We start from the raw sequence: 72,089 nt of genomic DNA, 5'->3' as shown, positions 1-72,089 counted from the left end.
GTAATAAGAGGGATTCACTCGATACAGAGGTTACCACACCTAGATTTGTGACCCAATTCCACACAAAGTTTAAAAAAATTGAGAAAATCCTGGTAAAACATTGGCCGATTCTATTGGATGACCCCCATTTAAGGGAGAATTTACCATCTAAACCTAAGGTCGCCTATAGAAGAGCGAAAAATATTAAAAGTATGGTGGCCCCTAGTAAGCAGAAGTACCAACCCACATCACTTTTAGAAAGACCTTGTTTGATTTCACTTATAGGCATGTTTCAATGCCGAAAAAGATTATGCTTGACCCATGGCCAAAAAACTTTTAAAGTAAAAGGAAAAACATATCCCATGACACAATTCCACAATTGTTCCACAGAGTTTGTCATTTATTGTCTTACGTGTCCATGTGGTCTATTTTACGTACGTAGGACAATCCGCACCCTGAGGAAGAGATTTGCCGAGCATCGTAGATTTTTAGAAGCTGGCGATGATGAACACAGTGTTCCACGCCACTTCCTGTTATATCACGACAAATTATCTCTTGGTCTCAGGGCGTGGATTATAGAGTCCATACCTGCCACTTTCACGCCAGCAGAACGTTTTAAAAGACTATGGCAAAGGGAGGCCTATTGGATCTACAGTTTAGATACTCTAGTGCCGGGTGGCTTAAATGAGGAAATTGAGACCAACTCTCTTATTTAATCTTATTTAATATCCTTTGAATTTGGATCTTATTTAATATCCTTTGAATCAGGTTTTATTGATTGCAATACCCAATATTAATCTTTCACAATAGCGATCTATATGGTTGGAAATATTCAACAGGTTTTAAGTGGTTTTATTAGTGGATGTTTTTATAACAATAATTTTTTATAACAATATCCTTATATAAAAATAACATTTTTATATATAGATAACATTTTTTATATATAAATTCCTTTTTATATATAAATATATATTTTTAAACCTTCTGTGACATTTTTACATATAATTCATTATTTGTTATCATTTATTTGTATTTATTTATTATGATTTATTATAATTTTACTATAATTTTGTGTATATTTTTTATTTTATATTTATTTTTATTTTATTTTTTCCTTTTTATTTTTTATATTTATTTCTCTATTTGTATTTTTATTTAAATTTTTATTCTAATAATTTCCATCTGATTTGCGATTATCATCTATTTCTATATATATCTATATACCATTATTCATTTACCATTACTTCAGTTTGTTTTTCATTTCTTAACCACTGCTTGAATTAGTTGCACAATGTACATTGTTAGTAAGATGTTTAGTCAATTGTATTACTTGTATTATATGAGTATGTTGCAGCCGTTTAGAACTTTAGGACCCAGTAGGTCCTGCCTCTCAGCCTATTTAAGCCCTTATCCAAAATGGCGCGTCATTGGCCTGAAGAAGGAGCGCATGCTCCGATAACGCGTCGCCGGCGCCATTACGCATCCCGGAAGTGACGTCGGGACGGTAGTGGTGTGTCCCCGCGATCGGGGAAGTGTCGTTCTTCCATCGGCTACAACCTTACGCCCAGAGACCTCTCGAGCCATCCTGAACTAGGACACCGGGAGCTATTGCCTGCATAACTATGATGCTTTTGATGCTTCTTTTACATACATCCTTGTGAGTACCTTTCTATCAGTTAACTCTTAATAAATCTCAATATACTGCACTTAGAGTGGCGCCTGTGTTCTCCTTTCAGTTCACCACAAGCCCCTTTTACTTGCCATCAGAGCAGCCTATGGAGTGTGGTGGTTTGAGATTTAGTTTTTATGGACTTTTTTATGGACTTTAAGTACAGTTACCATTGTGATTATGTTTTTACTGTATCAGTGTATGTTCCCGTGTTCATAAGTGGAGCTTGTGAGGTTTTTTGACATTTCTTCCCACGCTGTGCGCCAGTTTTTACCATTTTATCCTATTAGTGGAGGAGGATGGAGGAGACGGCCGGGGACATGGAGGAGACTGAGGGGGAAGCCGTCGCCGTGCGGAGGAACAAGGGAAGTGAACTGGCGCCCACGCAGGGGGGGGGGGGTGGTGTGGACTGGACTCTGGAGTGACAGGGGGGTCCATGGGCAGGTCCGTCTGCCGCCCCCCCCCACCGATGGAGCACGATGGGGGGTGGGAGAGCATATGGGGGGTATTTTTATTTGCCTAGGGTGGCAAAAATCCTTGCACCGGCCCTGTTGGTCATGGGTAGAGAAAGAAGAGTTGAAAGCGTCAGACCTTGACCTTCTATCGGGGGACAGAATGCCAGTCTGGGTACACCAACAGGGAAACCCCAACAGGGAAAACCACAAACACCATGAGAAGAAGTCCCTGGAGTTGTCATACAACAGCCTATTCGAGGTGTGCTTGTCTACCTTACTTGGAAAGAAGGAACCAAAAAGCCTAAACCGTAAACTCTACAAACTCAGACACCTACAAAGAATTCCATAATGGGGTTTTCCTTAGAACCTATCTAAGTTCATGTACCACAAAGATCAGTGGCTTGGTGGTGACTGAATCCTGTTCTCCATTATTCCCAAGACCCCCAGGAGAAGTTATGTATTCTGACAATATTACACAGCCCAATTGTGACCCAGCTCAGGCCCATTCTCCTTTGGACTCCTGTGAACCAACATTCAATAAAACAACTATAGACGCTCAAAAAAAAACCAAAAATTAAACCAAAGAAGCTCATCCTTAAAAGATGGAACTTATACTCAACTCCTGAGGTGCTTTCAGTAACCTAAGTTCTGAGGATGCCCTATACAATTTGTGTGTGGTGAATTTTCATGGTCTGCAAACTTGCCAGGGACAGCAAGCTCCAGTGGGGTAGAGTGGAGTGTCTATTTAGTCACTATGCTCAGGTGCAGATCCTTTTAACTCCGTTTCCCATAATTCCCTGGGCTCCTGGACACACCCAGGAAAAATAAGAAAGTGATCTGCAGCCAGGTGAGAGGCCCTCCACTGTTAAAACCAGCGTGTGGCTAGATGAGGTAAAGTCTAATAGCACACAGCTTCTCCAAAAGATCCAGCTACTATGGGGTGCTCCTCCCTGATTGAAACCAGGGTACTGCAATTCCAAGGCGAGATGTCCCTATGTATCTTTAGACCTGAGATCCCTTCAGCTGTTTTTTTTTCTTTGTTACCAGAGCTACCCTGGACTTCACTGTGTGAGGGATGGTGTTTGAGGATAATCGCACAAGCTGTTTATGTTCTCAATTGTTTTACAGAAGTAGTGATTTTCCGCTAGACTCTCTTTTGTTATATAGAGACTATGTTACTCTGCCAAATTACCCTGATTGAACCACAGAGACATTGCTATGAAGAGTCCATGCATGTGCAGCTTCCATACTCTTTTTTTTTTGTGATTCTACAGTGTATGCATGCATTTTGCCTTTCTGACCCTGTTTTGCATTCAAGAGTCTAATCTAAGGATAGGTTCACATATGTGCGGGTCAGGGACACATGCATAATCACGCCTGTTCCCAATTTTCACAGAAATGTGCTGCTTCGTAGTAGACACCATCATGCATTGGCACCTGTGCGTGTTTTCAAACAGCACTTAACCACAAGGTGCCACAGCACCATGTGGTTACATACAGCACATTTTTACAAAGGGGTAAGGGCTTCTTTGCCTGAATTTTTTTGCGGGAACAGCAGCCCATTTAAATAAATGCATATTGCTATACCTACGAAATTTATGCGCAAAAGCACATATACCTAATGCACACGTGTGACCTCATGCTAACACCTGTTCAGTGGCGGAGCTAGACTTTTAAAACAGGGGTGGCAAGGTATTATTTTGGGGGGTCAATATACAAAGTGTTCAATTACACCGCAATGTCGCAGTCCCTCTAATAATCGCTGATCGCTGCCATTACTAGTAAAAACAATTAAAAAAATAAAAAAAGTTCCATAGTTTGTAGATGTAATAACTTTTTTGCAAGCCAATCAAAATACACTTAGGATTTTTTACAAAAAAATATGTGGCAGAATACATATTGGCCTAAATTTATGAAAAATTTAGATTTTTTTTCATTGGGAATGTTTTATAGCAGAAAGTAAAAAGGATTTGTCGCAAATTTTATGTTTATAGCGCAAAATATAAAAACTGCAGAGGGGATCAAATACCACCAAAAGAAATCTGGGAAAAAAATACATCATTTGTATTTGGGTACAGTGTCACACAACCTCGCAATTGTCAGTTAAAGCAATGCAGTGCCATATCGCAGAAAATGGTCTGGTCATTAAGGGGGAGCTGAAGTAGTTAAAGTGTCCGTTTTTTCAGATAATTTTGCCCATTTAAGATTTTCTGAGCGGTCAGGGGATGGTAAAAACAGACAACTCGAAGTCTAGATCACAACTGGAACCCCTCTACATGTGCCACAGCCGCGATGGTTTATGTTAAGCCTATGTGAAATTTGGCTAACCAGGTCAATGGGGCCATGCCACCACCATAAGCCAAGGACTTGGCTTGCTGTTGTGGCTTATTAGCCCCATAAGAAATCTGCCACTCTGCTAAAAATAAAAAAAGCAGGATTTAGGAGAATTATTATAAATAATTTTGCCCCCTTTAATAAATCATTGTAATGCCACCCATATTCCTGTCCTTTTAAACAGGGTGACTGACAGTAAGCTGACACTAATGCTGCACAGGTGTTAGGTTACTTTCACCCTGGTAAAAGGGCAAGAATATGGGTGGCATTACAATGATTTATTAAAGGGGGAAACATTTTTGGTAAGGAGCACAGACTGTACAGGAACAGGCGCTTCTGCTACTTGGGCAAAACTGTCCCTCACCTCAGTCACTGCAGGCCGCCCAGGAACTCCTTTCAGAGCTGATCCATCCCACAAGACCCACATCAAGACAGGAAGACTGCGGGAATCGGGATGAAGATTTAAGGCATGTGATTGACAGACAGAGCTTCCGATGCACCCATTGGCTGTGTAAGTAGCAGGAGGCGGTGCAGTCTGCAAGATTTAGGCTGCACCGACTCCTGCTGCCTCCCCAGCCAATGGGTATTTGAGGTTCTCCTTAGTCCCTCCCTCATGACATCACCCAGAATTGGGAGGACACAAAGTAAGATACAGGACGATTGTCCGGTCTTCCTGTCTTGGTGTGGGATGGATCGGCGCTCCCCTGTGATTACACCGCTCCTCAGGGGCGTTGCTAGGTGGGAAAAAGACCAGGGGCTTCAGCCCGAAGCTAAATTTGATGACCCCTCCCACATTTTAAAGTACCACCCAAGCCCCTCCCACATTTAACAGTACAGCCCAAGCTCCTCCCAATGCCCCCCTCAGTCAAGGGTCAGACATGGGGTGCTATGGAGAGGAAATGAGAAGAGAAAACGGAGGAGAGGAGAGGACAAAGGAGAGGAGAGAATAGAGGAGAGGAGAACGGGGTCTGGAGGAGAAGAGAGAATAGAGGAGAGGAGAACAGGGGGTCTGGAGGAGAGGAGAGAATAGAGGAGAGGAGAACAGGGGGTCTGGAGGAGAGGAGAGAATAGAATAGAGGAGAGGAGAACAGGGGGTCAGGAGGAGAGGAGAACAGGGGGTCAGGAGAAAACAGAGGAGAGGAGAAAACGGAGGAGAGGAGAACAGGGGGTCAGGAGGAGAGGAGAATGGAGAGGAGAGAACAAAACAGAGGAGAAAACAGAGGAGAGGAGAGGAGAGGAGAAAACAGAGGAGAGGAGAACAGGGGGTCAGGAGGAGAGGAGAACAGGGGGTCAGGAGAAAACAGAGGAGAGGAGAAAACGGAGGAGAGGAGAACAGGGGGTCAGGAGGAGAGGAGAATGGAGAGGAGAGGAGAGGAGAAAACAGAGGAGAGGAGAAAACAGAGGAGAGGAGAACAGGGGGTCAGGAGGAGAGGAGAACAGGGGGTCAGGAGAAAACAGAGGAGAGGAGAAAACGGAGGAGAGGAGAACAGGGGGTCAGGAGGAGAGGAGAATGGAGAGGAGAGAACAAAACAGAGGAGAAAACAGAGGAGAGGAGAGGAGAAAACAGAGGAGAGGAGAACAGGGGGATCAGGAGGAGAGGAGAACAGGGGGGCAGGAGAAAACAGAGGAGAGGAGAAAACGGAGGAGAGGAGAACGGGGGGTCAGGAGGAGAGGAGAATGGAGAGGAGAGAACAAAACAGAGGAGAAAACAGAGGAGAGGAGAAAACAGAGGAGAGGAGAAAACAGAGGAGAGGAGAACAGGGGGATCAGGAGGAGAGGAGAACAGGGGGTCAGGAGAAAACAGAGGAGAGGAGAAAACGGAGGAGAGGAGAACAGGGGGTCAGGAGGAGAGGAGAATGGAGAGGAGAGGAGAGGAGAAAACAGAGGAGAGGAGAAAACAGAGGAGAGGAGAACAGGGGGTCAGGAGGAGAGGAGAACAGGGGGTCAGGAGAAAACAGAGGAGAGGAGAAAACGGAGGAGAGGAGAACAGGGGGTCAGGAGGAGAGGAGAATGGAGAGGAGAGAACAAAACAGAGGAGAAAACAGAGGAGAGGAGAAAACAGAGGAGAGGAGAAAACAGAGGAGAGGAGAACAGGGGGATCAGGAGGAGAGGAGAACAGGGGGATCAGGAGGAGAGAAGAGGAGAGGAGAACAGGGGGTCAGGAGGAGAGGAGAACAGGAGGAGAGCAGAACAGGGGGTTAGGAGGAGAGGAGAACAGGAGGAGAGGAGGTCAAGAGGAGAGAACAGAACAGATAAGAGGAGAGGGGGTCAGGAGGAGAGGAGAGAGAAGAGGAGAACAGTGGGTCAGGAGGAGAGGAGAGAAAAGAGAACAGTGGGTCAGGAGGAGAGGAGAGAAAAGAGAACAGTGGGTCAGGAGGAGAGGAGAGAAAAGAGAACAGTGGGTCAGGAGGAGAGGAGAGAACAGAGAGGACAAAGGAGAGGAGAACAGGGGGTCGAGAGGAGAGGAGAACAGGGGGTCGAGAGGAGGAAAGAGAACAGAACAGATAGGAGAGGAGAAGAGAGGAGACGAGAGGGGAGAGGAGGGAACAGAGGAGAGAGGTCAGGAGGAGAGGAAAGCAGATGAGAACAGGGGGTCAGGAGGAGAGGAGAGGAGAACAGGGGGTCAGGAGGAGAGGAGAACGGAGAGGAGAGAACAAAGGAGAGGAGAACAGGGGGTCAGGAGGAGAGGAGAACAGGGGGTCAGGAGGAGGAGAGGAGAACGGAGAGGAGAGAACAAAGGAGAGGAGAACAGGGGGTCAGGAGGAGAGGAGAACAGGGGGTCAGGAGGAGAGGAGAACAGGGGGTCAGGAGGAGAGGAGAACGGAGAGGAGAGAACAGAGGAGAGGAGAACAGGGGGTCAGGAGGAGGGAGAACAGAGGAGAGGCGAGGTCAGATATGGGGTGGTACACCAATGAAGCACAGACCCTCCCAGTTTGACCCATAAAAGCAAAAAGGGGCTTGACAAAAAAAGGTAGTAAAAGAAATAATTGTAAAAAAGGATAACCGCGCTATGGGAAAGATAAGGAAGCAGCAGCTTCAAGTGTGACAACACCAAACAATAAATAAAATAAACAAGCTGCGCTAAACAATATAAAGTGCTATGACCACACGTGTGTATGTGATGGAAAAAAAAATGTTTTCATCACATACACACGTGTGGTCATAGCACTGTTACATCGTTTAGGGCAGCTTGGTTTATTTAAAGTAAAAGAAATAAGTAGAAGAGTGGGACCTCTCTATGGGGGATCTGATTGTTCAGTAGAGAAGGAGGCTTAGTTCCTGAACTCCGTTATGTAAGCGCCTGACAGGAGAAGGGAGAGAGTGTGGTGAGGTCACATGATGCAGGACGAAGAACCACCTCACAGGCTGAGGATGTGAGATTGGTCCCGCCCCCTGCCAGCTTCCTTCCTGACCAGCGGCTGTGACCCCCCATATATACAGCTAGAGACCCCCACCCCTCCATATACAGCCAGAGACACCCCCCCATATACAGACATATCCCCCCATATACAGAGCCACCCCCCCATATACAGAGCCACCCCCCCCATATACAGACATATCGCCCATATACAGAGCCACCCCCCCATATACAGACATATCCCCCCATATACAGACAGAGCCACCCCCCTCCCATCTACAGACATATCCCCCGATATATACAGACAGAGCCACCCTCCCCCCATATACAGAGACACCCCCCCCCATATACAGACATCCCCCCATATACAGACAGACACCCCCCCCCATATACAGACAGACATCCCCCCCATATACAGAGTCCCCCCATATACAGACAGAGACACCCCCCCTCCCATTGACAGACATATCCCCCCATATACAGACAGAGCCACCCCCCCATATACATACATATCCCCCCATATACAGACAGAGCCACCCCCCCATATACAGACATATCCCCCCATATACAGACAGAGCCACCCCCCCATATAAAGACATATCCCCCCATATACAGACAGAGCCACCCCTCCATATACAGACAGATCCACCCCCCCCCCATATACAGACAGAGCCACCCCCCCATATACAGACATATCCCCACCCACCCATATACAGACAGAGCCATCCCCCCCATATACAGACATATCCCCCCATATACAGACAGAGCCGCCACCCCCCATATACAGACAGAGCCACCCCCCACCCATATACAGACATATCCCCACCCACCCATATACAGACAGAGCCATCCCCCCATATACAGACATATCCCCCCATATACAGACAGAGCCACCCCCCCCACCCATATACAGACATATCCCCCCATATACAGACAGAGCCACCCCCCCATATAAAGACATATCCCCCCCCCCATATACAGACAGAGCCACCCCCCATATAAAGACATATCCCCCCATATACAGACAGAGCCACCCCCCACCCATATACAGACATATCCCCCCATATACAGACATATCCCCACCCACCCATATACAGACAGAGCCACCCCCCCCCCACCCATATACAGACATATCCCCCCATATACAGACAGAGCCACCCCCCCCCCCACCCATATACAGACATATCCCCCCATATACAGACAGAGCCACCCCCCCCCCATATAAAGACATATCCCCACCCATATACAGACAGAGCCATCCCTTGAGACAGTCCTACTCCAGAGATTCCAAACCTTTAAGCAGATAAAAGCCCAAGAACACACCTGTCTTGCAGAGCAGCTACATGGGATGTGACTACTTCCTGTACGATGTGCCCAAAGAGTCACATGGTCTGCTGACATCACCAGGGTCCTTCTACTGGGCAGTAAACTAGCTGCTACCTTGGTCTATAAGCTAATTGGAAAAGGGGGCGGAGCCCCGCATATCGGCCCCGCCCACCCCGACATCAGTTTTCCATTTTGACAGCTCCACTCTCTTACTTTGCAGCCGCCCCAACTAATCACTGTCGCTCTCCACCCGCCTCCCTCTGCAGCTCTCCTACAGTGATCCCCTGTGATTCCTCCGCTGCCATGCACCCGCCCAGGATTGGGGTGGCAACAGGGGTGGCAAGGACTTTGTCTGGGGTGGCAATTGCCACCCCAGCTAACCCTCTGGCTCCGCCACTGCACCTGTTTAGTAAACTGCAAACTACAGTTACCCGCTGTCTGATTACTCCACCTGTAGGCAGGTGCAGTCTGTATTCTCTACTGCAGGTGGCACCTAACCGTAGCAACAATACAGTTGGGGGGAGGAAGTTGATGCCAATCTAATCCTCTGGTAAACCAATAGAAGTTGACTCTTGGGAACCTGATAGCAAAATGGAAAGATTGTCCACTTTACTCACATCGTTTTACCTTTGCATATACTGTATACTGGTAGCAACTTCACCATGTGTAAGGAACTGTAGTCTTCCTGCTGTGTACTCAGTGACTATCGTGTAAATGCTCAGAGGGCCTGCCCCTGGTTTTCCTGGAAACTGGATACCACGTTACAATTAAGCTTTGGAGATGGACGTAGTATATGGATTACTGCCTACAAGAAGCATCTGGTCAATGGCTCTTCCACCTATCTATCCTTTTTTTCAGGCTGCAAAGGCAGAGACCCGTACTTTAAAGTGGTTGTAAAGCCTCAAGTTTTTTTTACTTTAATGCATTCTATGAATTAAGGTGAAAAACCTTCTGTGCTGCAGCTCCCCCCGCCCCTCCTTTTTTCTTTCCGGAGCTTGATCTAATCCAGTGATGTGCATGAGACAACGGCTCCAGACGGTGTCTCTCTCCTCATTGAAGAGATTGATAGCAGCAGGAGCCATTGGCTCCTGCTGCTGTCAATCAAATCCTGTGACACAGGAGCAGGGGGCGGTACCGAATTCTGCTGTCTGTGTCAATAGACGCAGCAGCAGGACTCGGGAGAAAACACGCATGAGTGCCCCCATAGTAAGTGACTATCCATTGGTGCATCCGATGAAGGAGAGGAGCCAGGAGCATCAGGGGGGGGGGGGGGACACCCCAGAAGAGGAAGATCGGGGCTGCTCTGTACAAAACCCTTGCACAGAGCAGGTAAGTATAACATGTTTGTTTTTTTTTGTTTTTTTTGTTTTTTTAAATGAAGGTTTACTTATACTGTCATGGAGTTGCATGCCAGACCAACTTCTAGCACTGATTGTAAAAATGTCCAGGGTTGACTAGAGCTGGGGACCCTGGAGAGAAATTTTTTGCTGAGGAAACAAAATAAACTTCCTTCATATCCTTTTGCATGTAGCGTTCATAGATGATCTTGTGGCCTTTACCAAGGTTTAAACCACCTCGGATGTGAAACCTTGCACCTTTAGTCCGGCCTATTCAAGAGCTAGACTATTAAAAGCAGTCTCATTGGATTGGGGTGCTGCCATTGCCAAAGATGGCTGCTTCCTCTTATTAGACTGTGACCATAGTCTGGATGTTTCTCCTGTTACTCGCATGAATGCGCCATCCAGCGTTTTGATAAACAACAACCTCCTATTATGCGGATGAGGAGGAGCAAGAAGAGCATGCTTTAAACCTTTCTGGGATCCTTGGTGTTATCCGTAGATGGGGGGAGGAGAACGAGGACGACATTACCCTGGATGATGAGCTGGAGCCAGGCCACTACACCGCTTCCAGTTTAGTGCAAATGGGGGCCTTCATGCTCCAGTGTTTTAAGGGGGACCCCCGTATAAAAAGCATAAAGGGCAACGACCAGTACTGGGTGGCAACGTACTTAGACCCCCGTTGCAAAAAAGAAATGGTGGAAATGTTACCACCAACCATCACAGAGGGCGGTCAGAATGCAGCATTTCCAGGCCTTGCTGCGAGAAATGCTGCATTCTGCTTTTGCGTGCGCTGGCAGAGGAATTTCCAGTCACAGAGAGACAGTTGCGGGTAGCAATCCAACAGCGCCTGCAAGAAGAGGGCGGTTTGAAGATGTGCTGGTGACTTCAGATATGAGATCCTTCTTTCAGCCGACCCATCGACAGCTGTACTCCGGATCCAGCATCAGGGAACGCCTAGACCGACAGGTGTCCGGCTACATCGGGTTAACGGCCGATGTGGACGCTCTGAGGAGTGATGAACCCCTGGACTACTGGGTGGGCAGGCTTGACCTCTGGCCAGAGCTTGCACAATTTGCAATGGAACTGTTGGCTTGCCCCCGTCCAATGTCCTGTCCGAAAGGACGTTCAGCGCAGCAGGGGGGATCGTGACCGATAAGCGCACTCGCCTAGCTCTTGACAGTGTAAACTACCTCCCATTTATAAAAATGAATGAGGCATGGATCTCTGAGGAATTCAACACATGTGACCAGTAGACCATGTTTCATTTAAATTCCTCATGACAGGCCACAAATATCCGCTAGACCGCCATCCACCCACAACAATTCCTGGTCCTTGTCTTTGCCAAATACAGCGGCATAAAAGGCATTTCATGTCCATTGAATGCCTAATTTTTGGGGCCTTTCATGGCCGACAATAATTTTTTCTGTCAATGCCTAATGTACCTCCAGCCACAGAATACTACGTTCTTAGCTGTCAGGTAAACCCATGTGGCTAATTTTTGGGGCCTATACTGGCCGACACTTCTTTATCCTGTGTGAATGCCTAATGTACCTTCAGCCACAGAATACAACGTTCTTAGCTGTCAGGTAAACCCATGTGGGCTAAGTTTTGGGGCCTATACTGCCCGACACTTCTGTATCCTGTGAATGCCTAATGTACCTTCAGCCACAGAATACTACGTTCTTAGCTGTCAGGTAAACCCATGTGGGCTAATTTTTGGGGCCTATACTGGCCGACACTTCTTTATCCTGTGAATGCCTAATTTTTCAGACTGGAATTAAAAATCAATGGGTCTGTAAAAGTTCCGCCAAATTGTGGAATGGATGCGGACCCATTTTACAGATGTGTGAATGGACCCTATATGTATTTGACATGTATTTACTGGCTGCTGTCAGTTCTGGCTGATTTAGGAAAAAAAATAAAATACTTTTTGCTGTAAAAAAAAAAAAATTTAGGGCAACTTTTTTAATTGTAATACTTCTGTTATGACATTGTCCATGTGGTGGGACTATTTGTGCACAGCTAGTAAGTCTTTTGTGGCTGCAAATATGACCTAAAGGTTTTTAAAGTTCGCCTCCCATTAAAGTCGATGGGGCCCGCTGCAAACTTGCGGTTCGCGGATATTTGAGAAAGTCTGCGGCTAACGTTCGCGAACTGCCCCGGCCGATGTTCGTCCATCACTACTGGTACGTTGCTGGACTTTGAGTGGTTATACCAGGATGATGCCTGCAGATTTAGGCATCATCTTGATATCGTTTTTTACAGCCAGCGGTCAGCTTACATGTAAAAGTGATCCTAGTGGATAATGGGCCGCTAGACTGCTTTTACAAGCAGTGGGAGGGGACAACCAGCCCCCCCCCCCCGCCTTGTGCGTTTTTTTTTTCGGGCTCTACTGTCCCACCAGGTAACTAGAGAGTGCAGCCGGTGGTTCAATTATCTAACCATAGAACTGATTTGAGACGAGAATGGCTCCAATCATCTCTATGGCCTAAGATACCGGAAGCTACGAACATTTCATGACTTCTGTTTCGCCAGAAATAAACAGCGCCATTGGGAAATTGGGAAAGCATCTTATCACACCAATCTTGGTGTGGTCAGATGCTTTAAGGTCAGAGGAGAGATCTAGAGTCTAAAAGGCCCCAATTAGCAATTGCAGCATGCATGTGAGGTATCGCCGCGAACGCCAGGTCACGAGGGCAGTAACGCCAGGTCGAGGGCAGTAACTCATGCAGTAGACCTCCTCTGTAAGTCCAAAGTGGTAACCCGTAAAGACTTTTAAAGGCCTTTAAAAATGTATGCATTTTTTTGCCACTGCACGGGCGTGTGCAATTTTAACCACTTTACCACCGGAGGATTTTGCTGTCTTCCGTCCAGGCCACTTTTTGCGATTCGGCGCTGTGCGAATTTAACTGACAATTGCGCGGTACGCCGTACCCAAACGAAATTTACGTCCTTTTTTTCCCACAAACTGAGCTTTCTTTTGGTGGTATTTGATCACCTGTGCGATTTTTACTTTTTGCGCTATAAACAAAAAAAGAGCGTTTATTTTGAAAAAATAACTATTTTTAACATTTTTTTTATATGAAATTCCCCCCCAAAAAATATGTAAAAATCAAATTTTTTTAAAATTTTTGGCCAATTTGTTTTCTGCTACCTATGTTTGGTAAAAAAAATCGCAATAAGCGTATTTTGATTGGTTTGCGCAAAATTTATTGCGTTTACTAACTAAGGGAAAGATTTCTGTCATTTTTGGTGTTTTTTTTTTTTAACGCGTAATGGCGGCGATCTGCGGTTTTTTTTTTTTTTTTTTTTGCAGGACTGCGACATTGCGGCGGACAGATCGGACCCTTGACTGACATTTTTGACACTTTTGGGGGTACCAGTGACATTACTACAGTAATCAGTGCTATATATATGCACTGTTACTGTAAAAATGACACTGGCAGGGAAGGGGTTAATTTTATTGGAGAGGGAGGGGTTAATGTATGCCTGGTGCTTACTGACGTGTGGGGGGGGGAGGTGACTGTGTGACAGAAGGACAGATTGGATGTCCAGCTATGCTGAACACTCCGATCTGTCACTCCCTGTCATTATGGAGATCCGCCCGCTCTGTTTACACAGGCGGGCGGATCTCCTCACTCGATTCGCCGACGATCGGGGCAGAGCAGCGGCAATCGCCGCTGCTCCTCCCCTGGCCCGTCTCCCGCTGTGACTGAACACAGCGGGAGCGAGTCTACGTCGCTGGACGGGATCGTGCCACATTGCCGCAGTAGCAGCAATGTGAGCAGGGCGGAAGTGGTTAAAGCATGTCATGTTTGGTATCTATGTACTTAGCATAAGATAATCTTTTAAATTTTACCAAACAATTAGGAATTATATAGTGTATTTGTGTGTTTGTTTTTTTTTTTTTTTAAAGTGTTTTTTTCCGCAAAAATTGCATTTGGAAAATCTGTGCGCAAATACCGTGTGACGAAAAAAATTGCAACATCCACCATTTTGTTATGTGGGGCCTCTGCTTTAAAGAAATATATACTGTTTTGGGGTTCAAAGTAATTTTCTAGTAAAAAAAAAAAAATATATATTTTTTCATCTAAACAAAAAGTCACAGAAAAGGCTTGGTCTTCAAGTGGTTAGAAGAGTGGGTGATGTGTGGCTAAGATTGAGCATAAAATGCCAGGACAGTTCAAACATCCCCCAAATGACCCCTTTTTGAAAAGTAAACACCCAAAGTGAGGCATATTGAGTCCATGGAGTATTTTCTATTTTCAGGAAAATGACAAATTGTTTTTTTTTTTTTTACACAAAGTTGTCACTAAATGATATATTGCTCACGTATGCCATGGGTATATGTGAAATGACACCCCAAAATACATTATGCTGCTTCTCCTGAGTACAGGGATACCACATGTGTGACTTTTTGGGAGCCTAGCTGTGTACGGGACCCCGAAAACCAATCACCACCTTCAGGTTTTCTAATGGCGTAATTTGCTTATTTTACTTCCTCACTACCTGTGACAGTTTCAGAGGCCCTGAAATTTCAAGATGGAACAAACCCCCCCCCCCCGAATGACCCCATTTTGCAAAGTAGACACTCCAAACTATTTGCTGAGAGGCATGGTGAGTCCATGGAATATTTTATATTTTGCCACAAGTTTCGGGAAAATGATTATTATTTTTTGTTGTCACTAAATGATATATTGCTCATGCATCCCATTCGTATATGTGAAATGACGCCCAAAATACATTCTGCTGCTTCTCCTGAGTATGGGGATACCCCATGTGTGAGACTTTTTGGCAGTCTAGCCGCATACAGGACCCCGGAAATCAATCTCCGCCTTCAGGCTTTCTAAATTGTTGATTTCACTCCTCACTACCTATCACAATTTTGAAGGCCATGAAATGCCAATACAGCACAAACCCCCCCCCCCCCCTCCAAATGACCCCATTTTGCAAAGTAGACACTCCAAGCTATTTTTGCTGGAAGGCATGGTGAGTCCATGGAATATTTTATTTTTTGCCAAAAAAACAAAACAAAAAGGAACACTTCAGTGGGGGAGGGGCCGTCTTTTACTTAGCTAAGAAAAGGTGGGCCTGTGGGTTCCAGAGGAGGAGTTATTGTGTGCAGACGTGAGGTAGGCCAGGAAATTGCAATTGCGAAACTTGGACTCTGTGTGTTCGCTGCCTACTGCACAACGCTGCACTAGGGTTGCCACCTCATCAGGACATTAAGGTGGTAAATAAACTCACTTAGTGCCTTATGTGCAATGGCGGCTGGTGCGTTGGAGGCGCATGGAGCTCAATGGGGAATTTTTTTTTTTTTTAGTCACCTGATTAGAGCCACAGGCTCTAATAGGCTTCAGCAAAGGGTGGACCCGGGGTCCTCCCGCTTACTGATTGGCCGAAAGGCAAACTCCATTGCACTGGCCAAAGAGGAGGCGGGAGGACTGAGGACTGGAGGAGACGCCGGGGGACTGAGGAAAAGCCGCCGCTGCCAGGCTGAGGTCTCGCGGGGGGGGGGGGGGCCACGCTTACACTGGTCACTCTGCATTGAAAGAAGGCACGCTGGTGATTCTGCATTGAAAGGGGGCACGCTGGCATCTCTGCATTGAAAGGGGGCACGCTGGTGATTCTGCATTGAAAGGGGGCATGCTGGTGATTCTGCATTGAAAGGGGGCACGCTGGTGATTCTGCATTGAAAGGGGTCACGCTGGTGATTCTGCATTGAAAGGGGTCACGCTGGTGATTCTGCATTGAAAGGGGTCACGCTGGTGATTCTGCATTGAAAGGGGGCATGCTGGTATCTCTGCATTGAAAGGGGGCACGCTGGTATCTCTGCATTGAAAGGGGGCATGATCATCTCTGTGCATTGAAAGGGGGCACGCTGGTGATTCTGCATTGAAAGGGGCACGCTGGTGATTCTGCATTGAAAGGGGGCACGCTGGCATCTCTGCATTGAAGGGGGGCACGCTGTCTCTGTGCATTGAAAGGGGGCACGCTGGCATCTCTGCATTGAAAGGGGGCACGCTGGCATCTCTGCATTGAAAGGGGGCACGCTGGTATCTCTGCATTGGAAGGGGGCACGCTGGCATTTCTGCATTGAAAGGGGGCATGATGATCTCTGTGCATTGAAAGGGGGCACTCTGGTCACTGTGCATTGAAAGGGGGTACGCTACACCTTAATTACTGAAGGCCCCTTTCACATTTTTGTGACCTCAAAGTCACGCAATTTTTTACAGTGTTTTTTTTGCCGCAAAGCAATGCCTATTACCAGAGGCGTAACTAGAACCTTCAGGGCCCCGATGCAAGAAACCATGAAGGGCCCCCCAGACCCCTGGCCGGGGCCCTTCCCTTCAAGCCCAGGGCTCTTCCCACTAATCCTGGGGCTCTTTACTCTCGTTGCATGGCCTTTTATTACGGTCCCGCAGCAGTATCCTTTCACAAGTTCTGCAGTGGGCCCCCTTCCTGCAATCTTGGGGCCTCCCCACAGTGGTGCAATGCCAGGGCCCGGTCGCAAGTGGGACCTTTGAGATCCTGGAAGTTCACCCACTGGTTTTCTATCGGGCCCCCTGGAGCATGGGGCCCGGTAGCAATTGCAACCCCTGTAGTTACGCCCCTGCCTATTACATTTTTCTGTTTTCGCCCCCCCCCCCCCCCAAATTTTGAGCACCAGCTGCCACTGCTTATGTGAATTATATTAGCCTCAGAACCTGTGTGATTAACATGTGTCCTGGTTTAAAGGGATGATGTGCCAACCCTATGCAGCACCTAGCTCCCTAATCACCTATTTTCTCTTCCTCTCACTAATTACAGGTCCACTTTATTACACTTCAATGTATCCTTCCTTGACTCTGACAGGTACTTTTTACTACAAAGTACTTTTACTGGTAACAGGTTTGTTTTAGGCCCTCTAATAAGCGACACTGTTATTAGTTAAAAAAGTCAACACTGGCTCTTTCCATGAACGGTTTTCGCCCTTCACAGTACGCATGCTCTTTTTTGCTCGCTCCCGCATCACCTCGCAAACGCCTTCAGCGCGCTCTGGTACCTGTTATAGTGCAAGTACACGCTTCCTCTCGGCGGTATCAGAGGCGTGGCCTGCCGCTCAGCGGGAGGGGTCGCCAATGCGGAGAGGCGTAACGTTAGGAGCAGAGCGCCCTCCCGCTGGCCAATGGACGCAGTGGATTGGCGGTGACGTCAGGAAGAGCGGCCGGAGTATTTATAGATCGTATTTAAAGAGCCCCTGGGAGTCTCCAGAGCGGCCTGAGTGCGGCCTGCAGGGGAGAGGTATGCAGTTGTGACCGGCTGGGCCGTAGAAGTATACGGTGAGTGTCGGACTGGGTCACTTCTCCTGGAAAGATAGTAGGTGTGGGGGTCATTGGTGTGCTCCGATACTGTAGTATGAGGAAGAGGGTCCCCTATGTTGTTACAGGATGTGGCCGCTGTGGGCCCCCTGAAGAGTATAGTGCTGTGTTTGTGGGTGAGGGGCTTACTGATGTATGGGGTACTATAGGTGTGCTCCTTTTGGGGCCTGTGGAGGGAGGGGGACATATAACCGCTGAATTCAAACAGGGTTCCATGCAGTCGATTGAGGGGCCCATTAGATGGGAGTACTGTAGATAAGAGAGGTGGGTCCCCTGGAAGTGCAGTGTGGGGATGGTCGGGGAGGGGGTTCCCCTGGAAGTGCAGTGTGGGGATGGGAGGGGGTTCCCCTGGAAGTGCAGTGTGGGGGATGGTCATGGAGGGGGTTCCACAGAAAGTGCAGTATGGGGATGGGAGGGGGTTCCCCTGGAAGTGCAGTGTGGGGATGGGAGGGGGTTCCCCTGGAAGTGCAGTGTGGGGATGGGAGGGGGTTCCCCTGGAAGTGCAGTGTGGGGATGGTCGGGGAGGGGGTTCCCCTGGAAGTGCAGTGTGGGGATGGTCGGGGAGGGGGTTCCCCTGGAAGTGCAGTGTGGGGATGGTCGGGGAGGGGGTTCCCCTGGAAGTGCAGTGTGGGGGATGGTTGGGGAGGGGGGTTCCCCTGGAAGTGCAGTGTGGGGGATAGTCGGGGAGGGGATTCCCCTGGAAGTGCAGTGTGGGGGATGGTCGGGGAGGGGGTTCCCCTGGAAGTGCAGTGTGGGGATGGTCATGGAGGGGGTTCCACAGGAAGTGCAGTGTGGGGATGGTCAAAGGGGGGGTTCCCCTGGAAGTGCAGTGTGGGGCATGGTCGGGGAGGGGGTTCCACGGGAAGTGCAGTGTGGGGCATGGTCGGGAAGGGGGTTCCACAGGAAGTGCAGTGTGGGGATGGGAGGGGGTTCCCCTGGAAGTGCAGTGTGGGGATGGTCATGGAGGGGGTTCCACAGGAAGTGCAGTGTGGGGATGGTCAAAGGGGGGGGGGTTCCCCTGGAAGTGCAGTGTGGGGATGGTCAAAGGGGGGGGTTCCCCTGGAAGTGCAGTGTGGGGCATGGTCGGGGAGGGGGTTCCACGGGAAGTGCAGTGTGGGGCATGGTCAGGGAGGGGGTTCCACAGGAAGTGCAGTGTGGGGATGGGAGGGGGTTCCCCTGGAAGTGCAGTGTGGGGGATGGTCGGGGAGGGGGTTCCCCTGGAAGTGCAGTGTGGGGGATAGTCGGGGAGGGGATTCCCCTGGAAGTGCAGTGTGGGGGATGGTCGGGGAGGGGATTCCCCTGGAAGTGCAGTGTGGGGGATGGTCGGGGAGGGGGTTCCACAGGAAGTGCAGTGTGGGGATGGTCAAAGGGGGGGGGTTCCCCTGGAAGTGCAGTGTGGGGCATGGTCGGGGAGGGGGTTCCACGGGAAGTGCAGTGTGGGGCATGGTCGGGGAGGGGGTTCCACGGGAAGTGCAGTGTGGGGCATGGTCGGGAAGGGGGTTCCACAGGAAGTGCAGTGTGGGGATGGGAGGGGGTTCCCCTGCAAGTGCAGTGTGGGGATGGTCGGGGAGGGGGTTTCCCTGGAAGTGCAGTGTGAGAGGTGGAAGGGGGTCCAATGAATTTTGAGCTACCTAGAGGTCTCCTGTGGTGTGTTCCGTTCTGTTTGGGGGTCCATGGAGGTTGCCTAAAAAGGTGCTGGGATGAATAGAACACCTTAGGCCCGCAGTGTTGGGGAAAGACAGGCCTCATAGTTTACATGGAAGTTCTATGGTTTCTGCAGAATAAGGAGGCCATAGTAGTTTTCTAGAAGATCCCTCACAGCCTGCTGATATTGGACTGTAAAGGGACCCCCTAGGTGTGGGGGAGGGGGGGGGGGTAAGTCGTGCCCATGTTGACTCCTGGAGGGCTCTTTGGGCTTCTAAGGCCCTGTTCCCATCTGAGCGTATTTCAGCTTGTAAAAAAGCTCACCTCTGAAGTCTCAAAACGCCCAACAAAGCAAAATCCCATTCATTTTAATGGCTCCTGTCACATATGCGCATTTTGTTGCCTGAAGCAAAACGCCTGAGGCTCACAAGTACATGAGCTTCTTATTTCGCAGATTACAAGCGTTTTTTGTTAGATGTCAATGCCTGCCTGCAACCCCCCCCCCCCCCCCCCGGAAAAAAACTCCATAAAACGATATGCTCAGGTGTGAATGGAGCCTAAGGCCCTAGTCACACCTGAGTGTATTTTAGCTTGTAAAACGCTCATCTCTAAAGCCTCAAACGCAAGCAAAACCAGATTCATTTCAATGGCCCCTGTTCACATATGAGCATTTTGTCGCCTGAAGCTCAAAGTACATGAGCTTCTGTTTTGGAAGTTTACAGGTGTTTTTGTTGTCAATGCCTGCCTCCAAACACTTGCAAAAAATGCCTGAAAAAGGCTAAAGTGTGAAAAAAAAAAAATTTGCTCAGGTGTGGATGGAGCCTAAGACTTGTGCTATCAGTTTTCCAGAAGGATAACTGTTGTCATTCTGGTTCTGCACTACATGTACCCACAGTGTGAGGATGGGGGGGCAAGGCAGTGGCAATAGTTGAGCTTTAAGGCCCCTTTCACACTATCCGTCCCTCGGACAGATTCAGTTTTTCTCAGCGGGGGATCGAGCCGCTGATCCCCCGCTGAGCAGCAGGAGGACTGCTGTGTCTCTGCGCTGTGTGCGGAGACACAGCTGTCAGTTCCCCATGCATCTCTATGGGGGAAATCGGATGGGAACGGACCGTCGGTCCGTTCTCATCCGATCCACTGGACGGATGGAAAATAGGGTTTCCATACGTCCAGATTTGACAGGTCGGATGTCGGCAGACATGTCTCCCCTGCCATCCGATGCCCCATAGGAATGCATGGGGGGACCGTTCAGATCCGCCCAAAAAATGGAAAGGCAGATCTGAACGGTCCGCCTGTGTGAAAGGGGCCTAACCACTCAACTTCAGTCACTGAGCAAATCTGGCCCTTTTTACTTGTAGAAATCTGATAATGGGGCGAATGGCTGATCAGGCTGGGTAGAAATTAGGAAATGAACTGTGTATAGCGGGTATTATCAACCGTGTCATAGGTGACTCATGGATAGGAAACAGTTGCCAATAAATGGGCAGGTAATGGTTAGATTGGAAGTTGATCATGTGTAGATTGCAGACATTCCTCCAGTCATCACCAATCATGGTTGGGGAGTAGTTTTGTATGAAATGAATTTTCCAGGGTGATCTAGTTTTCTGCCATAGAAAGGTAGATGGTGTCCTGCTTACCTGATTCTGAAGAATGATTGTACAGCCAGTCTGAGAACGTCGGACGAATGATAGTCCTGTTTTTTTTTCTTTTTTTTTTTTTTTCTTTTGCATGCTAGTCTCATAATACAAACGTTTTGTAAGACTGAATACAACTTCTGGCAATGACCTAATGTATCCTTTCATTTCTGAGCATGCGCAGTCTTGATCACTTTATCTTTATTTTTTGGAAACTACTGATTAAAATTGTTCTGTTATCTTGAGAGAAATGTTTGTTTTGCACAAACTGATCTGCTCTCGAAAGCTGTGTACTCGCATCTCAGATTATTGGACGATCGCGCTGAAAGTGATATTTTTCATCCGGTTTTCTCCTCTGTGTATTATGCTTTATTCATCAAGATCTCCAGACTACCCACGTCTGACCAAACTTCTGATATTGGTGTATTGGCCCAGGTCTGCTGAGCGATCTAGGTGCAGCTCTTGGTGTTTCTTTGACTTTGTATCGTTTGGTATTAAATCTTTTTTATTTACTTGCCTATTTTTTTAATGGTTTAAGGAACTTTTGTGATCTGCATGCCATTGTCTAAAGTGGTTCTCTTACTAAAGCTTTACAGGACTGCTGAGACCTGTTCACACCTATGTGCCATACTGGACACATGTTGCGTAGCCCACTGAAATCAATGGCAATGTAACAATTTAGGGTGCACAAAACATGGTTATATTCCCCAACCTCCAGGCTGTTTGTCCCTGGAGCTTTCTGATTTTATAACTTGGTGCTGCTATCCCTGGCTCTTCCCCCACAGCCATGGCCTCTATTTTGCTCATTCACAATGATCTGTGAAATGGGCTGTTGTCTATTTACTTCAGCCCCATAAGAAAAGGTCCAATACTCTATGGCTCTAGTGCTGGAATGGAAACTGCAGGATTCTGTGCATTGCAACTGCGAAGCACTGATTGGAATTGCACTTTTCTGCAAGTTTCATTGCAAAAATGTAACTTCATCTGGCTATGTACCATTGGATTTGTTGTGTTTTTTTTTTTTTCCTCCTGCAAGCAAAAACATTACGCTGGTTCCTCAATGCTATAGTGTGGATGGATGACTCCTGGCTTTCTAAATGAACAGTGGCAGTGTTTGGATGCAGCCAACATTCAGCTGACCATTTTCTGCCATTCCTTATCAATCGAAACATGTCAGGTGAGAGGGGGCTGATGGGACCACTGATGCATCAGGAGCTAAATCAAATTCATAGTGTGGGCAGCTTTAGGCAGTGTGGCTTGTAGTCTAATGGGGGCCCCCAGATGAGCTCACATCTGCTCAATGAATGTGATGAAAAGCTTCCCTCAAATTTTCCAGTGCTGTATAACCCTGGTTCTCAAACTCCAGTCCTCAATACCCCCAACTGGCCAAGTTTTGGAAACTTCCCTTGGCTAAAAAAAGCTCTTGTCAATACCATGTCATTGATATTAATTTAAAGCCGCTGAGCAAAGTAAAGGAAAACCTGAAAACGTGGCCCCTTGGGGGTATTTGAGCACTGAGCCTGAGACCCACTGCTGTATAACACAAGGACCAGAACACAAGATGTGGCTGTGTGGGCCAGAACACAAGATGTGGCTGTGTGGGCCAGAACACAAGATGTGGCTGTGTGGACATGAGAACTTGTGCAAACCATCTGTTAAGGTGATGTTTTCTCGCCTATGACAGGAGCAGATGTAAGAGTCAACCACTCTTTGGGTGGCAGATGCTCAGACAAATTTTAAATGTCTGATTACTTTTGTACCCCCCCCCCCCCATACTGTCTCCTGCTTCCAGCTAGACCCGCACACCCAACATAGCATATATTCTGCTCTATCCTTCTTCCAGTGGGTCTGACTTGGCCTCCACAACTGACCACCATTGCACATTTATGTCCACCTTCACTCTTCCTGCCAAGACTGGGCCTGGAGTAGATATGCAGTGACCTATCCATACAAACCAGTCTGAGTCTTCTGGCTCAGCCATCACTGAGACTTGGTAGGTATCCGCCTTGTGGTACTGAATCATAAGGCAATCCAGTTGAATGAAGAAAATGTAAGCCCATTTGCAGACTTTAGGGTTTTTCCGGAAACGTAAGGCCCCGTTCACACTGGGGCGATCCGACTTCCCGGGGCCACCTCCGAGGTCGCGGTGCGAGCAGCGCACCGCGACCTCGGAGCAGCCGGCACGGACTTCTTAACATTGAAGTCTATGACGGTCGCCCCAAAGAAGCTCCGGACCCTTTTTCTAAGTCGGAGCGACTTGTGTCGCTCCTATTAGAACGGGTCCGCAGCTTCCCTATAGAAGGCGACCTGTGAGGCGACCGGGTCGCCTCACAGGTCGCCCCAGTGTGAACGGGGACTTAGAGTTTAAAGAAAAATCTGAAATAAATCAAAGCGTGGGTATAATTGGAGGCCATTTAGTCCACCAGGGAGCTACGTTGACAAATTTAGTAAGTGGTGCTTTATTCCAGGGGCCCAAACTCTCATGTCCACATCTAGTGCAATTTATTTGACCCATTTACAAATTCTTTCCGTCCTGGTGTGTAAGGCATTCCCAGGGATAATTGTAAGCTTCATTAATCAAAGTTTTTTTTAAAATTCTAACTTTACTACAATGACCTGAATAAACTGGTGATCTTCAGATATACACTGGGAAAACCATGAACCATTCCGTGTACTAGGTCTGACTTTAGACACTTTTCAGAATGCTTTTGGAATTCTGTGACCAGTGCTGCAGTATTCTGCTTCCAGTTGACTGCTAAAATTTGGGCTGATTAGATTTCCCGGTCAGTCCATTGTGAAAATCGGCTTATCAGGTTGCCAAGGAAAAAGTTGTATTGATGCAAAAAGTGCAGCATTTGGGCTGAAACTAATCAATTATAGTTGTCCACTATTTACATCGATTAGTTGGCCTGCATATGTTTACATATCCAAAAATACAGTGCAGCACACCACCCATATGTCAGTATACAGTGCACTAGCCTGTTCATACATGTCAGTAAATGCCTGAGAACTTGTAAATGTGTGAGGAACAATGCCTCATGGGACATGTAGTCTTGGGCAAAAGAGGGAAGTGAGTGATTTTTAAAGGTAGAAGTTTTTTTTACCTTCCTATAGGGGCACTCTGCTATACTTTGCAGCCTGCTGTAAGGGCATTCTGAAGACAGAAGCACCAGTGGGGGACCCTAGAATAGGAGAATCAGGATTGCTCTTTGCAAAACCATTGCACAGAGCAGGCAAGTATGTCAAGTGTGTGTGTGTGTGTGTGTGTGTGTGTGTATATATATATATATATATATATATATATATATAAACAACAACAACAAACACTTTAGGGTTCTGCGCAGGGAAGATCACCTGAACCCAGAGTAGCTGGATGCTGATAGACTAGAGGTAAAATAAGGCTTTACAATTACATTTAAAGCAGTTGTTTACCCTGAACAAAAGCACATATTCATTTTAAGTACAGGTAAGCCTCATCAAAGCGGTTGTATACCCCACCTTGTTATAAAGTGTATACCAGTATTGCGTATTATATATAAAATTATGATTTCCATGTAAGTCTCAGCCTTTAGTACTCATTTTTATTTTAAAACATATTTATTTTGTTCATTGATGGACACAGCTTCTGATTCTTCCTAACCATTGAGTTACTACTCCCTACAGGACTAGGACACTAGGCAGGAAAAAGCTTGAGTATGCCTATGGGGCAGTCCCAGGGGGTATACTCCCGACTCTCCGCTATAGGCACTGTTTTTTTTTTTTTTTTTTCCTCCCTAGTCAGGTCTAAGGACCTTGCTGGGATCTCTGGTCCTGGCATTTTTTTTTTTTTCCTTTTTTAAATGGAACTTTTCCTTTCTTTATATTCCTGTGAGATCTACAGTAACTGCCGAACTGGATAATCTAGGGCCTATACGACCTGGCCTCGGCCTGAGTCTCCGCATTCTTCCTGGCTGACAGACCCCCCCCCCCATTTCGATTGAGAGGTGGGCCGTCCAAAGCGGTGCCCACCCTGTTCCCGTTGTGGTAAGTATCTGCCCCCTCTTCCCCTGGAGGATTTTGGAGTGGACATGGGCCCTCCCTGACTGCCGAACTCCCAGGTTCCCCTCGGCACCTCTGAATTTAGATAGTCACTGTGGGTCTTGGTTTTGGTAGGTTGTGGCCTACTGGTCGGGCGCTATGTGGGGCGGCCCCATTAAGTGGCTGAAGCCACTGCCCTCTGTTTGGGCATCTGCCCTCTTCTCTGCCACTTTGTGAATGGTTCCACTGGGGCTTTCGGCTGGGCGGTCACAAGTTTAGGCTTGCGGCCTACTAGGCCGAGCCTGGCGCCTGCGCTGGGAATCACCAAGGGGGCACAAGAAGTGTCCCGGTGACTCAGGAAGTAGCAGGCATTCTAAGGTGGGGCAGACCGATTCATTCCAGCCCTCTCTGCTATACACAGTTCAGGGGTGGAAAATTAGCAAGCGGTATTACCTCAGTTGACAGGCGTTGGACCAGGGGGAATGGTCATTTCATTCGGAGGGGTTTCATCAGTTGTCTCCAGTGGGGTACTCCCGAGGGGAACCTGTTGGCCTCTCGTTTCAACAGGAAGGTACAGAGGTTGTGACACTCTCAGAATCCTCTGGCTGATGCCACAGACATTAGTGGCTCCTTGGGAGTCAGTATCTGATTTACGCCTTTCCTTCTCAAACTTCTGCCAAGACTCCTGCGCAGGTTTGAGGCAGAAGGGAATTCCGATCATTCTAGTGGCTCCAGACTGACCTCGCCGATGCTCCTTGGTTACTTCCTCTCAGGTAAGATCTGTTGTCCCAATGACTAGTCTTCCATTCTGCTTTAGTCACTGGCTTTAACAGCTTAGCTGTTGAAAGCCAGGTGCTAAAGGATAGAGGTTTGTCTGAATTGGTGAGTCCTACGCTGTTAGAGGCTAGAAACTCTGCCTCTAGGGAGATCTACCATCGTACTTGGAAGACTTGCGTTGTGTGGGAAGTCTCTTGGGGTTCACCCTCGCTCCTTTTCGGTGGCTCAGATCTATGCTTTCCTCCAACGAGCAGCGCTTGGCCTGGAGTACAATCAAGCGCCAGGTTTTGGCCTTGGCGGTTTTCTTTCAATGTCCATTGGCCACACACTCTTTTTGTGTACTTTATCCAGGGAGCACGACACTTGGCTCCTCCAGTGCAGGCTCCATTGCTGCTGTGGGATCTCAATTTGGTGCGGTCAGTTCTCCAGAAACCTTCCTTCGAAAATATTCAGGAGGCTCCCCTGGTTACAATATCCCAGAAGGTGGCCTTTTTGGTGCTTATTACTTCTGCGCGCAGGTTGTCGGAGCTGGTTGCATTGTCTTGACGTTCACCTTACCTGGTGGTTCTTCATCCTTCTCAGACGTTCCTTCCAAGGTCGTTTTTTTCCATTTGAACGATGAAATTTTGTTGCCTTCCCTATGTCCCAGGCCTACACATCCTAAGCAAATTGCTTTGCATTCCCTGGCTGTGGTTTGGGCAATCAGGGTGTACCTGGCAGCTACGGAGTCTTTTAGGAAGACTGTCACTATTTTTGTTCTCAAGGATGGACCTCGGAAAGGGTTGGCCGCTTCTGCTGCGACCATTTCCATATGGATCAGACAGTGGTTCAGGCCTATTCAATTAAGGGTCAGGTTCCTCCTGTCCCTGGTAATGCGCACTCTACTTGGGCCTCCTGGGCCTTCAGCCATCAGGCATCAGTGATGCAGGTTTGCAAGGCACTTGGTCGTCCGTGCACACTTTCACAAAGTTTTACAAGGTGGATGTGTTGGCATCTGTGGATACTTTTTTTGCCGCAAGGTTTTGCAGGATGCCGTTTTGAGGACCTGGTCCTCTTTGATGGTGCATTGTTAGTGTGCTTCTTTTTTATGTTTTTCCGTTTTTTTTTTTTTCCAGTTTTATGGTTGAGCTGAATGTTACCTGGTTGGCTACGGTTTAGCCTTGGGATTTTTTTTCTGCTTTCTTTCTCACCCCTCATGTGTTGCGCTGCTTTTGTGAAGTCCCAATGGCTAAGAATCAGAAACTGTCCATTGAATGAAAATGTGTTTTTTTTTTTTTTTTTTTTGACTTGCTGTAAAATCCATTTCTCTGATCACTGACATACACAGCACCCACCCCTCTGTAGAGTTGGCCTTTTTTCCGGACACTGCTTGTAACAAGTGTGCCTATACCTGAGTGGGAGTATACCCCCTGGGACTGCCCATAAGCTAGTCAAGCTTTTTCCTGCCTAGTGTATTACTCCCGTAAGGGGCAGTATAACTCAATGGTTAGGTTAAGAATCAGAAGCTGTGTCTGACAATGAACATCAGAGAAATGGATTTTACTGTCAAAAATCCCATTATACCCCCCCCCCCCCCATAAACCTTTCGTATAGCTTCATGTCAGACTCCTTGTTAAAGTGCCCTGTATAGCTCACTTTCGGGTATATTTACGATTGTAAACAGTGCTGTAAGTTTGGCTTCCCAAATTTTTTTTTTTTCTTCATTTTTGAATTTGGCTTGCCTAAATGATTCAGATCATCCAACAAACTTAAATATTCCACAAAGATAACCAGAGTAAATACAAAATGCAAATGCTAGGCCGTCCTGGAAGATGACTTGGGAAAACAAAGTAATTACCTGTTGATTTCCAGGACGGCCTTATGAGTGGCTCCTCCCACCTCGCACAGAAACACAAATCCAAATTGGTATAAAAAGACAGGCGCTATGCATGGTCCCTCAGTAACCTCAGTAACCACAAATAACTGAAAGCATAACATGTACACCCCCTAATAACCATTACAAAATCATAGGGTGGGAACAGTGCTGTCCTGGAAATCAGGTTAACAGGTAATAACTTGGTTTTCCAAAGTCCTCTTCCATGACAGCCTTAAGAGCCACATCTTGGAAATAATACCTGTTAAGGAGGGACTACTGCCTGAAGCACTTTTCTCCCAAAAGCCTGGTCAATTGACAGAAGGTCCAGACGGTAGTGTCTTAAGAAAATCTGGAAACTTGACCAGGTGGCTGCTTTGCAGATCTGGATCGGGATAGCCCCTGCTTTCTCTGCCCAAGAGGTGGCTAAAGGCTCTAGTGCAGGCATCACTAAATGGCGGCCCGCGGTCTGCATCCGGCCTGTGTCACTGTTTCGTTCGCACCGGCCGCGGTCCTGCCATTTAGGAGCCCGCTCAGCCATCACTGCTGTCATCCTGATCAAGCTTCGCATGGATGGCAGGAGGCTATCGGAGGCAGTACAGCTCTGGATGGAGGGCGGAACTTCAAGTTTAACTAGCAGGTGATTGGTTGCTAGCAACCAATCACAAGCTGGTTACCTGGAAAATGTTTGCAGATTCTGCTGTCCTTCCAGAGCTGTCCTGCTTCTGATGTCAGCCTCATGCCTCCCGCAGTCCATGCGGAGCTGTCCTGCCAATCTCCGCTCTAGACTGCTCTGCTGTGAGTAATGTGCAGGAACCTGAGGGTGCTGTGAAGGGGGGGTAAGGACAAGCATCTGAAGATGGGGGGTGGGGAGGGAGAGCTTAAGACAGGAATGTAAAGGGATAGTGGGGACAGGAATGGGAAATGGGAATGTAAAGGGGTAGTGGGGGGTGAGGACAGCAATGTGGTAGGGGGAAGGACCGGAATGTGAAGAAAGAAGGGAGGGGATATAAAGGGCTAAGGACAGGAATGCAAAGGGGGGGCTGAGGACAGAAATGTGAAGGAGGAGTGGTGTGATATAAAGGGGCATAAGGATAGAATACTAAGGGGGGGTGGGTTATGTGCAGGGGTGACTGAGAACACTGTTGTAATGACAGGATTGTGATGGGAAGGATCTGAGTCTAGGTTTTATAACATTGCTACCTGTGTTCTGCATGTAGGCAACCTCTGCTGGAAGAAAACTTTAGTGACTTGACCTCTGGGAATTTTAATTCAAAACCCCCGCTCTAGTTGAATGTGCTCCAAGCTTGGGTGGAGCTGGCAGTCACATCTTTTAAGGGACCTCAGGCCCTGCTCCATTCTTATCTTTGTGGCTCTTACCCTGGGGAGGTACAAACCATAAAGGAGCTGATTCAGAGAGAGCTGCCAGGTGTAAGGAAGGAAAAAGGTCACCCGTGTGTGACTCCCTGACCTCCCTAAAAAATAAACCAATAACTAACACACCCAACTCAGTGCCCCCTCCACCTGCCACAGTGATCACTTTCCTACCTTAGGGCTTGGATTCTCCTGTGGCCCCCGATCCTCTTCCTCTGCAACATCCACCTCCATGATGCACATGCAGAGAACTGGAGATCAGTGCAGGGTTCTATAAATAAGCTGGGAACACCCAGCTCAGCCTATGTCCTCTGTGGAGCCTGGCATGTGTGGATTGGCATGCCCAGGCAGTGTGCATTCCCTCTTCATCCTGCTGGGACATCCAGGACTCCATTCCAGCTTCTGCCCCATCCAATATGGCCGTCAGGTGCCCCCACCGGAAGTACATCACTAGCCTGGACCGGAAGTGCCCCGAGCCTCCAAACCACCAGGAAGCCATGCCTGGCTTCACAGTAACACATAGGGGGAAACTACAGGTAAGTAACTGCACTAAATCCACAGGGGAGAGGGTTAGCCTCCTACAATGGCTGCTCTCAGGATCTACCAAAAACACAGGAGAGAGAGGGTCCCCTGGGCAACACCCCCAGGGGAGTCCAAACTAATCCTTCTACCCAGGAACACTGCCCCGGGGGAAATGGATATTACCCTGGGAGGCTCCTGCCACCTAGCACAAAGACCTTACAGATGATGAGAATCCATGATCCTGTCTGACTGGAGGGGAAACAACTGAGGGACCATGCATATTGCCTGTCTTTTTATATTAATCTGGATTAGTTTCCTGTGATAGGTGGGAGGAGCCATTCTCTCATAAGGCCATCCTGGAAGATGACTTGGGGGGGGGGGGGGGGGAGATTAGATAGCTATATATCTATCTCCATTAGTGTAACGTAAAAAAGACTGAAAGTGACTCCAAAATCCAAAGCGGTGCTGTGCACACTGATCCACACCTCTGTGCCTCTATCCACCTCCAACTATTATGCTCACTCACCAGATCCCCTCCAATATTGGCCATTCTAATTCACTCCTCAGGGATATTGGATCCACTGTATCAACTTGTCCTTCATATCTCATCCAGAGCTAGTGTGTTATATTCCTTTTCCGCTCCTACAATGAAGATGTGATCATTGCGCAACATGTTTGTTCCATAAAATTTTACAATTCAAAAATGTTTTTAAATTGAAGTGCCAACTCACATTTACTAGTGCCCTCCGACCGGCACGGTCTATCCAGCAACCCAAGTCTGAAAAATGCGCTGACGCTCTGATTTTGCTGGGGCTGGCGTGCGTTCCAATTCACAGCTGTGTAGTGCACAAACCAAGGGGATTATGCGTGTATTGCGTCACTATGCCTTGACATGTTTCACATGAAGATGTGCCATTTTGGTATAGGGATTAATGCCCTTAGTCTGAGTATTCTCCTCCTTTGGGATCTCCATAAACCGGAAGTTGAATTGCGTCTTGTATGACGCAAAAGCTGCCCTAGAGATATATGCTGGGGGAACACTTATTACTCAGACCTATCATGACTATATAAAGGCTGAACATCCCACTTGGCTGTGGCTTAGATTGCATTAAGTGCACTCTACATCTGCAGGTAAGCAGAACTTGCAGTCAAGTCTGTTAAAATTCCTTCTATGTAGACCGTTTTGCCTAAAGGCTTTGTAGTATTGGTTATTTTCAGTCTCTGATGTATGTAGTAGGCTGGTGATGTATGCAGCCCTTTTTCACTCTTACCACTCTAGAATGTATGAGTGAGCTGGTGTAACAGGTTACCACACCCCGTGCACCTGTCTGTCACTGCTCTGTATTAAGCTGGAGGTGCATGTATCTTGGCCCATTAATGTGCCAAGCTCTGTTAAATTCCTCTTGTTCCTTCTGCTGCAACAAGGCAACCTTACTTAATGCTCATGAGTAACAGGATTGTATTTTGCATAGCAATGCTTTATGGGCCGGATCAGTCTTGAGGATTAGTACGTACGGAATCCAAAAATGTGGTTGGTCTTTGGCACTCTCCCAAAAGGGGCAAAGTAGTGGTAGCAAAGGGCCTGCAGTGTAAGGTGTAGTAGTTTAAAATGTCCATGGAAGTGTGGGTCAAGTGAATAGTGTAGGCCCCCCCCACACACACACACACACACGCACGCACGCACGCATTAAAATTAGGAAGGTGTAGAAGTCCTAAAATTCTGTGCTCAAATGTATCATGTAACAAATATTGCATTTTCTCTCTGGCCTAGTTGGTTCACCACCACAGAATCTATTTATCAGGATTTATGTAGTGCCACAGCGCTTTACAACATAAGGGCAGACAGTACAATTACAATACAGTTTTAATACAGTAGGAATCCGAGTGCCCTGCTTGTTGGAGCTTACTGTCGTAGTTGCTTGAGATGTTTGTTATTGGCAGGGGCTCTCCAGCCTGGTAAAAATGCATGACCAGTATTCCTGGCTGATTCAAAAAGGTGCTATGCTTCCTCATGTGTCTGGAAGAAACCATGTCATTAACCATGCATGAGCTGCTTCCTGGAAATTTTGTCTTTAAAGTTTTGGTAATGTTTTCCTGTTCAGCTGCTTTACCACCTCCCCACAATGTCGTCCCATAATGCACGTGTTCCATAAACTGTTAAAGCTCAGTGGAAATTGTAAATGTTTGCACTGTGATCTTCGTCGTATTGAGCAATCTCAGCAGACCAGCCTACACTGGTCTCTGTATACATTGTGGTCGTGTGACACACTGTAACTGACTCTCTGCATTCCTCTGAACTGCACACAACCCTATGGGTGGAAAATGTGTTTTGTGCATTGTTTGTTGGGGAATCCTGAAGGTGGATGTTGCGCAGACTGCAAGTATTGTATACTGTCTTGTTTGTTGTGCAGAATTTGTTTGCTAGGAGCTCAGCTTAGTGGCATGCAGTGGTGAAAGTACTACTTGGTTTTTGTTGTAATAACAGAAGTGTATTTTATAAAGCAGTGGTTGTGCCCATCACCATTGAAGCCCTGTAATTTTAAACATGCGTGCATCAGGTAGATTCATCTGTAGTGAATGTTTGTTTTGTTTTTTGCAAATGTCACATTCAGCTTTTATATTATACACCTAAGTATATTATACTTCTGAATTATTTTCTGAATTGCAGTGGGAGTTCTTGCAGCACACCAAAATGTTAATGGTGCCCCAATCATAATATTTATGTTAGCATGTACTTCAGAGTCATTTAGATATGGTAGGATACCATAATGTGTGGCGGTGCACTGGCACACGGGTATGAACCTAGACTAAGGCTGACTATACATTATACAATTCTCTTCAATCAATTCTTCTTTTAGCTTTTTCCAAAACCATATCCAGGCTAACCTTGAATATCAATACAGTCTTAACCTGACTATATATTGGTTGGTTTTCTGTACCCCCCGCTTCTTTTCGGTATCACTTCTGCTGGAGTTTCTACAAAAAGGTGTAGATCAGCGTTTGGCTCTGGGCACCATTAGTGCCAGATTTCAGCTTTTGGCAATTTTCTTCCAAAGGCCGTTGGCAACGAATTCCTTGGTTCACACCTTCGTGCAGGGAGTTTGCCATTTGGCCCCTCTGGTGCGGTCCCTAGTGCCTCCATGGAATCTTAACCTGGTACTGTTGGTTCTCCAAAGACCGCCTTTTGAGATTTGTGAAATTCCTCTATACTTGTCACAGAAAGTGGCTTTCTTGGTGGCTATAACTTCTGCACGCAGGGTTTCGGAGCTGGCTGCGTTGTCCTGTTCGCCTTACCTGGTTGTTCACAGGGACAAATTGGTGCTTCGTCCCGGTCAGTCGTTCAGGGTGCTTCAGGGTTCCACTTGAATGAGGACATTGTGTTGGCTTTATGTCCTAAGCCAAAGCACCCAGGAGATGTGGTCTGGGCCATCAGGGTGTACTTGATGGCGACTGAACCTATTCAGAAATCTGATTCCTGGTTTGTTCTTACAGATGGTCCTCGTAAGGGGCAGGCTGCGTCTGCTGCGACCATTTCCAAATCGATCAGGCAAATAGAGGTGCAGGCCTATTCAATGAAGGGTCAGGCTCCTCCTTTTCCTGTTCCACGAGGGCACTTAGTGCCTCCTGGGCCAGTGGTCCAGGTTTGCAAAAGCAGCCACCTGGGCTTCTGTACACACACTTGTGTATCAAGTTCTACAAGGTGACTTTTTTTTTTTTATCTGCAAATGCTGTCTTTGGCCGCAGTTTTGTGGCAATCTCCGCCTCCTAAAGGCAGGTTGTGTGGGTTTTTTTTTTTTTGGTAGATGAGCTCCACTTGTTCCTGATTTGGCTTTAGCCCTTTTTTGGGAATTTTGTTTTACTGTTTACGATTTACTAAGACATGCAGTGGCTCAACACTCAAGACTGTAGCCTTAGCTATACACAGTACACAGCGCTTTGTCTGGCAGTGGGGTGGAAACTTCCCTTCACAGAACAAAATGGGATGAGTGGTGTCAAGCCTTTTTCATGGGAGCTTTGTAGTCTATGAGCAAATACAAAGCTTCCTCTGGTTAAGTTGGAGATGGTGACCTCCTGACTTGGCCAATCAGAGGAAGCTTTGTAGTTATAGCATACAAAGCTCCCTGTGAAAGCTTGAGTGCTGCTCAGCCCAACTCCTTCCACAACATATTGGTGAAGTTAATGATTTGTTTGGAGATCAGCTTTTAGGATGAAGTGAGATACCAGACACTGAGGTCCAGGTGAGAATGTGACTTGCAACGCCTCACTTGGGGCAGAGGATTCTGTTGCCCTGTGTAACCTCATGCTGGTTCGGGTAGTTTGGATCTATTCAGTTTGTGTAGCGGGGATGCATAGGGCAGACAATTCACACAAATGGACTGCGCTACACACGAGAAATCTACCGAAGCTTCAGAACCTTTTCGGCCATGAAGAGTAATACATTTTCTTTTCACTTTGCGTTCATAACATGTCTGCTTACTGTTGGGAGTGCCATTAACCACTAATGGCACAGCAAGCGCAATGCATGTTTGCAGGTGTTTTTTGCATCAGCTTTGTGTTTTTGTTGCACCTTTAGGAAAATATGTAAATGTGGCCTCAAAGGTTTGAGATAGTAACAGGTTACCGAATAGCCGCTCCAATTCCATACTGGCTGCTTCACCCCGACCTTAGCTGGCAATCAATGCAACACAGGGTTTACATTTGTGTGGTGCACGCAGGTGCAGTTCCACCTACTGCATATGTGCATTTGAAAGCCATTCAAAATCAAGTGATGCTTTAAATACCTGTATGTTGTATAAATGTGACCTGATTGACAGGTTCTGAAGTGTCAAGCCAAAGCTACTGTAAAAGACTCCCAACAAATCTCGTCCTATTGAAACTTTTAAGCTCCAAGGGTGTGTTTGTATATATATATATTTTTTTCAGATGCAGGTTGAATGGCTGCACATCCATATAATTATGCGTTGCTATATATAGCACTGAAACTGGTTGTACAGAGTAAAAAAAGATTATGCCTCTTGTGCCAATATTCTGCCAAGCCCCCCTCCCAATAGGCTTGGGATGTGCCAAGCACACAAGAACTGAGGTTCTGTACCAAAAGGATTAAAAAGGTGCCCATAGCCAAGTCTATATTCAGCATCTGCCTGCGTTCAGCTACACAATTCGAGGTCCCAAGGTGTCTGCTAGGGTAGAAGAGTTTACAGAATGGACATGGGGGGACATATCAGGCAGCTCTCCATGGTCATGGTTACTCCTCCTGCAAAGGTCAAGTAGGTGGCTCCCAGCCAATTGCGGGTTTTTATAGCTATTCGTTCAACTTTCTATCGTACATGTTGCATATTGATTTTAGCCTTGACTAGGTGAGTAGTCAGTGACTTTTGGCAGAACTTTTAGGTGACTGTTCTGTAAAATCATGTTTACTAAAATCATGTTTACTAAAGTGCAAAGAAACAGGCTGCTTGAGGCCTCTGTAGTCTCCCTTGTGACCCATGCACACAAGGTGTTTTATGCAGCTGCTTTTAGAAGAGTAAAGCCCCGTACACACACGCAGATCGTCGTCATACAAATGTTCGTCTTTTCTCCCCGGGATGTCGGTGTCTGTTGAAAAGTGCAAAGACAGCACAAGGACAGCACAAGAATTTTGTCCGCAGACTTCAGCTGACTGCAGAAGTGATGTCATGTAATGGTTAACTTTCCCTGTGTTTTTTATTTTCTGAGCATGCCCAGTCTTGCAAATCTGCGGTCTGTCGGCTGATTTCTGTACTGACAGGCGAACAATCGTCCGTTCTGGTGTCTGCAGACAAAAATTTTCATGTTTGCAAGAAAGACTCTTGTCCGCGGATTGTGTGCAGACATCTGTCGGAGGCACCATACTAACACGCATACAATCGGCAGATCTTTCGTCCGCCGACGTTTGTATGACGACGATCTGCGTGTGTGTACGGGGCTTAAGACTAAGTAAAAAAAAAAGTCCCATGTTCGATGGCCTCATGCGTGCGCGCGCACACAGGCTTTTAGTAGCTCCAAGTGGCATAGGGGTTTTTAAGCTGCCTGTGCGTTATGATGACCAGCGTCAGAGCTGTAAAAATGTCTGACGTTGCTTATACAATTATACGTTATACTTTTGCACAATTAAAAAAAAAAAAAAAAAAAGTTGGGCCCCCCCAAAATCTATGCCAGACCCTTATCCGAGCATGCAGGTCAGGAAAGGGGGAGGGCACGAGTGAGCGGCCCCGCCCCCTCCTGGACCATACCAGGCCACAATCCCTAAACAATGGGGGGGGGGGGGGGCTCTGCACCCCCCCCCCCCCCAAAGCACCCTGTCACCATGTTGAGGACAAGGTCCTCTTCCCACCTACCCTGGGCAGTGGTTGTAGGGGTCTGCAGGCAGGGGGCTTATCTGAATCTGGACGCCCTCTGTAACAAGAGGGCCCCCCAGATCCCGGACCCCCCTCCCTATGTGAATGAGTATTGTGTACATTTACCCCTACCCATTCACCACAAAAAAAGGCAGTGTATGTAAATGACACGAGAGGGTTTTGAGAAGTCCTCTATTAAAAAATCTTCCGCTGGTCTTCTCCCTCCGGCCCTCCAATGTCTCCCGTGATTATGCCGCCTCTGCGCTTTGCAGCTCCTTTTATAGCCATGGTGGCGTGGCCTCCCAGTGACGTCACCCGGAGACTCCGCCCCTTATGTTGCCACACATCTTCAAGCGATGCTCGTACAGCAATCTCCCCCCCCCTTGTACTATTGTGTTCTGAAAGGTGAACTGCTCCCTCCAGGACACACTGATCATCGCTTGCAGCCATTGGTTTGGATGCTAGTTTTCCAGCATGTTCATTTGACAAAATCCAGACAGGCTGCTGTAAACGCTGGCTGAATGTGGGCTAGTTTCTGTTGAACATTTGCCTCCTAATTTGGGTTCACTTTTAACTGGCTGTATGGACTTCCTCCAAGTCAGGTAGTTGTTGATGGCTCTGTGAAATAGCTTTGTGGTTGGAAGTGTGAAGACAACTTGCTGCTTTTAACCACTTGCTGAACACAGTACGTGTGCATATACAGTGCATCCGAAAGTGTTCACAGCACTTTCAACTTTTTTATTTTGCAGCCTTAGGCCTCTTTCACACGGAGTGGACCGTATTTCGATCCGCTCCGGCACTTTTTTTTACGGACATGGATGACACTTGCGTCATCCGTTCCGTATGTCCGCATATCATCCATCCATTTGCGGATGCTATACAGACATAATGTATGTCTATGGGATTGCGGATGACACTGCAGATATCCGATTTTGCGTCCTTTCCGTTTTTTAAACGGAAGAAAAATAGGGTTCTGTTCCGTTCCAAAAAACAAAACCGAACTGAAAGGACGCAAATCGGATGTCAGCGGATGGTCATCCGCTGACATCTGCAATCCCATTGACATGCATTATGTCCGTATATCACCCGCAAACGGATAGGGTGATATACAGACATACGAACACCCGAGTAAAAGAGGCCTTACTCCAAAATTCAATTATTTTCCTCAAATTCTAAAAAAACACCCAATAATGAAAACGCGAACGAAGTTTGTTTTAAAACCTTTCCAAATTTTTATTAAAAATAAACAAAAAATCCCCCCATGTACATAAGTATTCAGTCTTTGCTAAATACTTAAAACACCTTTGGCACAAATTTATAGCCTCAAGCAGGGCTCGACAAACCCCGGGCGCCAGGTCGCATTGGCGACTAGAATTAGCAACCTGGCGCCTGGGGTGCCCTGCAGGAGGTGTCCTGTCCCTTTTGCGCCCCCCCACCTCCTTCCCGAGTGCACGGACTACCGCGCCGTCCGAGAATTGAGGCCCCGGCTTTTCGGCCTTCTGTGAGATGAGAGAGGCTTCCAACAGGGAACTGGTGTCCTCTTGTGGTGGCCGGGAGTTTCACAAGCAGTCACTAATGACTGTTTCCACTGCCTGTTCTCAATGCCTGCTCATCTCCTTCCCAAGAGGAGATGAGATGGACGTTTTTGCAGGCTTCATCTCCCTGTCCACTTAACTTTGCTTAAAGGTAAGTGGACAGGGAGCATTAATAATAATAATAATAATAATAATAATAATAATAATAATAATAATAATAATAATAATTTTAAATTATTTAAAAAAAATAATTTAAATTATTTAAAAAAAATAATAATAATAATTTTAAATTATTTAAAAAAAATAATTTTTTTTTTTTTTTTTCAATTATTGAAAAATATATCGCCATGCCACACAGCCAAAGGCCCCTTTCACACAGGCTGTCTGATCAGGTCCGCCTGTCAGTTTCTCAGGCAGACTTGATCGGACCCTTCATTCTCCTCAATGGAGCGGTAATCTGCCGCCATCTGATCCTGTCCGCCAAAAACAGACAGATGGTGGTTCTATTTTCTAACCATCCCGTGGATCAGATCAGATGGCAACAGACAGTCTGTTTCCATCCGATTGCCCTATGGAGAGCGGGGTTCTAGTGTATTTATGTGTAAAATTAGTGTTGTTCTTGTTTAAAAAAAAAAAAAAAACTGGCTCCTAACTTTTTTTAGCTGGCTCCTAGATTTCAGGCAAATTTGTCAAGCCCTGGCCTCAAGTCTTTTTGAGTGATGCTACAACAACCTTTACCCATCTATTTATTTTTGGGCAGTTTCTCCCATTCTTCTTTGTAGGACCTCTCAAGCTCAATCAGGTTGGATGGGAAGCATCGGTGAACAGCCATTTTCAGATCTCCCCAGAGATGTTCAAGTCTGGGGTCTGGCTGGGACATTCAGAGTTGTCCCATAGCCACTCCTTTGTTGGCTGTGTGCTTGGGTTCATTGACCTGTTGGAAGATGACCCTTTGCCCCCGTCTGAGATCCAGAGCGCTCTGGAGCATGTTTTCATTAAAGATGTCTCTGTAACGTGCTGCATTCAGCTTTCCCTCAATCCTGACTAGTCTCCTAGTTCCTGCCACTCTCCACAAACTGGTCCAAAAACCTCTCCACAGCATAATGCTGCCACCACTATGCTTCACTGTAGGGATGGTATTGGCCAAGTGATAAGTGGTGCCTGGTTTACTCCAGACATGGCGCTTGCCATTCAGGCCAAAGGGTTCAATCTTTCATCAGATCAGAATATTTTGTTTCTCATGTTCTAAGTCCTTCAGGTGCCTTTTTGGCAAACTCCTGGCAGGCTGTTGTGCCTTTTACTGAGTGGCTTCCATCTGGCCACTCTACCATACAGGCCTGATTGGAGTTCTGCAGAGATGGTGGTTCTTCTCTCTCTCCACACACAAGCTGGAGCTCTGTCAGTGACCATCGGGTTCTTGGTTACCACCCTGACTAAGGCCCTTCTCCGACCGCTCAGTTTAGCTGGGCAGCCTGCTCTAGGAAGAGTGCTGGTGGTTCCAAACTTCCAAATTGTTTTCTGTTCTTCGCTACAATCCTGTGTCAGAGGTCTACAGACAATTCCTTGGACATCATTGCTTGGTTTGTGCTTTGACCAGGGTTCGTACGGTCCTTGAAAACCTGGAAAAGTTATGAAATTTTGAGATGACACTTTCCAGGCCTGGAAAGGTCATGGAAAAGTATGATTCCACAAATGTTTTGGAAAAGTCCATGGAAATCTAGGGAGGAGCGGCGGGCAGCGGCGGGGGGAGCGGATGCTTAAAACTTTAGTGTAAATGTATTATTTTATTGTTTGTGCACATATTGATTTCCGGGTCCGCAGCAGCCGAGGAGATGATCGTGCACCAATGACTGGCAGCGGGGAGGGCCGGGCCGCGGTTTGCCTGGATGTGACTGGCCAGCAGCAGCAAACCAATCACATGCGGCGGAAGCGTCACTGGAGGGCGGGCTGCATGAACGTGATGACGCGGAAGGGGGCGGTAACCGTTCCGGTTACCGCACCCCCGCGTCATCATGTTCATGCGGCCAGCCCGTCCTCCAGTGACGATTCCGCTGCCTGTGATTGGTTTGCTGCTGCTGGCCAGTCACATCCAGGCAAACCATGGCCCAGCCCTCCCCGCTGCCAGTCATTGGTGCACGATCATCTCCTCGGCTGCTGCTGGCCAGTGACCGACCGTAGGGCAAACTGCGGACACCTACTGTACCAGTCCTATACGGGAATGTTAAAAAATAAATGTAAATAAATTATTAAGCATCCAATCCTGAGTCGCCTTTCTGTGAGAACTCTTTTCTGCCTCATGGGACTGTTGGGTTCGGCCTAAGAATAGTAAGCGCCGCATTTTGTCCAGCTGCACCTTCATGACTGCCTGAACAGCTTTATTTGGGCAAGCAGGAGCACCACTGTTCTTTCTCCCAAAAGTAAGTGCCGCATTTGTGCACCATCAGATCTGTGCCATCCATACCAGTCCGCCTGCACCTCATGACTGTCGCTTGGGCCTAAAAAGATTAAGTGCTGCATTTTGTGCCATCCATACCAGTCCGTTCACAGTTACAGCAATGCCAGGGAAATGCAGCTTTAAAAATGTATGGCTTCATTTATATTAGTAAAAATATGCTGGGTGTGACATAGATTTTCTTCTTATTTAACACGTATACATAGACATTTCATGAAACATTAGGTCATGAATATTTACGTGAAGTCATGGAATTTCATTGGTGAAAATGTGTATGAACCCTGTTTGACATGTACTATTAACTGTGGGACCTTATATAGATAGGTGTGTCTTAACAAATCGTGTCCAATCAACTGAATTTACCACAGGTAAATTTTAATCAAGTTGTAGAAACCTCTCAAGGATGATCAGTGGAAACAGGATGTACCCGAGCTCAATTTTGAGTGTCATGGCAAAGGCTGTGAATACTTGTATACATGGGATTTTTTTTTTTTTTTTACACTTTCATGCTGTCATTATGGGGTATTTTGTAGAAATTTGTTGAAAATGAATTTAATCCAATTCATTTAAGGCTGTAACGTAACATAACAAAATGTGTAAAAGGTGAAGCGCTATGAATACTTTCCGGATGCACTGTATGTTGCAGTTTTGAAGTGGTTTACCGGGATTATGGCTGAAGATAGCCGCCATAATCCTGGTATTTTCTCTTTGCTAAAAAAAGGCCGACTTTCTCATGAAACTGGTCTGAGCAGCTCATGAGCCTCTGGGCAGGTTTCCAAAGTGGTGGGAGGGGATGTTGGACAAGGCCCCTCCCCCTTCCTTCCAGTCTGTTATGGGGATAAGGCCAAAGGTGTTTCCTAGTCCTATCCTAATGTGATCATGCTACTGTGCCATACAGTACAGGTGAATCTGTTACTAGAAGGATCACTGGGTTAAAAAAGAAAAACATAAAATGCAGCCACTGCATTTTAGAACTAGTCGTTTGTGATTCCACTTAAAGCGGTAGTATCCCGCTTTTTGACACTTTTTTTACCTACAGGTAAGCCTTATTTTATTATAGGCTTACCTGTAGGTAAAATTAATATCTCCTAAACCGGCACGGTTTAGGAGATATTTGCAGTGCATGCAGCCGCTCACGCGAGCGGCGCATGCGCTCTGAAGGTTCGGGGGGACCTTCAGCTTTCCTTGCCGGGAGCTTGCGCGGGAGTGACGTCATCGCGGCTCCGGCCAATCACAGCTCCGGAGCCGCCGAACCCGGAAGAGATGCCGAGGGATCATGGCAGCGCTCTCATCGATGTCTGGGTCGGGCTTCGTTCTAAGGTAAGTAATACATAATGAGCTAGTATGCGATGCATACTAGCTCATTATGCCTTTGCCTTGCAGGTTTTTTTTTCCGGGTTTACAACCGCTTTAAAAGCGTATCTAAACCTAAGAACAAAGTCTGAGGGAGATGTCTGCTCTGTACAGCAAGGAAGCTTTTATTTTTTTGGGGGGTACTTATGCTAAGGCACCCTCATTAGGTTAATAAAAGTTGGGGTCCATATATTTTAATGACTTGAGTGTTTTGTACAGGTTGTTAGTAGGGGGTTTGCATGTTCATCCCTGGTCTGCTTCAGCCTGTACAACTAGTCTCTTTGGATTGCTTTTTTATAGCGATGCACCGAATGTTCGGCAACCAAAATTATTCGGCCAAAAATAGCCAAAAAAAGCACTTTCGGTGTTCGGCCGAATAAGTAAATAGGCCGAATAAATTTTGCCGAACAATGAAGTTTTTAACTCCCTCCCATTCGCACTACAGCCTATATACGGCTGCAGGGCGGACTTGAATTTTCGGGAGGCCGTTTTTAAACGGCCTCCCAGAAAGACTCTCCCCGCGCGCTCCCGCGAGCGCGCATCGGGGAGAATCTGTGTCGGCCGTGTCCAAGGGCCAATCACAGCGGCCATTCACCACGTGATCAAGCCGCCCAATGAGAGATGATCTCATATGTAAACATATGAGATCATCTCTCATCGCCGGCGCTCCTTCCTCACACAGACACTGCAGTGTGAGGAAGGAGGGGGAGCCGACAGCCGCCGGGGACACAGCAATGTAATCAGGGCACTGACGCAATCAAATAACCCTCGTAGAGTGAGAGGCGCGTGCTTTATGCAGCAAACATGTGAGCAGTGTGGAAGCACTTTAAAGTGTCAGAGAAAGAGGCAAAAACGGCCGTTTGCAGACATTGTTCAGAGGGGGTGCATCTGCAAAAACGTACAGCACTTCAAGTTTAATTTATCACTTAAAATCAAGACACCCCGAACATCATGCAGAGTACGAGACTTTTACTAAAAAGCTAATTTTTACCATTTAATTATTGTAATGGTGAAAAAATTGGCAAAATAAATGGAAAAAATGCGAAACACCGCGTTCGGTATTCGGCCTTCGGCCAAGCATTTCATTATTATTCGGCTTCGGCCAAGAATTTCATTTCGGTGCATCCCTACTTTTTGATATATATTTTGTTTTGTTAAACCTAATTTTGTTTAACCTGTGAAACAAGTGACTGCTCACGTGCTGCAATGTGACAGCTAATAACCTCTGAGACTTGGAAGTCCCATAACAGGCTGGATTCAAGTGGAACCAGACTTGCAAGGTGACATCCTTCTCAGGCATTTGGTTAATATTTACTTAATGCTAAAACTCTTCTGGTCAGAGGTCAAACAAGAGCCTTGAAACATGTCAAAGCACTTCATCCTAGGAAAGACTTTTATTTGTCATGGCAAAGGCTGCTTTTTGTTGGCTGGTGTACCCCCCCCCCCCCCAGACTGAAGTCAAGCAGATAAAGAGCCTGAGCAGCCCTTAGGCACTGTTCACACCTATGCAGTTTGCTTTGGAGCGTTTCTGCTATGCTTTTTTGCTTTTGTTTTTTGTTGGGCAGTTAAAAAAAAAAAAAAAAAAAAAAACCACGATAAAGCGCACTGTATGCTTTTCTGCACCTTCTCAATTAAATGTTGTTGAATGAAAAACTGTACCTGACAGTGGCACAAAAAATTGCATTAATGTGAACATCATGTATAGGACATTGCATAGGAACCCATAGTCCAAAAAAAAAAAAAAAAAAAAAATTCTCTAAAAATCTTGGAAAAAAAAAAAAAAAAAACTGCATTGGTGTGAATGGAGCCTTATTGCCTTTACAGGACATGTCCCGTTGGCTGTCAGTAGATTTTTTTTAACCCCCCCCCCCTTCCCACCCAGCAGAATGATGGTCGGGCGGGGATCAGTTATCCTAACTGGACATCATAGGACATCCCGCTCATGCGTGCACCCAGAGGCGAAAGATGGTGCGGTGTCGCTCCGACACACAATCTTTGATCTTATCTAATCTCGGTAATTCGCTATCATGTAGGTTCTCTACTATGTGATCAGCTATGCCCAATCACAGCAGTAACCAGGAAGTGCCAGTAACCGGCTTTCCTCAGTTTGCACTGACAAGGCACGAGTGGAGGAGAGACTCTGGCTCTCCTGATGGGAGGGGTCCGCTCTGATATCGCATTGATTATCAGCACAGCCCCCATCAGTGGTGCCCACCCCAGATGCTTATCAGTGTCCTCTTATTAGTGCCAATCAGTGCTGTGTACAGTGCCTTGAAAAATAATTCATACCCCTTGAAATTTTCCACATTTTTGTCATTTTGCAACCAAAAAAAGTAAATGTATTATTGGGCTTTTATTTATTAGAACACAGTGGCACAGAAGTGTTAAGTTGAAGAAAAAGGATAAATGGTTCTCAAAATTGGTTACAAATATCAGTGTGGCATGCATTTGTATTCAGCCTCCTTTACTGATACCCCTAACTAAAATCTAGTGGAACCAGAAGTCGCCGAATTAGTAAATAGTCCACCTGTGTGTAATTTTAATTTAAGTATTAATGTATATATAAATAAAACTGTTCTGTGAAGCCCTCGGAGGTTTGTTGGAGCATAATGATAAAGGACAAAAAAAAATCCCACAGTTCAGGGGAAAAGTTGTAGAAAGTTTAAAGCAGGTTATAAAAACATCCCAAGCTTTGAACCTCTCAGCACTGTTCAATCAATCTGAAAATGGGAAAAAGTGTTGACTGCAAACCCACCAAGACATGACAATCTGCCTAAACTGCCAGGCAAGGAGAGCCTTAATCAGAGAAGCAGCAAAGGGGCCCATGGTAACTCTGGAGGAGCTGCAGAGATCAACATCTCAGGTAGGGGAATCTGTCCACAGGACAACTATTAGTCATGCACTCCACAAATCTGGCCTTTATGGAAGAGTGGAAGGAAGAAAGCCATAAGTCCTGTTTGCGACAAACCATGTGGGGGATACAGTAAACATGTGGAAGGTGCTCTGGTCAGATGAGACAAAAATTTTAACTTTTTGGCCTAAAAGCAAAACTCTGTGGTGGAAAACAAAAACTGGACATCGCCCTGAACACCCCATCCCCACCGTGAAACATGGTGGTGCTCTCCCCAGTCCGGCCCAATTTCAGCTCCATGCTAGGTCGGCCGCGACATAGCCCCACTGGACGGGGAGTTAAAGGTCTTGCGAGGATGCTCAGACCTGGTCACAGCCTAAGTCGCAGTGGTCTGCCAGGGGTGGTGCCCACCCGGTTTCCATAGTGCGCTAAGTAGTGTCCCCCCCTTTCACTGGTGGCCTGTTGGGGGTGGACGTTGGACCCGTGGAGCGCCCCCTTTTATCAGGGTCCTGCTGTGGACCTCTCATTTGCCCAGACTTAACTCCTTCCCTGCCCATTCGTTTCTGGGGGGTCCCGGAGCTGCCATTTTGTTGTGGATGGCTGCTGTATTGATCTAGAACCATGTTTGTGTAATCTGGCGGCCATTTTCTTGAAGTTTCCCATTGAATAAAGGGGCAGCCATGGTTTTGGAACAGTGATTCGGCAGTGGGCCTCTAGTGTTAACTCCGGTGCTTACTTTGTCTCTGATCACTGAACGGTGTGCAGCTGAAAGCTCTGCTTTGTACCTGGGTCGGTGTGGTGAGTCCCTGTTGGGGTAAACATCTCTCACTGTTTACTATAGCAACAACTTGGTGGGCTATGACCTGTGGTGCCACTTGTGTAGCAGTGGGGATTTTTTTTTTTTTTTTTTTAAATAACCATTTTTTTTAAAATAACCATGGGCAGTTCCATCCTTAGACCAGTGTTTACCATAACTTAGGTTTCCCAGTCCGTAACGGAATGGGCAGAACTATTGCACCACTATTTGGAAGGGGAACAGGCAAAACTATTGCACCACTATTTGGGAGGGGAACAGATTTCCCCTAACCTCGTAGAGCTGGCAGACAAGTCAGTACAGTGGTTGCAGTTCATCTGTGATGTCTCTCTGGACGCAGCTCCTTAAGTCTGCAGGGTATCTGTAACAGCAGTGACCCTGATGCGCATGATTTGGCTCAAACATTGGTCTGCGGACCAGGCTTCCAAGAAGGTCCTGTCTGATCTCCCCTTTGTAGGAGATTGCCTGTTTTGGCGCTTCCATGGATGAGCTCATTAAGGGTCTTACAGGGGGGAATAGCACTCTTCTCCAACAGGGTACCAGGAGCATAGGGCCATGTTGCAAGGAGCCTCTTTCTTCTTGGCTGACAAGCAGCCATTTTGTGCCTCAGGATCTTGGGACAAGGGATCGAAATCCCACTCTAACCCCCTCGGGAGGTTCGAAGATGCGCCTTGGTCTGGTAAGCCAAGAGCGGGACATCTTCGCTTTTTTCCTGACCCATGGACCTCCTTGATTCAAGACAGGTGGATCCACAAGCTGATCAGTCCGGTTACAAGATCGGGTTTCTGTCTTCGCCTCAGGCAAGGTTCTTCCCTTCCGACCTGCACGGTCGCCTCGGCAGTGCCAGATTTGCTTTTACAAGGTGTCATTGTACCGGTTCCCGATTTGTAACCTTTTTCAGGAGTTTTACTCAAACCTGTTTACAGTTTCCAGGAATGAGGGAAATATTGGACCTCAAGGCCTTGAACTGCTTTGTGCGGGTACAAAAAATTCCAAATGGAGTCCATTTGCACGCTAGTGGCATCCCTTCATCAAGGGGATCTTCTGGCCTCCATAGATATCAAGGATGCATCCCTTCATATGACAATGTTGGACATTATCGTTTTCTTCTTTGCCGTGGGTGAGGAGCTTTTATCAGTTCATGGCATTATCCTTTGGTCTAGCCCCAGCTCCTCAGGTGTTCACAAGTGTTGGCCCTGGTGGTGGCATTGTTGCATCATCAGGGGATTGCGGTACTGGGGTGCCTGGGCGATCTCCTACTGTCTTGAAGAACAACCTAGACATTACTGTGAGAACCCTGCAAGAGTTTGGATGGAAACGGAATTTCCAAAAATCTGTTCTGGTTCCGTCCACCAAGCTGGACTACCTGGGCCTGACCTTGGACTCGGACTCAGCTGGGGTGTTTCTTCTGGGGGAAAAAACTCCAGAAGTTGCAAGATGCGATTTGGCTCCTGTTGTCCAACAGGAGGTCATCTCTCAGGGCTTGTGTGGAAGTGCTGGGCCTGATTGTTTCCACCTTCGAGGCGGTTCCGTACGAGACTTCTGCAAAGGGAGAGTCTTGCCAAGTGGGACAAGAATCCAGTCTCTAGACAATGTGATCTGTTGAGTCAGGGTTTGAGAGGGTCCCTGATTTGGTGGCTTGGCTTTCAGCGCTTCGACAGGGAAAATCCTTACTTCCCCTGTACTGGACAGTGGTCACCATGGATGCCAGCGCAGATGCCAGCCTATCTGGGTGGGGAGGAGTCTTGGGCACGGTTTGGAATCTGGAGAAGCCCATACTGCCGATCAATATCCTGGAACTTGGGTGCTCAGGCTTTGCCTTACCCATTGGACGGATTGGTCTGCAGGGGCGCCCAGTCAGGATTCAATTGGACAATGCCTTGGTATGTCAATCACCAACGGGGCACAGTGTCCTCGCAGCCACGTCAAGTTACCGGCTTTGTACCAGCCCTCTCTACTGTGCCTATTCCAGGGGTGGAAAATTGGCAGGTGGACTACCTCAGTCAGCAGGTGTTGGAGCTTGGAGAATGTTTTCTTCATCCGGAGGGGTTTCATCAACTGTCTACAGTGGGGAACTCCCGAAGTGGACCTGTTGGCCTCTTGTCTCAACAGGAAGGTAGGGGTTTTGTAGCACGGTCTCCAGATCCTCTGGCCAACGCCACAGACGCTTTTGTTGCCCCTTGGGGCCGGTATCGTCTGATATATGCTTTTCCCCCTCTCTGAAACTTCTGCCACGACTTCTGCGAAGATTCTGGTCATCCTAGTGGCCCCAGACTGGCCTCACTGGTCTTGGTATACAGATCTGGTATGGCTGGGCACCGACGTCCCTTGGAGACTCCCTCTCAGAAGATCTTCTGGCTCAAGGCCTGATCTTCCATCTTGCTTTACAGGCGCTGGCTTTAACGGTGTAGCTATTGAAAGCCGGGGGTTGTTGGAATCGGTGATCATCAGCTAGAAAATCTACTTTTTTTTTTTAAGATTTATAATGGCATCTGGAAGGCGTACATTGCGTGGTGAGGCTCGGGGTTTCCACCTGTTCCTTTTTGGTGGCTAGAATTTTGGAGTTCCTCCAAAAAGGGGTAGATCAATGCTTGGCCTTGGGGAACCATCAAGGGCCAAGTTTCAGCCTTGGTGATTTTTTGCTTTCAACGCCCTTTGGCTACGCGCTCCTTAATTCCTACTTTTATTCAGGGGGGCTGCCACTTGGCTCCCCCTGTCAGTCCTCCGTTGCCCCTGTGGGACCTCAATTTTGTGCTGTCTGTTCTTCAGAAACCGCCTTTTGAAAATATTCGTGAGATTCCTCTGCTCACTTTTACACAGAAGGTAGCCTTCTTGGTGGCTATTACTTCTGCACGCAGGTTGTCGAGTTGGCTGCATTGTCTCTTCTTCCCCTGATCTGGTGGTCCACAAAGACAAAGTAGTACTTCGTCCCTGTCCAGACGTTCCTTCCTAAGGTCGTTTCTGGCTTCCATTTGAATGAAGACCTTGTGTTCCATTTGAATGAAGACCTTGTGTTGCCTTGTCCTAAAGCTGGATACACACTATCCAACTTTTTTGGATGATTTCCTTCAGATTTACCTTTTTCTATGTAGTGCAAGGGCCTGCCGGATTGCATACAAATTGAAAGTGTTTAGGTTTGACCTCATATTATATGGTTTTGGTAAGTCTAAAGGAAAAAGTCTTCAGAAAATCTTAGTGTGTGTATGGCCCTTAAGCCTAAACGCCCTAAAGAGTTTGCCTTACATTCCTTGGATATATATATCGGATGGTGACTGAGTCACTTAGGAAATCGGACTCCTTATTTGCCATTATGGATGGACCATGTAAAGGCCTGGCTGCATCTGCTGCGACAATTTCCAGATGGATCAGGCAGACAGTGGTGCAGGCCTATTCTATTAAGGGTCAGGCTGCTCCTTTCCCTGTTGAGGTGCATTGTACAAGGGCGCTTAGTGCCTTTGGGGGCTTTCGTCATCAGCTGTCCGTGGTGCAGGTTTGCAAGGCGGCCACTTGGTTGCCTGTGCATACTTTCACAAAATTTTATAAAGTGGATGTGTGGATGCCTTTTGGCCACAAGGTTTTGCAGGCTGCTGTTTCAGAGGACTAGTCCTCTTTGAGGGTGTAGGTGAGCTCCAGTTCTTGGTTAACTCTTGTTACCTGGGTGACTAGGTTTAGCCTTTTTGGGGATTTTTTTTTCCTGCTGTTTTTCCCACCCTTCATGTTTGACAATGCTTTGGGAGGTTCCAATGGTCAAGAAGATGTGGAGCAGTGTCCGTCAATGAACGAAAAATTTCATTTTTGTCTTGGCGTAAAATCCTTTTCTCTGATGTTAATTGACGGACACAGCACCCACCCCTCTATTGAGTTGGGTTATATATTCTTCTAACACACCTTGCAACAAAACTGATTGCCTATAGCAGGAGTGGGCGTATACTCTCTGGGACTGCCCCATAGGAGTGGAAATGTATTTATTTTTTTTCCCTGCCTGATGTCCCACTCCTGTAGGGGGAAGCGTAACCAATGGTCAATACGATCTGGAGCAGTGTCTGTCAATGTGCATCAGAAAAAAGGATTTTACAGAGACAAAAATCCAATTTTCTTCAGCAGGGAAGCTGGTCAGTTGATTGGAAGATGGATGGAGCCAAATACATGGCAGTCTTAGAAAACCTGTTAGTCTGCAAAAGACTTGAGACTGGGGCAGAGAGAGGGTCACCTTTCGGCAGGAGAACAACCCAAAACATACAGCCAGAGCTACAATTGAATGGTTTAGATCAAAGCATATTCATGTGTTAGAATGGTCCAGACCTACTGTAAATCCAATTGAGCTCTGTGTCAAGACTTAAATTGCTGTACAGACACTCCATCCATGCAATTTTACAAAGAATGGGCAAAAAGGTCACTCCTAGATGTGCAAAGCTGGTGGACAAACCCAAAAATACTTGCAGCTGTAATGGCCGGGAAAGGTGGTTCTACAAAATATTGGCTGAATACAAATGCACACCTTGTTTTTCAGATATTTATTGGTAAAAAATTTAGAATACTATTTTCGTTCCACTTCACAATTATGTGCCACTTTGTCTTGGTCTATCATGTAAAATACAGTAAAACCTTGGATTGCGAGCATAATTCGTTCCGGAAACATGCTTGTAATCCAAAGCACTCTTATATCAAAGCGAATTTCCCCATAAGAAATAATGGAAACTCAGATGATTCGTTCCACAACCATTTAGTCATAAGTCCTTCAGTTTATAGTCCATATAAAAAGATTATAGCATTGCAATAGGTTATATAACCATAAAATATCCATCCACAAATAGCCGCTTCCACAAGGGGATTAGAAGCAAAATCCAGCAGGAGCTACAGTGTATAAAAGAGAAGAGAGGCGCCTCTAAGTGTAGCAATATGGTTCCATTTAATGAAGGTACAACATTTAGCAACTCACATGGTTGATGAATAAAACAGGCACATCTAAGTATGCAGGCATCCGAAGTAAAGCTGTCCACATAGACCATCTTCTGCACCGCCGGCTGCCAGTCTGTAATGCTGACCGGGAAGACCACCCTGAAGTAAAGCGATCTGAAAGCGAGGGGCAGCATGGAAGGGATGACGTAGATGTCGGTGCGGAGGATGGTCTGTGGACAGCTTTAGCCTGGATGCCTGCATCCTTAGATGTGCCTGTTCCAATTATCAACCATGTGAGTTGCTAAATGTTGTACCTTCATTAAATTTAACCATATTGCTACACTTAGAGGCGCCTCTCTTCTCTTTTATACTCAGCTGTGACTTGAGGCTACTTGTATATCAAGACATCGCTTGTATATCAAGTCAAAATTTATTTGAAAATTTTGCTTGTCTTGCAAAGCGCTCTTAAACCAAGTTACACTCAAACCAAGGTTTTACTGTATATTTTTGTTTCTGGTTGTAACATGACAAAATAAAATTTCAAGGCACTGTATTGGTGCCTTCTCATCAGTGCCCATCAGTGAAGGAGAAAACTTACAATGTACACACCTCAGCATTTTGTAGCTTAAAGCTCAGACACTGGAAGAGAAAGTAAATTCTTCTCTATGGACCTCTCCACTACAAGTCACCAGAAGCCAAAGGCCTGAAGCTCAAAGTTCTGGAGCTTATTTGTAGCTAGATTTGGGCAAATTGGTGTTTTACGTGTGCGTTTTTTTTTTTTTCCCCCATAGAGGTGCATTTCTCTGCTTTAATGCAATCAAAATACATATTTTATTAACCCCTTCCAAAAAAAGTGGTTGAAAAACATGGCAACAGGTGAAAACGGTTTTTCACAATTGACTAATCCAAAAAAAGCAAAAGCTCAAACGCTGCAAAAACACTCAAGGCTCATACAAACTTCTGAAAACTCTTAAATGCGATGCTGTGCGTATGCAGCCTTAGAGCTCACACATAACCACTCTTGATGGTTGCCAGGACCATGTTAGAATTCGGTTTTTGCTGGATCTTTTATGGCTAGGATCCTGAGAAGGGCCAGAGGTGGACAATTTCAAGACCTTTAGCCCCCCATTCTCATCAGTGCAAATTAATGTGATTTGACAGTTCAAAATCGCATGAGAAGTCACACACCATTGCCGGCAATGAAACCGTTCATATCGCAGTGACTCGTGTCTCAATTATTATTTTCATTACGACTTGCATAGAATTCTGTTTTGAAGCCGCAATGAAATTGGCTTTGCGACTTTGAAATCATGCTGAAGTACTGACTTCAAATCAGCACTGTGTGAACCAGGGCTAACCTCCAAGTTTACCAAGTCTTGCTGAAAAACTTTGCATTTTAAGGGTTAATAAAAACTTACATTGTTACCATTTAAAAAAATAAAGTATGTTGGAGAATGCTACATTGTGGGTAAACTAAATGGACTTGGTCTTTTTTTTTGGCCAGACTAACTGTTCTTCCTCGGTGTACACATGGTTTTTCTAACTATATAATCATACCCTAATGCATTTGCAGGTTGTAATTGGAGCAGGGAGTAGTGGCTTATTACTTGGTCCTCTATAGATGCATCTCTGTCCCTCTGGGTGGGAGGTTTGTTTACTGTGAGGGTGTGAAAGGCTGCCTCATACAATATCCCCCAAGGCTACACTGCTGTTTGGGTTGGTATTAATAGAACCCCTCTTCCTGTTTGCTTGAACTGAAATAACAGCTACGTTTTTATTCTTTTTCTAGTTTTTGAAAAATGACGGAATATAAGCTAGTGGTGGTCGGTGCTGGAGGTGTTGGGAAGAGCGCTTTGACAATACAACTAATCCAGAATCATTTTGTTGATGAATATGATCCCACTATAGAGGTGAGTTTAGTACTTGTAGTATGAAAGTACAGTTACAGTCCGGGACCACACCTGGCCTTCAGGTCAGAATTTATGGTGTCTCCGTGTAATGGGACAATCTTTCTGGCCCCAGAACAGCAACAGACTGTAGAATCCACTACCACACCTAAGAGTTTGGACTGCAATGTTGCACACATTTTGCAGAATTGATGGTGATTTAAGATGCTGCTAACCTTTTTAGAATACTTATAAAGATTCCAAGCGTACATTAAGGTCTTGGTGTGTATTTAAAGCCTAGTACACATGGGCTGAATGCCGAAAGATATCGGCCGGTTCAAATACCACTGGTTGAGCGTGCTGATCGGAGTGTAATGGTGTCTGTCCCCCTGTCAGAACACAATAGCTCAGCGGGGGAGATCACTAACATTGGTTTGTTACAGCGGGTGACCCAAGCTCAGTGGCGTAGCGTGGGTTTGTCAGCGCCCGGGGCAAGGCAAGTAATTTGCGCCCCCTAACCTGCAGACTTTTAGCATTCCGAGTCCCTTCCTACAATAGTACTGACCAGCCTGATTCCTATACTGACCACTACACTGACCTCTATACTGACCTACCTGTCCACGACACTGACCCTTACACTGACCTACCTGATTCCTACACTGCCCACTACACTACACTACACTACACTACACTGCCCACTACCCACTACACTATGCTGTTAACTACGCCTCATCCCCAGGCTGTGTCTTGTCTTGCAGCCAGCAAAATGACTTGCCTGTTTTCATGATCAGTCCGCTCTGCCACATGGTGAAGACGAGCCCTTACAGGGGGTGGGTCGGGGAGGATTGTGAGAGCTTAGAGGAGGCGGGATGGAGGCACATGCAGTGCTGACTTGGAAGACAGCGAGGCGGGCTCCAGAAGCAAGGCGGGGCTCTGCCACTGGCCAGCCCCGCTGTCGCACATGACACTGTTGGCCCAATCACAGGGCGCCAGCCGGCCATCATTTAGCCTGAAGATGGCGGCGGCTGGAGTGACACGCTAGGAAGAATTTTTAAAGTTTGCTAGAGTGACACTGGTGCGGAATGCACCCCCCACGCTACACCACTGCCCGAGCTGTCCATTTTTTTTTTTTTTTTTTTTTTTTTTTTCCCTTTCTCTCCTGTTCAACTCGCTGGGTTGTATGAAAGATTGTGTACTAGGCTTAAGACTAGCAAATGACTTTAGTTCACCTAATTTCTTCACACTCCAATAAAGTATGGCAGCTGAATTGTGTGTAACATTGAAATGAAGAGGAAAGATATTTGACAAAATGACGTTGTCCTACCTTGCAGACAATCTTCCGTCCATAAGGTCCTTGCAATACTAGAACACTATAGAACTATACTGAGCTTATGATGTCAAATGATCCTCAAAATCTTTAGTAAAAAGTATACCTACAGATACTGGCTTTCCAGTCTGTTTCCAGCTTGGCTAAAATCTGATTAGTGAAATGGTCCATAGCAACTTTATGTATAGGAGAAACTGATGTGTTAGACAATACGACTAGAGGCCCTTTCTATAAAGTTGCATTCATATTTTGCCCATTCATGGTAATGTAGTTTTACAAACTGTTCTGTTTGGCTTACTGTATAGTGAATTTGAAATTGAGATCCACTATATGGCCAAATTTCTAACCCCCCCCCCCCCCCCCCTTTTACGTCACACCTGAGCTTGTTGGGACATGTCATTCCAAAACCATTGCTATTATGAAGTTACACCTTTTTTTTCTTTTGGCATACTTTCATTTTGGGAAGGCTTTTCACGAGGTTTTGAAGTGTCAGTGTAAATTTGTGAAGTCCGGTACTGATGTTGGAAGAGAAGACCCAGCCTACAATCTTGAGTTTAAATTCATTCCGTAGGTGTTCAGTAGAGTTGAGGTCAGAGTTCTGTGCAGTCCGCTTGTTCTTTGAACCAAACTGGTTAAATCACCTAAGAGCTGGCTTTGTACACTGGGAATGTTGGAAAAGAAAAGGGCCAACTGTACAAGGTTGAAAGGGCACAAATGTCTGTGTGCTGTGACATTAACAGGACACCTTCCTGGAAGTACCTGAAATCCATTTTGTGGAGGGGGTCCCACGTACTTTTGTTGTGTAGTGTAAATATGAGGGGGTGTTGCTGGCAGCTTTGAAACCTTTCTTTTTTTTTTCTTGATGGGCATTGATATCTTAAAATGAAAAAATAGCAGCCATTTTTGCATTGTAACCTCCATTGGTGATACAGGACTGCAAAGCATAGCATGACATTTTCTGTACAGTGCTTGTCTAAATCTCTAACCTTTCTCAGATTTTCTTTTTTACCTGTGGTTGCCTTTTTGTTCTTCCAGGATTCTTATAGAAAACAAGTGGTCATTGATGGGGAGACTTGCCTACTGGACATCCTGGACACAGCAGGTCAAGAAGAGTATAGTGCAATGAGAGACCAGTACATGCGGACGGGGGAGGGTTTCCTCTGTGTCTTCGCAATTAATAACACTAAATCCTTTGAGGACATTCATCATTATAGGTACAGTGTGATCCTTCTGAGACAATGGAGAGGGTGTAAAACTCAAAATCACTTGCAAAAGACCTTATTACTTGTCAGCCATTTCTTATTTTTGCTCTTGCAAAGCACCAGCCTTGTCACATGCAGGTGCGTCTGATGCCTCATTCCCCACTACACATTGTGGCTCCATCCACTGGCCCCCTATGTCCCACTGTACATGGTGAGGATGCAGGTTTCAGACACTCCTGGAAATGCCCAATGTGAAGATTCTTTAGCCAGCCTTAGCTCATGAACAGAACAAACACCCCAAGAAGGGACACTGGGTATAAAGTCTTTGCAAAAGGTGTGAAAAAAAAACAAGCTTTTGGGGTGTTCTTACTTTATTTTTAAAGCGGCTTTTATAAATTGAAAACGGTTGTCTGTAATGAGAAACCCTAATTCAGTTTGATCCTTATACAGAAAAAGATATTCTATAAAAGAACGTATAATAATCTTGCAGATGTTCAGACATGTCTACTTGTCTAAGCAGGACTGAAGTTCATAAAGATCGTCTTGGTTCAAAGGAAGATTTTCATACGTGGTTTTTTTTTTTTTTTTTTCTTTTTTCTTCTTTTCTGTCTAGTTCTTAAATTCCAAGGCACTGCCTTTGCTGGGGTAGTAAAATGCGTGGCTAAGCTGCCTTTTTACCACTCCCCCCCCCCCCCCCCTTTTTAGCCACAAAAGGCATTGATGGGGGGTGTTCATGTGCTGCTGCAAAACATGTGATTGTGGTGTGGTGATAATGGTTTTAGGGGTTAAAACAGGTGGTGAGGTAAAATGGCACCTCCCTACCCGTTTTTCACAGGCAAAAAAAATGTAAACAAGCCCTTGAAGGGCCTAGAAATATGTAGACTAAGGACTAGATGAGGTGCCAGATAGTGTATGTTGGGGATAAATACAATTAGTATATATACATACATACCTCCCCAGGTTTCGTTTCTTAAACCCTGCAAGCACATAAATCCTGTGAGTTTAGCTTCCTGTTTGAGCTGGCAACTTTTTGTCTTTACTCGAGTAAAATCCCAAGCAATGTTGTCAGCCCTCCTGGAGTGCCACCTGGACCACAACACACACTCTCTCTCTCCCCCCCCCCCTTCATACCCATAACATATGGGGGAGGTGTCTTCTAGTCCAGCAGAGGAGGACTAAGCTGGGCTGATGAAACTGGGATTTCAGTGCTACTCAGTTAATGGCTCACTGGATTTTTTAGCGGTCCACCAGGTATATTTATACTTAAGGCCTAAGTGTTGTCAAAATAAACAATACATAATCGGCACAAGGGACAAAAGATGGTAGGATGTATATTGTGCTAATGCCCCCTGTGGGAGAACTTCTATGTGCAAACTTTAGTCTTTCTAAGAGCCATGGCATAATACATTTTGAATTCCCATTTCTTAAAATGAAACCTAAGCTTTTTGGGGGGGGGGGGGGGGGAGGAGAAGAGATCAGTGTTTTGTCAGTGGCGGTGACTTCTGCTTGCAACAATTGGTAGTTTGTGGCATAAGCTTTTTGTGTGAGTTAACTTTGGTCTGTTTGCTCCCAGCGCAACAGTTGGCTCTTTAATGTGGTGAGCTGCCTTGCTGACCAGTTGCAGGGCAGGATGGTTTAAGTACTAAAGCTCCAGCCTACAAACCTATAGCCTTTAAAGGACAGGTTTGTGCTTTTGTGAAACCTTTTAAAAGGGAGATATCCAACATCCCCAAAAAAATTACATCCCAAATCTGGCATGTCAGGGGGTTAGAACTGCCTAAAGCGGAAGTTCCACTTTTGGGTGGAACTCCGCTTTAAGCAGTTCCTCAGCCTTATCTGCTTGGAACACGTTTTGAGGTTAATTCAAGACTTCAGTGGGTTTTTACCTTCTAGATCAAAATTCTGGCACAGCGCCTCCCCTCCCCTTCTGATTCTGGTCAGTTTTTAAGGCAATTTGTACTATGGAACCCCCCCCTTTACACTTGGTTACAAGGCTGTGCCAGTAGCCTGTAAAGGTTGCTTAAATTCCTCTTGGACTGATCTGAAAGATTAGAAAATGGGGCTTCCCATGAGATCTTTCAGTAAGGGTGAGGTTGCATCCCCCACTAAACTTTGAATACATTTCTGACACACAGGCTTGCTCCAAGAGGAACCCAATCTGGACCCACAATTAGGACAAGGGCTTGGTACCCAAATTTTTACTATTTGGTTGGACAAACTTCAGACTAAAGTACGAGCTGACAGATATTTAAAAGGCTATTTACCACCATGAGAGCACACCAACCTATAGTTGGTGACCTCACACAAGCGCCAACCTTGACTCCACAACCAAGAAAAGACCCTAGTTTACAGTAAGTATGAGCAGCAAGGCAGAAGGGCTAACTGAAGTCCCAGTAATGGCCAGTGAACTGCCTTTTGACTCAACCTTCTGCCCTGCACTACCATATAAATCGAGGAAGGGTTTGCCACAGCAGGGCTAGTGCCGTGTTTAGCATAAGCTGCCATCTTAGCTGGTTCCTCCATGTTGTACATTCTGGAGAAGTTGTTGTACCCATTCCCACCCCCCCTCCCATTTCCTTAAGACACTGGAAACTTCCCCTCTGTGCAGCACCATCTGGTTCTGGCAGTTGCTCCAAATACTAGAACCTGCGTCCTGCTACATTTTGTGCTACCAAGGATTGCAATGTAAGTGCTACCAGACAGAAGTCTGGGCTTCTGCTCACATCACCACATGATCCCTAGGTGAGGGTGCCTTACCGAGGGCATCAGAGCCAGACTGCCCAAGGTGTAAGTGGGGCGTATGCCCCACACGTTGCAGATGGGAGGATGTAGCTTTTTACCACAAGTCCTCTAAACATCCTCTGTATTCTCTCCCACCACTAGCCAATAGGCTGCCCTGCCTGCAGAGGAGCTAGGCTAAGGTAGAGCAATGTAAACATTTTCTGGGAACCATGGGGAGACGACTAAGCACAAACTGGGGGGCAAAACTGCTGTGCACATGCCTGCAGGTATGCAGGAAATTTTGAACTGATGCTCAGGAGCTGGGAGGGAACTTTAACCTCTATGCTTGTTTCCTGTAGGTAGTCTACCATCCTGGAGGGTCACTTAGGAAAGTGAAGCTTTTCATATTACACATGTGTTTGTGGATGGATTTTATTTTTTAACTGAAGAATATATACTGTGTTTTTGGTTTCAGCTTCCCTAACGGGTTTACTTCCAAATTCCTTTGGATAGATAACACTAGTTCTTGGAGAGCTAAAACTATGTATTGAATTATTTAAATCATGTTCTGTACAATGTAATGTGTAAAAGATTTTCTCCTGAGTAGCCTACAAGGCACAGCAGATAAATGTGAAGTGTACTAGATTTTTCAGCTTTCAGCTCTATTCGATTGGTTGAGCTTACTCTGTTTTTGTCTGCCTTCCCTACAGAGAACAGATAAAAAGGGTAAAAGATTCAGAGGATGTACCAATGGTTTTAGTCGGCAACAAATGTGACTTACCTTCTAGAACGGTAGACACCAAGCAAGCTCAGGACTTGGCACGGAGCTACGGCATTCCTTTTATTGAGACCTCTGCAAAAACCAGACAGGTAACGTACAGCATGGATAACAGACCTCACAATATGCGGGGTGTTGGCCAGTTCAAATAGACTGTAAACTGTCATTCTATTCTTCACCCATTTTATAAAGCTTTAACCTACAGCATCGGCCTAAGCTTTAAATCCTGTGTGCCGTCTTCTCCTATTAACCATTAATGGGTAAACATACATCCAGAGGCTTGCTGGCTTCTGACAAATTCCAAAAACCTAGTGTTTTGCACTTGCATGTCTGATTTTACATGAAATCCTTTGTCTGCATGTGGTTTCCCCCCCCCCCCCCCTCTTACAATTAAGGTTAATCTATGCTAGAATTTTTTAGTATAAAAGCAGATGACCTGCTCACTATTCTGATCAAGCCTGCCCAATTTGGGTTAGACACTGGTACATTTAAAGCTGAACTTTAGGTTCAGATGAAATTTCATGGTTAAGAATGGTCCAGCTTTTACCAGTTTAAGTATACATCTGGCCATACCTGTGGAAGCAGAGAATCTCTGTAGTAGGCACAGATAGAATAGTGATTGCCAGTTTTCTGGGTCCTGTGCCCAGCGTCTGTAATGCTGCATAGTAACCAAGAAGGCTAACTTGGCACAGGCAACATTTACAGAATGCCTTGCATCTTTCTCAAATTCAAAGAATTCTGATTGGACAAGGGGGGGAGGTAGTGCAATGACAGCATAATCTCCAATTTTGTCTAGATGAATTCCTTTGCGATTATTGAGAAATGCAAAGCGTTCCATGAAGGACACAATTGCTGTGCAGGCCCCTCCCTGAAGTTTCTATGCAGCAGACAAACTGCTAGGCACAGTATGCAGCAGTCAGTGGTGATCACTGTAGCAATGGCACCTACTATAGTGATTCTGCTTCCACATCTTTCTAACTGGTATGGGATTTGCATACTTTGGTCCAAGCTGGATCGATGTAACTACGCAATAAAAATGTATACAGTGTGTTTGTCTAGTTCAGTCCTATTGCTCAGTAGTCTCTAGTAGGAAGATCGCTTCCTGTCGAAGAGTGACAAATGTTCCCTTGAGTTCCCCTCTAAACAGGAGCAGCACTTTTTCTCCAGATCACCCCCCCCCCCCTTAAAAGGTTAAAATGCAGTTTTGAAAGAGAAAATGCAGGATAGTGTTTAAAAATATACTTGGGGCAAGCATATTGAACCTAGTACGATTTAAGCCTTTAAAGAGACCTTGAGGAGAATCTGCTGGCTTCTTTTGCAAAACATCTGAAATGTACCATGTCCTGATCCCGCTACCTTTGCTGATTCTGAGGCACTGTGCAGAGTTCTGACTTCACATCCTGCAACTTGCTCAGTGTATGAGCCAGGTAGTTGGCATTGCAGAAGGAAACTAGTAATTTTAGAATCGGGTCAGAAATGGGAGCCTGATTGGCACCTGATCCAGTGAGAGATCTGTCATCTGTGGGGATTTGTAATGGAGGAAACTACTTCAGTTTAGACTATCAAGTGTCTTGCGGTAGTTCTTACAGTAGCAGTGTACAAGCTGGCTGTTCCAGTATTTTTAGGGACCTATGACTGAGATCTTTTCTGATGAGATTAAAGCAGAACTCCATCCAGAAGTGGGAAGTTCCACTTTAGACCCGTCCCCCACTCCTCTTGCACAATTGAAGGCGGGGGCAGGGAGAGAGAGCAGGTACCCGATTTTGACAGTTACCTGCTTCCCACCTCTGTTTTCTGAGTGGCGCTTGGCAATGGAAATTCTCCTTTCTCCCTCCCCCCTGCAGTCTTCTGGGACACAGACGGGTCCCAGAAGACTGCATCCACCATTTGCAATGTGTAGTGGGCACAGCTGGGTGTACATAGTGAAGATGCCGGCGCTGCCGAGGAAGGACAGAGGATGAGGATGGCTGGGCTGAGTGTGCCGTGGGCCAGGTGAGTGGTTGTTTAAGTCCGCAGCTACACTTTTTGTAGCTGCTGCCTTTTTTTTTTTTTTTTTTTTTTTTTTTTAAGCTGAAGATTTAGGTGAAACTGCCCTATGTGTTTAGCACTCCATGCTGTTCTGGCTCTATCCACCTTTACTCCAGTGTTCAGTACAAAGGTTTCCCCTGCTCTGATAACAAATCCTACTTGTGCAGTCTTTATCACATTCTGTTTTGGGCACAAGGCAATCTTAATGTGGGGGGGGGGGGGGTGGCACTGTGCTAAAATTGATTCTGATTGCAGGGTAATCAGCAGTTGTAAATTCACACCAATGCTTTACAGCTCCAAGTTCTATAATCCTAATTCCTTTAGTACTCATATAATTGTGAATATATCAGTAAACTCCCAAGTGTAAATATAGAATAAACCTAGTGTCTTCAAGGAGGAGGGGGGATAAAACCTTCCCAACAATGCCAGGATATAGGATCTCCACCACCATGGAAAATTTAGGGCAAACTCCCCCCTCCTTAGGCCTCTTATGTTATAAAGTTAAATCAGATCGGTCCCCTTTCGGAAAGCCAGGGTAAGCTGTTATGAGTCTCCAAACCTTCAATGCCTATGGGTCTGCTCAAGAAGAATATTTTTGCATCCATAAATCTAAAGGACCAAAATAGTGCTCTAGCTCTCACAATTTAATCCTATTTCTGTAAAACCCGCACTCCCATTGTAAAAACAGCTTGAAGCATTAATGTATACAGAGCAGGGTAGTTCCTGCAGCTCACCACACTTGACCGATCATGTTGACTGCTTCACAGGCTCCGTGCTTGTCAGATTGCTGCTAGATAAGAACACCATCTGCTCTGAAGACTCTAGGTTTCCCAGCATTCACCCCTATGCATTCAGTCAATTAGACTTGATCAAGGTGAAGCTAGGCTGTGTGCGGCCTGTCTGTACTGTGCTACAAGATCCCATCAGTTGTAAACTAGATACGTATACTTGTCCTACTTATTGTTTTAACCATATCAAGGCTTGGGTTCTGCATTGTCTGCTAATGGCACTTTTAGTTAAAGTGACTCTAAAGGCTGAAGGTTTCTTTACCTTCATGCATTCTATGCATGAAGTAAAAAGCCTTCAGTGTGCAACCCCCCCCCCCCCCCCAATACTCGCCTGATCCAGCAATGTGCACAAGAGCAGAAGCTCTCCTTGGTCGGTCTCTGCATTGACGGAGATACAACCAATGAGGGAGGGTGGGGCTGAGCCACACTGTGTCCCATAGACAGAGGCAACTCAGGAGTGAGCACAAGTACCCCTTTTTGCACATGTATCAGGCATTCGTTTCCTAAGCAGGTCTAGGAGAGTTTAGTTGGACTGATATTCTGCATGTGAATGGGGGGGGGGGGGGATAGGGAAACCCAGCTGAATGCTCAAGTGTGAATGGGTTTATTCTGACTAATAGAAGCTGCCTATAGAGTCCTGCTGTATAAACCTGCTCCTAGAAAGGACCAGAAAGGTAAAAAATATTTTTGAAGTTCTATGTATGCTGTGCAAATGGAAACAAACCTATAGCATTTTTTTTCTGCAAAAGTGGAAAAATTCAAAAGTAGAATAGCATTTTGAATGTAAAGTGGAAACTGTTCTGTAGATGGTATGGTATCGCTCAAAGGTTGATTTTGTGGAACTCTGACTTTAAAAACATTCGGAGAGAATGATTAAATGTTGGGTGACCTCAACAAGGGGCACTACATATGTTAAAGGTAGAAAATGTTATGAAAAATGACATTGAACTGCTTAAACACTGTTCTTGCTATTTAAGCTGGCCATACATTAATAAATGAAATGTGTATATAAATAAATATACATTTTTATTTATTTTTCCTTTTGGTTTTACCTTCAGCTATGTAGTGCACTGGCCTGCCTGATTGCATGCAAATTAAAAATGTTTGTTTGACCTCCATATGGTTTTGTGAAATCCTAAGGAAAATTGTATGTTTGGCAAGCCTAAGTCTCAACCAAACAACCTATTTTATACAAAGTGAATCAAGGGTTTATAAATTCCCACTTTTCCTGGGAAGGTCTGATCTTTGGTGTTGGTCTCTTCTTCTCCTCCTCTCTGCATTGATAAAACATTCCTGACTTCTCTGTAAACTGTTTTTTCCTCCAAGTTTTGTCTGAGTGATTTTTTTTCCTTTTTAAATCTGACAGACATATAATTCTGCAATAATCCTGCCATCTCTCTCCACAATTCTGAATTTCCTATCTAATCTGAGTGGAGTACAGCGATTTTTCTTAATAATGTAGACCCTTTTTTCAAAGAAAAATGGCTTTCCTACTTGTTGAAACAGTTTTACAATGTTATATTTGCTGGTAAAACAAAAATATAGATTAATTTGGGTTTAACAACCTGATCAAAATGTGTAACATATATATATATATAAAATCAGACTCTGAGAACAGCATTCGGATTCTAAATTTTCTTTAAAATTGGTACATTTATAAGTGCTTTGGGCAGATTGATAATTACATTGTAAACCGTATTAGTCTGTCTTGATTACATGTACAGTGTTCTTTTGTCTGGTAGCCTTGTCTGTCTTTTTTCATGTCATGCCTTTCAGACAGTGCAAAGGCATTGGCAAGATGATGAATGGGACAATATAGCTGAGTTACAGGCATCTGTAAAGATGCAAGTTATTGCAGCTGTGGGTTTTTTTAATTTAATCAAGCTGTGCAAGTACTTGCATTCTACCAGCCTTTTGTGCTTTCTATAGCAGAGCTCAGACTGGGGAGGGGTATGGAAAGCAGCACAAGGAGCCAATCCTAGTGATGCAGTGCTAAGGAACATGCTGATGGTTTAGGTTAGTTTGTCTGGGGAGGGACAAGACCTGTAAGAGTCGGTTCACACTGGGGCGACACGACTGCACGACTTCAGGAGGCGACTTGTCAGTCCTGTGCACCACGACTACGGAGCGACTTGCAGGGACTTCACATAATGGAAGTCTATGCAAGTCGCTCCGAGGTCGCCCCGAAATGGTACAGGACCCTTTTTCTAAGTCGGAGCGACTTGTGTCGCTCCTATTAGAACGGGTCCTGTAGCGGTCAATGGACCGCGAGGGAGGGCGACTTGTCAGGCTGACAAGTAGCGCTAATGTGAACCGAGTCTTGTGCCTCGTACACGCAACGATTATCGGCCGTCTTTTGTCCAGAGTTGTGTTTTGTTGGTTGGAATGTGCCTAGACTGCACACTAATTTTCTGGGCCAACAAAAATCAACTTCAGAAGTGATGTCATGTGCTGGTTTACTTTTCGTGTGTTTTTTTTCTTCACTGAGCATGCCCAGTCTTGCTCATCGGATTTTTGTCTGCTGACATCTGTACTGACTGACGGAAAATCGGCCGTTGTGTTGACGGCCAACAAAGATTTTATAGCCTGCACACCAGATTTTTTTTCGGCCGAAAAGTCGGAGTCGGTTGTCGAAAGCATCATACTAACAAGCCGAAAATCGCCCGATCAGACGTTGGCCGAAAAATTCCCGGCCAATAATTGATGCGTGTGTACGAGGCATAAGTGTTCACTAAATTGCTGTAGAGAAAAATCCCAAGTCTCTACTGCCAGGTAGGGCTGTTTAGTTGCACAGCTGCAACTTTGGGCAACTAATGAAACTGTAAATATGCATATTGCATGAAAGCCTTTAGCCACATAGCCTTTAGCTAGATAGTCTGACCAGGACTGGTCCACTTCCAGTAAAGAGGGTAGTCGTAAATGCAAAGTCCTGTCCTTTTACCAGGAATATAGTCTGTCATAACTTGGGCTGCCCTTTATACTAGTGTGTACAAATAAGACCCATGTTAACAGACTTCGCATGGGGTCTGTTGGTGTTCTGCATTAGGCAGACAACACTGCTACCAACAAAACCTACACATGCCTATTCCATGTACAGACATAAATACAGTTTTTACTGCACAAACCATAAAAAAAAAAAAAAAAAAAAAAAAAAAAAAAAAATTTAACGCCAGCAGTTTCTTTTATTAGTGTTGTAGAGCTGCTTTGATATCCTGATATCTGATCTGTCACAGTGGTCCCTCTTTAGTCTTATCACTGTCCCTCGATCAGTATATTTTAAAGAGGGTTGTGTTTTACAATGCAGAGAGTGGAGGATGCCTTTTATACATTGGTGAGAGAGATCCGCCAGTACAGATTGAAAAAACTGAGCAAAGAAGAGAAGACCCCCGGTTGTGTGAAAATTAAAAAGTGCCGTGTCATGTGATTGGTAAGTGCTGATGGCAGTTATGTCTTGAAGCATTCTTTGTGTGATCAGCATTTGGTCTGATCAAGGCATTAGACAATGCTGACTGGGTGTCCAAACAGAGTTCCCACTTTTTAAATAGGGCTGCTGAATCAGTTCTTGAACAGTTTCCTCAAAACTCGACACTGGGCCAGGTTTGATTGCACCATACAATAGCAAAATCTGTTTTAGGGCTGGTTCATGCCACAAATGCACTCCAGATGGGATGCGTTTCTGGCTGAGTTTCAAATGTGGGTTTTTTTCCCACTGTACTTTTATCAAGTGCATTTTTGATTTTTACCGTGTACCAGTGCAGGAAAAATGCAGCATGGCTTTTCAAATGCAGAAAAAAATGCACTGGACCACATGTGGTATAAACTGGCCCTCAGTTTTTGGATGGAAGATTCACGCTGGCATTGAAAGCAGATGTTTTTCAGGGTGATTTTAGAACGCTCCTCGCCTATGAAAATGATACTATGGACAGCACACAGTGCTGTTCACATTATCAAACCATAAAGCATGAGCGTTGATATGAGGCTTCAATTTTGAAGCAAAGCAAGTCTGGAGGAGTTTAAAGCTTTGCAAACGCACTGGCAGCTGCATTAAAATTAGTTAAATAAAAATCATCTAGTAGGAATGTCCCACAATGCCCTGTAATGGATAGCGTATAGTGTCCCGCAGTAATTTCCTTCTATGCACTTCTGTTTCTGCTGCATAAAGATTGACATCAACCTCCAAGTAGGTTGCTGAAATCATGATACAGCATATGAAAGTGCCCTTTTAGAATTTCTGGATGTACCCAATAGTGCCTGGATGCCCTTCTCTTCCTCTGCTCAGCCTATTGCTCATACATACAAAATCTGCAGAAGGCCAAACGTGAGATAAAGCATTGTAAAGTAACTGCTGCCATCCCAGCTAATGGGACTATGCACAGGAAACTTTCACCATAAGCCACACCTCAAATAGTCATTTCCTGTGATGTCACTTCCTCTTTAAAAAAAAAAAAGCATTTGTGCATCAGTTTTAGTGTGCATTAATGCGTCAAACACCGTGCGCAGGGAGATTGGGGAGCGGTTTTTAAAGCATCATTAATGCTTGTAAAATGCCAGTCTAATGACCATACTAAAGCACATTAATGTTATGGAAGCGTTTAGAGTTAGAAATTTAAAGTGGTTCTAAAGGCTGAAGCTTTTTTAGCCTTGGTAGATTCTATGCATAATGGTTAAAAAAAAGCTTGCAGCAGCCCCTCCCCAGTACTTACCTGAGGTCTCACTTGATCCAGTCCTTTCTCATTGGATGAGACAGCAGCAGAGACCATTGTTTGCGCAGAGCTGCCGTTCCATACGTGAATGGACAGGCAGTACAACAGCATGCCTGTTGGGTGGACCTCCATTGCAAGCAGCTTCCTCTTGGGGCACTCTACAGGAGGGAGGGGCCAGGAGCGCTGGTGGAGGATCAGGGCTGATCTGTGCAAAACGACTGCAGAGCATGTGTAACGTGTTTTATTTAAAAAAAAAAAAAAATTACAAATGACAAATGGGGAGGAAGAGAGTTGACCTCAGTAGTACCCTGTTCCTTTTTTTCCAGTCACCGGCTGGGGCAAATTTTGGACCAGGCCCTATGGCTTTTCTCTCTCGCTCTCACGCTCTCTTCTCTCCTGACGCAAATTTATCTCATGCCAGAGAGTAACAATTAGAGCTTTGAAGATCGATAAGTAAAAACTACAGATATTTACTTTGCTCAGATTCCACGACTAAGGTTTACAACGAAGGTAGGGTATGGGTGCTGCAAATGTCAATATCCTTCTGACAACTTTGTTTTTGTGAATTTTATGCTTTAAATTGACAAGAGAATGGAGTCAAGGATTTTAGGGCTGTAAGCTGTTGTGGTATTAGCTTGACAGCCGGTCAATTAACGTTTTCAAACAGCCACTTTGACCAACATTTCTTATCTCCAAAATGGAGGTGAAAAATGCTTAAAGCAAAGTATTGTGTTTTGCGGCTTTTTTAGGGTTTCTCCTAGGTCCTGAAAGTATGCATTCGTTTTGGGGTGAGGGGAAATTTGAGTTGTCACCAAAACGGATTTAGGGAGGCCTTCCATTTGGGACACCTGGTTCAGTTAGAACTGTGTAAGAGGGGGTAATTCCTTTCTTTGAGGTTTTGTTTTTTATTGGACAGGTTAAAGTGATTGTAAAGTCTAGATTTATTTATTTATTTTTTGAGATATCTCAAACCTGTTACCACCTCTGTGCAGTGGTTTTGCACAGAGCAGCCTGGATCCTCTTTTCAGGTCCCTCTTTGCTGCTCCTAGCCCCTCCCTCCTGTTGAGTGCCCCCACAGCAAGCAGCTTGCTATGGGGCAGCCGAGCTGCAGCTCCATGCCGGTTCAGACACTGAGCTGTTGTTAAGCCCTGTCCCCTCTCTCCTGATTGGCTAACTGACTTTGGCAGGAGCCAATGGTTCCGCTGCTGTCTCAGCCAATCAGGAGGGAGATTTGTGGAAATTGCTGGACAGAGATGGAGCTCAGTTAAGTATTAGGGGGTGCTGGGGAGGCTGCTACACACAATAGGCTTTTCATTTTAATGCAATAAGATCAACCTTCTGCATTTACAACTCATTTTACGGAAAATGATCCCCCAATTGGACAGATAATTTAATAAAGAAGGGGAATGAGGGAGATTTAGGGAGATTTACCCTATTTTATTTTTTTCCTCCCTGTTTTAACTTTTCTTCCCTCCTTTTCCTAGGGCGTTGATGACGCTTTCTACACTTTAGTACGAGAAATCCGAAAGCACAAAGAGAAGATGAGTAAGGAGGGCAAAAAGAAGAAGAAAAAGTCCAAGTCGAAGTGTGTCATTCTGTGAATACATGCCAGAGGCGAATCCTATTGTACATTTTACACTAAATTATTAGCATTTGTTTTATTTTTTTTCTGGTTTTATTTTACGGGACTTGTGGCTACTGCTTAAACTGTTTGCATCCCCGCCTCTTGTGCCAGTACTTTTGTGGTGGAAGCGCCCGTGAGACTCCAGGAGCCGGCTTTTGTGCATGTAGCAATCGATGTTTCATGATGTGTGCCGTTCAATCTCCACATCCTGTTGTCTTGCCACCTTCCCTTCTTGAAAACCCTACTGCATGACTGAGGCACGCAAAGCTAAGGATTGACTCTTTCCTGGCACTTTTTTTTAACCCCCCTGAACAGTTGTACCACTAGATGGAGGAATATCAGCCCCAGCGGATACTCCAGCCACTGGTGACTCCACCAGATCTACTTAAGCCACATCCCTAAAACTTCTCCTGAACTTTTTTTTTTCGAAAGCTTTCAATGTAACTTAACCTGCTCAGCTAAAACCTTCTACCCACAATGTGACAAAATGGTGCTAACAGCCGTCTTTGAAGCTATGTGGCTTGTGCATAACATGTTCACCACCAAATTGAAGGTGAAGAATTTTTCTGTATTCCTGGAAGGTTGGACATTGTGTTTTTTTTTTTTTTTTTTTTTTTTTCTTCTTCTTCTTCTTCTTCCATGATTGGGACAATGCGGTGTTACTAAAGGAATTGCAGCAGCATTTTTTTTAAAGCAAAAATAAAGAAACTTAATTCCAGCACATTTTCCAATAATGAACCAGCATTGCTAGAAGGTCTAGACAAAGCCATTTGATTACAGGTTGAGGCAATTCAATGGTACCTGGCGGGGATTCAGAAAATCTGATGACCTGACTGCTTATTCTGTGTTTGAAATATGTGGTCCAGTCATGTTGCATTTATTTCAACTTGAGCCATTTTATGGTCTAAGACTTTTCTCATGACTGTATATGGTGGAATTTTGGGTTCTACACATGCAAAACATCCCTCCGCCACAAACATGTACAGTGTAGTTTCCAAGAAGACTTGGTCCTGAAATTTCCTGTGTGTATGTGAAGTAGAGTCTGAAATCTGTGTTGCAACGTTCCAACATGACATCTGGGCTGACTTGCAGTGAAACAAATCGGCAATTTAGTGGTTTGGACTTAAGGTGGGCTTACACTTGGCTACATTTCCTTTGTTCTGCCCACTGCCAGAATTAAAAAATCCAGAAGAGTCCTCCATCCATGTTAATGGCACAGATGGACAAATCTTCCCTGCCAGCTACTGTAGCCTGACAGCCCACTCCAATGACTTTCAGGATACCTGAACAGTGCCTACAACTCATTGGGTGCTGTTTGGCTAACAATTTTTACACCTGACTCAACAGACACCCACAGCTTGTTTTGGCTGGTTCACCAGGAGTTCCATCAAATGCTAATCAGTTGGGATATAACTTTATTGGTCTTAGAATCTCCATTTCCAGTGACTGTAGACGCTGAGGGATCTGCCATGGATTGTGGAAGTGGAGGAAGAGCTCACTTTAGCATTAGAGCCACAGTCTGTATAACTAACTGGGTTCAGGGGCACTCTGGGTATATTTGCTGCCTGTTCTATACATGGTAGATTTCTACATCCCGAGGGGTTGAGTGTACCTGGTATTAGTGCTGTTCTCTGCTTCTACCAGTGCATTAACTTGAAGGAAGAGTTATGTAACATTTCAATTTCAATAACACTTGGTTTCAGTATCTCCCTCCATGTGAAATTCTGATTGCAAGATTTCCCTTCCTTCCTTGTACAAAGGCCTCTGCCCTATTGTGAGTAGCAGATAAGTGTGTGAGTAGCAGATAAGTGTGTATCACCTTGACACCAGGCATAAAGATAGACCTTTGCTCAACTATGAATAAGTGACATGAAGTGTTAATACCTTCCTTGAGTATGTTTTTGTATTTTCCTACATCCATTTTATGTTTAGAGTAAAATTTTAGGGGTGCTAAATAGCTTATCAGATTGGGAAGGCTCCCCTGCAATCTTCCCATTGTGTTTTGTACAATGTGGGAACAAGATGCTGGGTTAGATATTGCTTTCTGCCTTTTGGTAATATATTTTCCCCCTGACAGAGCAAAGCACAAAATGGGGACACTGCAGTTTTAATTCAGGCTATCAATGCCCAGAAGACTTTGCAAAACTATCCAGCCAAAGGGGGACATCTGTTCAACAGCACAGTCGGGGGTCTGGACTTTCCTGCTGACTACGCTGCTGTTAAGCAGCGCAGTCTGGTTTTGGACCAGCTTGTGATTGGATGAAGAAGCAACGGGTCCCTGAGAGCCTGAAGTAGAGGCAACAATCGGTCCTGCTGTGCAGGGAATTGCACAACTTGACAATTAAAGTAGTAAACCCTCAGCATTTTTAGCGTAACCTATTGAGCACAATCAAACATTCACCAGAAAAAGTTACCTTTCCTAACCCAGCCCTTGCAGTTTACAATGTTTAATGCTGCTCACTGTTCTGCTTCCTTGAAATTTTGATCTTCACGGAAGAAAGTGAACAGTGCAGTCTAAAGCCTGGCACACATTATTTTTTTTTTTTTTGTTCAACCTGGCTGGATGGAAAAAAAAAACCCATCTCTTGAGCTAGTACAGAGATCTGTAAAGTGTGGCAAATTCCCCTGATTTGCCTTTGTGTTCTGACAGGGGGACTAGCCATTGGCTGCCTGTGTTGATTGGATGCTGGTTTTCCAGCATGCCCATTTAACAGAAGGTGGTTGTGAGACCAACTTTAGGTCCAGCGGTCTGTTCTACAAGCTGAAGTTGGCTGGTGCAGCAGGAACTTATGAAGATTTTTTGCCTATGCTTACATGGCAAATATTCAGGCTTTCAGGATCTTTTGCCTGTGCTTACAAGGCTTTAGCCAATCTGTTAGTTTAGGGGAAGAGGAGCAGGAGAGTGCCTTGCCATCCTAGGTTACAGGGCTGTGTTTCTATTGACAGTGTAGGAAGACAGCACTCTAGTCCCTGCATGCAAGCATGGTACAATATGCTGCAAGACAAAGGGGCCATCCTGAAACGGGAAACCTGGGGCAGCTGTCATGGCACCAGTTTAACCTGGATCATAGGTAATGGTGAAAAGACATAAGAAGCAACACTGTCAGTAAAGGATTAAATCAGTTGCTGAAAGTGCCTAAACGGGGTTTAATCTTTTTTAACATAGACCTATCTAAAGAAATGATTTTCAATTGGTTTCTAAGGTGGAAATGCAGGGAAAAAGTACTTTTTCATTGTGATTTTGGCCCAGATATGTTGTGTAATGTATTGCCAGTGATGTCCACATGGTGGCTGGGGCTGCTAAAATATTTTTAATTCTGCCAGATGCTAACATCAGCCATGTGATTTGGTAGCTCAGACTAACGGTTCTGTCTAGTACCGTGCTTGTAGAAGGTTGCTTGCTCTGCACATCCATTTACAAAGCATCTTTTATTTATTTTCAATGAATGCGGGGTGTGTAAACCGTGGGATCTATCCTCTTCCTTTTACAGAATTCCTTGTGTATCAGTGAAAACCTATAAAAGATGTTTTGTGAATGAAGGAGGTAGAGAGCCAGCTATCAGAGCTGTACTAGGGCTGAAGCTGTAAATCTGAATGGCCAAAATGTATGGCTGATAGTATTCAGCAGAATAAAACACACCTATTTGGCATCCCCCAGCTGTAAAATTGGACAGAGTTGGTAAAGCATTACATATTATTCTCTGGATCAATTACAATGTAATGTACCTCTTCACCTTGTATACCTGGGCATAGTGACCACCATTAAAATTTAAGCTGAACGTATAAATCTTTCCAGATGCACATCTTGCTAGTTTTCACCTGTGTGTTCTTTACCTTTTTGGCTAGAGCAAACATGCAGGCATTTTTTGTTCTCAGAGTCCCAGGAGGCTGTTTAATTCTTATTACCCCCCCCCAGCTATTCCTGAATGATGAAACCAAGAGAGCCCCTTGTGATGTCTGGGGAGGTGCCATTGGGATGCATTCACCAGTCTGAGCCTAGTCGCAGCCATTACTGGAAGAGGCTGCATCCAAGGGCTGTGAGATGCTAGAGCGTGTGTAATTTTCTGATTCTTAAATCCCCCTGCAAATCATCTGTCAGTGCTAACAATACAGGTAGAAAATGCAATGTTTGTGGAGCCTAAAATTTAGAGACGGACTCCTCCTGTTGTGTATGGGTTTTATTTTCCCTAATGAAATTCTTCCCTTCAAAGTTTGGGCTACTCACATGGAGCTTGTAATCCAGGACTACCTCAGTACTATTGTTCATGGTTTGTAGAGATATCGGATTGTGTGACCCCCCCCCATCTCGCCATCTAGTTATCATTGTGAACAGTGCCGCCTCTGTATGAGGAGTGGTGTTTTTCTGCTGTCTAGTTTACATGAGGCTTTTCAGCAAAAGTGACAGAGGAAAAAGCAGTATTGTCTAGAAATCATCATGGGAGCGATACTTTGAATTTAAATTTCTCTATGGTTTGGAAAGGAAGCACGTGTTCTCTTGCTGGCTGGCTGCATACTGATGCACTGTGGTTCAAAGCCATTAATTCAGACTGGCATCAGTGCACAACTACAGTACATGTCAATACACCCATAGACAGTTGACTTTTTTTTTTTTGTCCATTGCTATGTAGTTGCAGCTCATCATTCTAAATAAATGCAACCCACAAAATAACATGTAATGCACAGTAATTGCTATAGTGCAAAGAGTACTGTAAAGTGTATGACAAGGCAAAAAAAAACCCGTTGTGTCCAGAAATAGTGCGAAATACCTTCATCTTTGACATAACTTGGAGGAAAGGGGGATTTAATTAGATACTGTACACAGCTGCTCCAGCTTCTGTCTTCTACAATCAGATGCTATAATCAGATTCTAGCATCAGTTAGGCTTTGAAAATGAAAAACAGAAGCTGGTTGCCATGCATGGCTGCTCAAGATTATGACTGCTCCAATCCTAGTACACACCCCTCCCCCCTCAAAATCCCAAAATGCATTCCCAGGAATCCCTAAAGATTGGTGCAGACAGATTTTACGAAGTGTCTTGCATTCCAAAAGTGGCAAGTTCATATAACTGTCTAGAATTTGTACTTGAATTTGGTGCATGCTGTGCCACTTCTAGAAAGGTGTGTCAGACAC

At 45.6% G+C, this 72,089-nt stretch overlaps 1 protein-coding gene across 2 annotated transcripts; it reads left to right on the top strand.

Annotated features, from left to right (window-relative positions):
• Positions 1-17,654: 17,654 nt before the first annotated feature.
• KRAS (KRAS proto-oncogene, GTPase) lies at positions 17,655-67,549 on the top strand. Of its 2 annotated transcripts, XM_082253385.1 has the most exons (6): positions 17,655-17,783; positions 51,692-51,812; positions 54,151-54,329; positions 57,749-57,908; positions 63,937-64,059; positions 66,820-67,549. In XM_082253385.1, exons 2-5 carry the CDS (start codon positions 51,702-51,704, stop codon positions 64,054-64,056), a joined length of 570 nt encoding a protein of 189 aa, XP_082109511.1. In that variant the 5' UTR covers positions 17,655-17,783; positions 51,692-51,701; the 3' UTR covers positions 64,057-64,059; positions 66,820-67,549. The 2 variants fall into 2 exon arrangements, with proteins under 2 accessions (XP_082109511.1, XP_082109512.1); XM_082253386.1 differs by lacking the exon at positions 63,937-64,059.
• The last annotated feature ends 4,540 nt before the right edge of the window (positions 67,550-72,089 follow it).

The sequence above is a fragment of the Pelophylax lessonae genome, assembly GCF_965119305.1.
Source record: "Pelophylax lessonae genome assembly, chromosome: 4".
Classification (NCBI taxonomy): Eukaryota; Metazoa; Chordata; class Amphibia; order Anura; family Ranidae; genus Pelophylax; species Pelophylax lessonae.
This window is presented reverse-complemented; position numbering and strand designations above follow the sequence as displayed.

Bases quoted from the DNA above. Each gene is read 5' to 3' on its own strand.
- KRAS (XM_082253385.1), top strand. From the start codon at position 51,702: ATGACGGAATATAAGCTAGTGGTGGTCGGTGCTGGAGGTGTTGGGAAG. The intron at 54,330-57,748 runs GTACAGTGTGAT...CCTTCCCTACAG, and splicing joins GAGGACATTCATCATTATAG to AGAACAGATAAAAAGGGTAA. The intron at 57,909-63,936 runs GTAACGTACAGC...TTTACAATGCAG, and splicing joins CCTCTGCAAAAACCAGACAG to AGAGTGGAGGATGCCTTTTA.